This window comes from Rattus norvegicus, chromosome 8, assembly GCF_036323735.1.
Source record: "Rattus norvegicus strain BN/NHsdMcwi chromosome 8, GRCr8, whole genome shotgun sequence".
Classification (NCBI taxonomy): domain Eukaryota; kingdom Metazoa; phylum Chordata; class Mammalia; order Rodentia; family Muridae; genus Rattus; species Rattus norvegicus.
Window position 1 is genome coordinate 20110711 of NC_086026.1, and position 60948 is coordinate 20171658.

At 49.1% G+C, this 60948-nt stretch overlaps 1 protein-coding gene across 4 annotated transcripts; it reads right to left on the reverse strand.

Moving 5' to 3' along the window:
- Positions 1-18072: 18072 nt before the first annotated feature.
- On the reverse strand, positions 18073-60490 carry Panx1 (Pannexin 1). 4 transcript variants are annotated; one of them, NM_001270549.1, is made up of 5 exons: positions 59876-60490; positions 39322-39461; positions 26680-26900; positions 24127-24502; positions 21901-22721 (listed from the first exon to the last, which is right to left on the reverse strand). In NM_001270549.1, exons 1-5 carry the CDS (start codon positions 60054-60056, stop codon positions 22710-22712), a joined length of 930 nt encoding a protein of 309 aa, NP_001257478.1. In that variant the 5' UTR covers positions 60057-60490; the 3' UTR covers positions 21901-22709. The 4 variants fall into 4 exon arrangements, with proteins under 4 accessions (XP_038937279.1, NP_001257478.1, NP_955429.1 ...); NM_199397.2 differs by having other exon boundaries at positions 23844-24502; NM_001270548.1 differs by lacking the exon at positions 26680-26900 and having other exon boundaries at positions 23844-24502; positions 39311-39461.
- Between the last annotated feature and the right edge of the window lie 458 nt (positions 60491-60948).

Genomic DNA, 60948 nt, shown 5'->3' on the forward strand with positions numbered 1-60948 from the left:
ATGGAGGCGTGGGAATGGGAGAAGGTCACAGCAGCCTGTAGTCAATTCATAGCCTCTGCCATTCATAGACTCAGGAATGATTGAATGAGACCAAGCCATTTAGCAGGTCATCAACACACTCGACAGGGTCAGGGTGTGCCAGGGCTTTCAGATGAGACCTGAAGGCTTGACAGAAAAACTGAGCTCAGAAATAAGGTCTCATCCACAATGAAGGAGTGGGGACCAGGGTCCATAGAATCAGAAAAGCCATAAGGGCACAGAAAAAGCTGTGTGTAGCACAAGCATCAAAAGGGAAGGGGAAAGAAAGGGTCATGATAGCCCGGTTAGACTAAAGGAAACTGCAGGATTTTGGCTCCTAGAGTGGGGAGAAAGGGGTGGGGTTTTTTTGTTTTTTTTTTGTTGTTGTTGTTGTTGTTTTGGTTTGGTTTGTTTTTTTTGTTTTTTTGTTTTTTTTTTTGATGCTTGCATACCTTTATTCTTTTTTTTTCTTTATTAACTTGAGTATTTCTTATTTACATTTTGATTGTTATTCCCTTTCCCAGTTTGTGGACCAACATCCCCCTAACCCCTCCCCCTCCACTTTTATATAGGTGTTCCCCTCCCCATCTTCCCCCATTACCATCCTCCCTCCAAGAATCTCGTTCACTGGGGGTCCAGCCTTGGCAGGACCAAAGGCTTCCCCTTCCACTGGTGCCCTTACTAGGATATTCATTGCTACCTATGAGGTAGGAGCCCAGGGTCAGTCCATGTATAGTCTTTGGGTAGTGGCTTAGTCCCTGGAAGCTCTGGTTGCTTGGCATTGTTGTTCATAAGCGGTCTCAAGCCCCTTCAGCTCTTTCAGTCCTTTCTCTGATTCCTTCAACGGGGGTCCCATTCTCAGTTCAGTGGTTTAATGATGGCATTCGCCTCTGTATTTGCTGTATTCTGACTGTGTCTCTCAGGAGAGATCTACATCCAGTTCCTGTCAGCCTGCACTTCTTTGCTTCATCCATCTTATCTAATTGGGTGGCTGTATATGTATGGGCCACATGTGGGGCAGGCTCTGAATGGGTGTTCCTTCTGCCTCTGTTTTAAACTTTGCCTTCCTATTCCCTGCCAAGGGTATTCTTGTTCCCCTTTTAAAGAAGGAGTGAAGCATTCACATTTTGATCATCCGTCTTGAGTTTCATGTGTTCTGTGCATCTAGGGCAATTCAAGCATTTGGGCTATTATCCACTTATCAATGAGTGCATACCATGAGTGTTTTTCTGTGATTGGGTTACCTCACTCAGGATGATATTTTCCAGTTCCATCCATTTGCCTATGAATTTCATAAAGTCATTGTTTTTGATAGCTGAGTAATATTCCATTGTGTAGATGTACCACATTTTCTGTATCCATTCCTCTGTTGAAAGGCATCTGGGTTCTTTCCAGCTTCTGGCTATTATAAATAAGGCTGCTATGAACATAGTGGAGCATGTGTCTTTGTTATATGTTGGGGCATCTTTTGGGTATATGCCCAAGAGAGGTATAGCTGGGTCCTCAGGTAGTTCAATGTCCAATTTTCTGAGGAACCTCCAGACTGATTTCCAGAATGGTTGTACCAGTCTGCAATCCCACCAACAATGGAGGAGTGGAGAAAGGGGTGTTAAAGAAGGTCAGCCGTAGCCTTAATGACTAATGTGTGGGGATACCGTCATCTCCAAGAATACCAGAGGGGGTCTGTACATTCAATGGCCACTTTCTCAGATATAGAGAAGTCTGACTAAAAGAGGGACTTATCAAATTACTGCTGAACAGACGTGGCGATAAAAGAAAGTGAACCTCATTGGCTGTCAACCCAAGAGTTGACCCTTTCTGTCACTCATAGTCTAAATCATTATTTAGAATGTATTTACCTTAAAGTCATCTATCATTTAGAGTTATTGTCCTTGGATAGAAGTGGGGTTGTGAGTGGAGAAAGTTTAGAAAGTTCCAGGTACTATTAAAAAATGGAGTTCAGAGCTAAACAAAGAATTCACAGCTGAGGAATGCCGAATGGCTGAGAAGCACCTAAAGAAATGTTCAACATCTTTAGTCATAAGCGAAATGCAGATCAAAACAACCCTGAGATTCCACCTCACACCAGTCAGAATGGCTAAGATCAAAAACTCTGGTGACAGCAGATGCTGGTGAGGATGTGGAGAAAGAGGAACACTCCTCCATTGTTGGTGGGGTTGCAGACTGGTACAACCTTTCTGGAAATCAGTCTGGAGATTCCTCAGAAAATTGGACATTGAACTACCTGAGGACCCAGCTATACCTCTCTTGGGCATATACCCAAAAGATGCCCCAACATATAACAAAGACACATGCTCCACTATGTTCATAGCAGCCTTATTTATAATAGCCAGAAGCTGGAAAGAACCCAGATGCCTTTCAACAGAGGAATGGATACAGAAAATGTGGTACATCTACACAATGGAATATTACTCAGCTATCAAAAACAATGACTTTATGAAATTCATAGGCAAATGGATGGAACTGGAAAATATCATCCTGAGTGAGGTAACCCAATCACAGAAAAACACTCATGGTATGCACTCATTGATAAGTGGATAATAGCCCAAATGCTTGAATTGCCCTAAATGCACAGAACACATGAAACTCAAGACGGATGATCAAAATGTGAATGCTTCACTCCTTCTTTAAAAGGGGGAACAAGAATACCCTTGGGAGGGAATAGGGAGGCAAAGTTTAGAACAGAGGCAGAAGGAACACCCATTCAGAGCCTGCCCCACATGTGGCCCATACATATACAGTCATCCAATTAGATAAGATGGATGAAGCAAAGAAGTGCAGGCCGACAGGAACCGGATGTAGATCTCTCCTGAGAGACACAGTCAGAATACAGCAAATACAGAGGCGAATGCCAGCAGCAAACCACTGAACTGAGAATGGGACCCCCGTTGAAGGAATCAGAGAAAGGACTGAAAGAGCTGAAGGGGCTCGAGACCCCATATGTACAACAATGTCAAGCAACCAGAGATTCCAGGGACTAAGCCACTACCTAAAGACAATACATGGACTGACCCTGGACTCTGACCTCATAGGTAGCAATGAATATCCTAGTAAGAGCACCAGTGGAAGGGGAAGCCCTGGGTCCTGCCAAGACTGAACCCCCAGTGAACGTGATTGTTGGGGGGAGGGTGGTAATGGGGGGAGGAAGGATGGGGAGGGGAACACCCATAGAGAAGGGGAGGGAGAGGGCTTAGGGGGATGTTGGCCTGGAAACCGGGAAAGGGAATAACATTTGAAATGTAAATAAGAAATACCCAAGTTAATAAAGATGGAAGGAAAAAAAGAAAGCTCCAGGTAAGGTCAAACTGTGGCACGTCTGTAATATTCTGGCTGACTGTAGCTGACCGCCACTGCTAAGTTCTTGACCAAGTGAGGCTAACTGGACAGGACTATGACTGGGGTCTCAGCACCACAGGCTCTACACTCCTTCATAATAGAAGGTGCTTCTGAGTATTAGGAGCTGTTACTGAGAGAGGAAGAGCTGGTGAACAGACCAAAAATGCAATGCTTTGACCTTAAAGTCCCTGTCATCCTTTGTGCTCTTATCTGATTGGCCACAGCGAATCACAAAGGAGCAGAGGGCACGCTACATGGAAATAGAGGGTGAAGAGACGCTGCTGTGTGTGTGCTGTGTACACAGGGCCTGGTCTGGAGTTGTGCTAGGAGACATTCTGGCCATGTGCACCCGGCTCACCTCTGCCTTTCACAGAGATGTCACTCAATCTTCCAGGTCACTTCTATCTGGAGGATGAGTGGACGGATGCTCACTCTTATCGATGATGAGACTCAAATAAGCTAAAGGTCCTTGCGATGTGCTGAGAACTCTAAGCATCAGCTGTTAATTGTCAGAAGTATTAGATGCCCTTTGCAATTGGAAAGTCAAGGACTCTTGGGTTTCTAAACAGGGAAACAGCAAAGCACAGAACACCGTCAGGAAATAGTCCTGGCAGTAAAGATTAGAGCGGGTCCATTTTCCACTTGGTACTCATTCTAACACAGCGCCACATTATTTTATCTGTCTGTCTGTCTTTCTGTCCATCCATCTGTCTATCTATCTATCTATCTATCTATCTATCTATCTATATATCTATCTATCTATCTATCTATCCATCCATCCATCCTTCTATCTATCTATCTATCTATCTATCTATCTATCTATCTATCTATCTATCTATCTATCTATCTATCCATCCATCCTTCTATCTATCTATCTATCTATCTATCTATCTATCTATCTATCTATCTATCTATGTGTGATATTGAGGACTAACCTCAGGGTCTTCTTCATGTAAGTAAATACTCCACCACTGAGTTATATCATCTGGCCATATTAACCTTTTTTTTTTTATTTGAGGGAGAGTCTCAGTAAGTTACTGAACTTATAATCCTCCTACCTCAGCCTTCTGAGTAGCTAGTAGGGCAGACTGTACCTCCAAGCCTTGGCTTGTTCTATTGTTCTCGAATTGCTGATTTATTGAGCTTATGCTGAAGGTTCAGGGACAGCCTACAGAAGCGAATTATGCAAGGGTTATGAAATAGCTTTCTGTTAGCAGTAAGCTAGTATTGGAAAACACAGCATTGGGGCGAACAATAGTGGATTTCTCAATTTATTCTCAATAAATCTAGAATTGGATGAAATGCTTCTCATATCATTTTAGTCTGTGAGATGAGAGAAATGGATGCAGAGCAGAGAAATGGGAAATCACTTCTCAGCTACGTGCAATGTATGGAAAAAAAAAGATGAAGGCCTGCACTTATGGGCGTGTATAATCTCAACTCAAGAGAACCTTACAGTCTGTGTGTTATCCTGTTGCTACCTACGCATCCCAAACCTGTCAAGTCCAGTGAGACACGATTAACTGACAACACTCATCTTGAACAGAAGTGTGGATAACCCCTTTGGAATGTAAAGTGCGTTAAAATGCTAACGTAAGGCAGGGCAATCATTAGCTCTGTAGAAATGTGCACACTCATAGCAGAGTTATACAAACAATTCCAGGGGTGACGTAAAGAGCCAGCCTGGAGCCTGTCTCTGCAGAGCTGTAAGAATTCCCTCAGAAGATGGGACGCTGACTTTCTATAAACCTCAGACAATGTTCTGGTAGCATTGCAGGAGTTTCTCGAAGCATCCTAGGGACAGCATTTGCACAATAAAGTTAAAATAAAGGAACCTTCAGAACAAAGAGCCAAGGGGCCAGGTCTGAAAGCTCAGTCGAAAAGTTACAGTGGTCATGAGGTCATGTTTGGAATGATGCTTCTCTCTGTGTTCCTCTCTTTGACATTTAAAAATTGCTGGGCTATTTTTATATTCAAAGGGAAAGAAAAGAGAGGTAAATGTAAATACCTTGTGTGACTTCTGAGCTGTTACCGTTTCTGGGCTGGCATTGTCTATATGGAGAGGTGACATCTGCCTCCTTCCTGGCTTACCATTTGAAAAGGCTGCCTCTCCAGGTAACTGTCCAGTGCATACTGGGGCTGGATACTTGGTTTTGACCACATAGATGATCGGGGTGCTCTGGATGCCCCCCTACATCCCTCGTGTGAGCCTCAGCTTGCTCTTAGACTTACTTGGACTGGCTACTGGTTTCATCACTGTGACCACGTTCCTGACAAGAAACAACTTAAAGGAGAAATGACTTAGTTACAGATTTACAGCATCTAAGCCACTGTGGTGGGGAAGGCCTATGGCAGGTGGCACAAGGCTGCTCGTGGCACAGATCAGGAGGCAGAGAGGGGACCAGAGCTAGAGCCAGCATTACAACATCAGGGCTGATCCCCCAAGTTCGATGCCCTTAAACAACTCCGAATACAACTCTCCCAAGCTGTGAACTCCACTAGCAGTCTTCCTGAAGCCACACAGTGTGCCCAAACGAGACAAGCTGGGATTTGCAACGGGCTTTGACTCCAACCTTTTGTTTGTCTGCAGAAGTTTTTAGCTCTTTTGTTTTGGAAAGATCCAGTAGGGGGTTCTCAGTCTGGCCAGCATTGTCAGTCTGAGTTTTGATTCCTTCAGCCCCCTGACTATGTCACTGACCCTCCCTCACCTGACTTGTGAGGTGTCAGCTGACTAGCTGGTCCATAGACTGATGAGGAGTCCTTTCCTCTTACTGCTGTTAACATTCTCCCCGTATAAAAATGCATGAGTCATCATGTCTGCAGTATCTTCTCTGCCTGAAGCCCATTTGGGTCTTCTTCGTTTTCAGTACTTTTCGCTCACAGTTCTCCCTACCCGGCCATTATTTCTCTAAGTAAATTCTCTGCACCTGCTTCCTCTCTGCTCCCTCGGAGACCTCCACAGCGGATCACAGTGTGATCACAGACCATCCTTCCTTCTTGAAGGCTTCTTGCAACTGTGTTCAGTCTTTTTCCTTTTTCTTTTTTCTCTTCTGACTGGATACTTTCACATGACCCATCTTCGCTTTCTCTCTTCTGCCTCACCAAGTGCCTTATTGAAATTAAATACTGCACCTTTCCATTTTATGACTGCCCTGGCTAGTTTTATGTTGACTTGACACAAGCTAGAGTCACTGAAAGGAGGGAATGCCCTTTGAGAAAATGCTTCCATAAGATCAGGCTGTAGGCAACCCTTTAAGGCATTTTCTTAATTAGAGATTGATGGGGGTAGGCTCAGCCCACTGTGGGTGGTTCTATCCTTAGGCTCATGGTCCTGGGTTCTGTAAGAATGCTGGCTGAGCAAGCCGGTAAGCAGCACTGGCATACAGGAAGCCAGGAGGCCTGGGCATCAATTGCTGTCTCCAGATTCCTGCCCTGCTGGAATCTGAGTTCCTGTTCTGACTTCCTTCAGTGATGAACAGTGATTTGGAAACCTAAATCAAACCCTTTTCTCCTCAATTTGCCTTTGGTCATGGTGTTTTATCACAGCAATAGAAACCCTAGCTAAGATAATGCCTTATATTCATTGGCTCTGGAATTCGTTTAACCCTTTGTTGGACCTTTATTTTGCTCAAACGTCGTTCACCTGCTGGTGTTGCGCCACCTGCCTGTGCACCTGTCAGTACTTCTGTGACCGTCCATGTGAAGGACAGGGTTTAGGAGAGTTGCCAAAGTACATTGTACTGTGGGGATCAGCCCTGGGGTCGCACAGCCTGGCCCTGCCCCCTGGCTACTTCTACTTCCCGATCTGGGACGTGAGCATGCACATCTACCCGTGTTTTCTCAAAGCTTGCCCAGATGCCTGAGAGCATTTGTTCTGCATTTGTTGTCCATTCCTACTAGCTCTCCATCCTTATCCTTAGTGTTATTGGTCATGGTATTGTGTTGCTCTGGTAGAGTTACTTCTGTTAATGGTTCCTTGTGCTCTTAGGAAGTTGTGTGAACGTCTACACAGTTAAAAAGATACTTTCCTCCTTTTCAAAGATTTGTTTACTTGTTTAATATATGTGAGTACACTGTCGCTCTCTTAAGACACACCAGAGGAGGTCATTGGATTCCAATACAGACAGTTGTGAGCCACCACATGGTTGGGAATTGAACTCAGGACCTCTGGAAGGGCAGTCTGTGCTCTTAACCACACAGCCATCTTCCCAGCCCCTCTTTTTACTCTTTACTGACTATCTTCAATAGCGGAACACATCAGTCATCCCAGCTAAGTAACCATTCTGAGACTCTCTCCAACCTTTTTAATGGATGCACCCAGTCCACACTGCATGTTTTTTCTTGGAAGGAAATTATGTTTGTGTGTCCCTTGATCCCACAAAGCCAAGCAAAGTACAGAAAGCCTCTCATTTGGTTCTCTCTGGCTGATGGCTCTGAAATGCTCAATTTTGTGACCATTTCCCTGACTTCGGCCACTCTACGATGCACTCAGCACAACAGGGTACATTTGAGGAGGTGGCCTAGGAATGCCGCCTCCAGCAGAATGACCGTCTATTATCAGATGGAATTTACTAGAATGTCTTACAACTGACAGGGCTGGGTAGTTCAACAACAACTGTCTTAACACTGGAGAGACTGGTGGTAACCCAGTGGCTGCTCAGTTCACAAAGCTGAATGCCTTCCTAGTCCCAGCCTGGTGCTGAGGGCCTGGAGGAGCCCTAGAGAGCAGCCGTCCTTCAGTCTGCACTGGAGGGATGAGGAAGCTGCAGTCTAATATCACCTCAGGGCAAGACGCACTCACCGATAAGAAGCAAGGGCAAGACGCACAGATTATCTTTGTTTATAGGCCACTCCCCACCAGAGTTGCAGCCCAGTCTGGGGGTGGGTCTTCTCCCCACAGTGGCTCCTTCCTGAAAATGTCGGCACAGAGCCACCCAGAAGCATCTCTCTTGGTTGATTCTATACTCCCTCCAGTTGACCATCAGGATTAACCATCACTGAAGGGAAGGTGAAGTATGCTGGGACATTTTCGAGTGGGAAAACACAGGTGATATGTCCCACCTACCATATCAGGCTTTTTCTGGTGGATTCTGGGAAGTAATCTAGATCTGTTTCCTTGCTTCTAGCCTCTCAGTTCTGAGTAATCGGGGTGAGGCAAGAGGGAGCAGAGGGAGCAAGTCTGTTGGGCAGCATGACGCATGGCTGAGGAAGCTGGACACTTCTTCACTGTAGAAGACACTTCAGAGTGTCCCTGCTGATACAAAACTATACCACCTTAGAGACAACGTGACTCCAGTGAAAAGGTCCCTCTGGCTTGCTGCTATAGATTTGGTGTCAAATTTTGTTGTTGCCACAGTGTACCAGAGCATCTCCATTGGTCTCCCAGATTCTGCAGAGCTATTAATGGTCATGGGTAGTTGTAAGCTGGCCTTTTAAGTCTTTCTCTGTATATAACACTTATAATGAAAACACTCACAGGAGATTCGTGTTGAGCACCTGTGACCGGAGTGTCTTTTATCACTACGGGGAGCAACATGAACTACAACACGAGTGGGTTTCATGCCCTAGCCTCTCTGCTGTATGTGGGCTAGTCAGTGGATCATCTCAGTGTACCTGGACCAGACCCCATTCTACTGACTGACTTTAGCTCACTCAGAAGATAGCAGAAGATCAGAGAATGCAAGGTAATCTAGTACTCACCCATCCAACACACGGACATACGGCGGGCTCAGCTTTCTATACTGATGTATTCTGGGCCTATGACAGACAGACAGCCATCAGCTGAGCCCATTCCTCCTCCACCCCTATGGTCAGTTCCAGTTATCTGTCTCACACAAGTAAAAATGTCGGACCCCAGGAGTGTTTCTTTAAAGATGGGATCCTGGGCTAATTAAACTATCAATCTGGCCCTTGCCTTTTAATTTCTCCAGAAACACACTATTCAGTCTTGAAGACAGAGGACCTTGGAGAACCACAATGATGTGCACAGGCTGGAATGTGGCTCCAACCACTGGTCTTTTGCGGCCAGGCCATATCCTCACATACATAGGCCACCAAGCAAGGTGCTAGAAAAAGGCTAGTTCTTTGCCCAACAGCTTCTTGCTTTTTTGTTTAAATAAAAGGATCAGATTAGAATTGTATGCTTTAGAACTTTTTATTGATTCCCTGTGAGTTTCACATCATGTACCCCAGTCCCACTCATCTCCCCATCCCCTCATATCCACTCTTATCCTTTGCAACCCTCCCCCAAAATAACATACACACACACACACACACACACACACACACACACACACACACACACACACAGAGAGAGAGAGAGAGAGAGAGAGAGAGAGAGAGAGAGAGAGAGAACATCTAATTGTAGAAGCTGTCGTATCTCACAGTGTGCCCCACAGTACACCCCTCTGTCCACAAATCTTCACTTATAAATGTTCATTGCAATGAATCTTTGGTCTGGTTCAAGAACTCTGGCTTCTATGATACCATCAATATGAGACCCTGATTTGGACTCCTCCCAGTTATCCTTTGTAGCCCTGGGTCATGGAGGTCCTGCAGCTTTGGAACAATAGGACTGGCGCTCTCACGCCTAGATGGTGTAGATGTTGGGGTGGGCCGTCTCAGAGCCCGGGATCTGGGCCTGGGTGGTGGCAGAGCTGGTCGGTCTCCCAACTCCTTCATATGTCAGTACTAAGGTGAGGTCTCTAGCACGGCTCCAGCCAGGCCGCCCAATGCCTCCACTGGAGAATATAGGGTCAACCCTCCCGCTCTCAAGACTTCTTGACTGGTTCACTCACACCCATGCCTCCAGAGCCAGCTCCACTGTGCTGCCCAATCAAGGAACTGGTACCCACGGTCCCAAGTGATGCAGCCAGCAAGGGGCTGGGCCAGCTTTCCCTCTGTCACACCTCTGGGGCTGGCTCACCCATGCCTTTGGCCTCAGTGCATCTCCACTGTGCTGTCCAGGCAAGGTTCAAGGCCTGCTCTCCTAAGTTCTACAGCCAGTGAGGGGCAGGGCTAGCTCTCCTGCCTCATGGCCTTGGGGCCAGCTCTCCCAACTAGCATAGGTGGCAAGGGTTGAGTAGGGGTAGGGCATCACTTTTCCACCCAGGCCACCTCGTGGCAGAGGAGTAGAAGGGCTAGAATTGTTTTTTGTTTGTTTGTTTGTTGAAGCTTGAAGGTATTTGGAACCTCCTACCATTGGCACACACATATTTTGTTGCTATGTCTTTCTTTCTTTCTTTCTTTCTTTCTTTCTTTCTTTCTCTCTCTCTCTCTCTCTCTCTCTCTCTCTCTCTCTTTCTTTCCTTCGTTGCATCTGTTTGCTTACCTATTTTGTTCAGATTGCTAACCAGAAAACATTTATTTTTCACAGCTCAGGTGCTGGAAATTCCAAAGCCAAAGCAGCAGGAGACAGTGTGTGGTGCCTGCTGAGGACCTGATTTATGACTTGTGGACGGCATTGGGACATTGTAACGTTTAGACACTGTTTAATGAAGAAATGATTATGTGCATAAGTGTGGGAGTAAACAGGTGAATAGATGACTGAGTCAGAAATGTTGCTGAAGATGTAGTGATGATCTGTGATGAATGTGGATGACATCTTGGTCCAAAGGACTGAAAAAAGAGGGAAAGAAATGAACTATAAAGATCTCATCCCAATAAACAAAGAGATATATCGGTGTCTCTAAGCTACCAGTGAACGAAGCAGTGCCCTGGATTATTCTGAGGGCTTAGTCATTTAGTCAATATGGGTCTGTTGCGGTGGCTCACCAAGACGTGAACCCATGTCTGATGGCTTCCATAGTAACAGAATCAATCTGTAAATCAACAAGGAGTTACTGAGCATCATTTGGGAGCTCGGTGTATCATTGCAGCTGAGCTCACCAGAGAAACAGAGCAGTAGGCAGAGGGTGCTGTCATTCAAAGATGAAGGCGACCCAGGGTGCATCACTGATGTGGTATAGATGTGGCTACTTCCCCATGACAAATTTAACTCTGTAAGAGGCTAAAGTTGAGTGTGATTCAGATAGGCAGGCAGCATTCTCAGCTGCCACCCACTTCTCAGTACAGCAATTGCTGGCTGGCCTATTGTGTCTATCTTAACAGAACTCTGTGAGCTTCTGAATATTGTTGGGCAAGTCTGGACCATCTGTAGTCAAGTAAGAAGGTATAGAAGGTTTGTTATAAGACTGAATTTATATAGAAAACATACTTTTACTCAAATCATGGTGTTAAGTATGAGTCTGCCGAGAGTGGGGAATCTGAGGAAGCTTATGTGAGATGAAGCCTCGTTTCCCTCTGCTCTTGACCAGACAAGATGTTTTAATCACATGGCACTGTTATTTTCCAGTCTTTGTCATCAGCTCTTACAGAGACTGGACAGAACTGAGTGTTCTGCAGCAAATGGTGAATAGTCATAGCTGAAGCATCAAGATTAAGCTGTAGGATTAGCATCTGGCAGCTCTGTCACTGCTGCTGGCCACAGGGCTGTTCGGCCACTTCCCGTGGATACCAGCCAAAGAGGCAGCTCTTTTAAGGCACATGGCCTTTGCTAATAGTACTATAAAGGCCCAGCACATGCTGAGGATTAAATATACCCCGAGGCAGATGAGAATGGTTCCTCCAGTCTCCTCACCCATCAGATGCACATGCAGAGTGGTGAAACATGATATTTTTCCAGGGCTCACTACAGAGGCTTCCTTCAGGAGGCAGAGGATGAGCCTCAGAGCTTTCCTCTCCAACACTCTGGGCAACCCAGCATGGACTCTTAGGCAGACCAGCGAGCCTTTGAATCGTTTGCACTTTGCTTCTATTCTCTTGAGGGAAGTGGGGACAAGACACCTTCATGGGCAGGTGGTGGCCACCCAAGGCCTGCGACTCACACTTGACCCTCAGGGCTTCTTCCAAATCTGCCCTGGAGCCTTTGGTGTGACCCCTTTTTAGGTCTCCAGCGGCCACAGGCCATGTTGGGTGCCATAGGCATCTGGCCTTCACAGGATTGGAAAGGTGTCCATGGAGAGATGAGCAGACAGTGGCTCAGTGGCAACATTTGTGGGGCCTCTTCCCTGCTCTGGGCTGGCCTTCTAGGTGGGTCTGGTGGGGACCCTTAGGTCACTCAGGTGCTGCCCTCTAGAGGAACCAGCTAGACTTGTGGGGTCTCCGTGTCAGAAAAGCTCAGCCTGACCCCTGAATTGCAATCTGCCTTCCTGACTGATCACGTGATCGTTCCCCTTTCCTCCCTTCCTCTCTTCCTTCTTCCTTTCATTTCCTTCTTTCTCACCTCTCTCCTTTCTTCTCCAATCTTTGCCTTCCTCTTTCCTCCTCCCTCCTTCTCATCCTCCTCTACCTCCTCTCATGTCCCCTCAGCCCAGGGCCACTGTATCCTGGTAGAAAATGTCCTTTAATGTGTGCACAGAGAATTCTGACAATCTCTCCCTTTCTACGCAGTTCAGACTGAAGTCATTCAGGGCCAAGCAAGGCAAGCGTCTGGGGTGCCCACTTAGACTGAAGTACAGACGGCCATGTGACCAGGAGCAGGACACCATCTCTGTGCTTGAGCAGAGCAGAAGCGGCGAGGAACAGAGAGGGCTTCAGAGCTCCCTGTGGGAGTCGCGGGATTTCTTTTCACCTTTTTAAAAAAGAAAAATTATTATTTTTGCAGTGACTATGTCATCTTTTGCCTCATCCTTCTAAATTAAAAATAAAGAAAGATTGTCTGGGCGGCTGCCACCGGGCCAAGTCACCCAGCAGGGAAGGCTGCCAGGGGCCCTGGGCCTGGATCCTGCCTGGTAAAGGCCAGCAGTGGGCTCTCAGCATCATTCAGGCAGCTCTGCACGTCCCAGAGGGTGGCCTCTCCCATCCCCCAACCCTGTCACCCTTCCATCACAGGCTGGGAGAGGTTCCTCCCCATCTGATTTATTCTCTGGGGTTCTCTGAGTCAAGAATATTCCTGGGTCGCTTTGACAATACCCACACCACCCTCACCCATCTGCCCAATCTTTGCTTCTCTCTGTGCAGGACTGGGAGCCAGAGCCCTGAGCACAGCACTGCTGTGGGCTTCTGAGGAGGAAAGGTCTCTCCTAGCAACGGCCCCTTCTAGGGTTCTTCCTGAAGACAGACTTCCCCATCCTTCAAATGCCTTCCTTTGCATTTACAGTTATTTCTGAGGCCAACAGGAAGCTGCTTTCTGGGGATGCAGCTCAGTATAGTGCTCGCCTAGTGCGCACAGTGCCCTAAATCTCTGCGTAGCATTACATAAACCCAGAATGGTGCTCCAGGCCAGCAACCCCAGTGCAGTTCAAGGCCATCTTTAGCTGCACAGTTTAAGACCAGTCTGAACTACATCTGACGCCCTTTCTCTAAACAAACAAAACCAAACTAACCACCAAACTTTACAGCTCCTATCTGCTGATCTCCCACTGAGGGTCAGAGGCAGCCAGCCGCAGCATCGCAAGACTCTGAAAAACAGGCAGGGCGATTTCCAAGCCCAACTCAGGTGTTAGAAGATTCCAAACCAGATTTTCTAGTGTCCAAACCCAAACTGGGCCCTTTTCTTCCAGATAAGAGAAATTTTCCACTGTGCTCCCATAACTTGAGATCTTCTAGTTGTCAAACACTTTCTACAGCAGCTTCTGAGTGAGTGCTGGCTTTGGGTCTAATGTCTCTATTTAATCTACTTCAATTCCCTTGATTCTTGTGAGACCCAAGAAGAAACTGGAGCCTACAAGAGTCAGGAGCTAAGGTCACCCAGCAGTCACAGGCAGCCTATCATGAGGACACATTCCTAGGGTGCTTCACCCCAAAACGAGGGGAACATGCTTGCTGGATAGGGAGACTGGGAGACCTGGCATGTGTGTTTAAACGCCTGGCACAGCAGCACTCGGGAAATGTTGGTCCCCTTTCTTCCCTCTCTCCAAGGAGAAAAAGGAGATCTACAAGCACAGACTTCTGTACTACAGAGATTTTGGTCAAGCTGCTCACTGGGTAAAACTCGGTGTAATTATAGATGAAAACCAGGCATTTGCCTTCCTTGGCCTTCTTCTTAGAAAAAGCGGTATATGTGTGCATGTGTGCACACCACAGTACTCAGATGTTTTGGAAGTCATTTCTTGCCTTCGTATCTTGATGTGTGGTCTCTCTTGTTCTGTGTCCGTGTTACATGCTCCCAGCTGATTGGCTGGTTCTCGTCTCTCATCTTGTCCTAGCAGTGTTGGGATCACATCCATGCCACCAGATCTAGCTTTTCACGTGGATTCCAGGGAATGGACTCAGGTTTCTGAGGCTAAGCCATCTCTTCCTCTTCCTTCCCCTGCCATTGTTCCTAAGAAGCACTGTAAGCCAGAGGCTTGGTACAGGACGGGTTTGAAAAATCTGTACAGTGAATGTTAACCCCATCTTTGGATAGAGTTTAAGGCACTGAAGGCTTTTGTCCTTATGGGCTCTTGGTGTCTAGGAGAAAGCACACATCCTGCCTCTCCACACCAATTCAGTCACTACCCCTGGGTAACTCACTAATGGGTCAGGAGCTCAGCGGAGTGCTCTGCAGATGAGCTAGGTAGCAGATTCACCCAGCATCAACTAAGGCCCAGAAGCAGGCCCAGTGTACTACAAAGATCTGAGAGGGCAGCATGTATGGCAGTTCAAAAAAATTTAATATGAAAGATGTAAAACAACTCGGTGTTTTATACCGAAATGTCATGCTGAGCTCATCTGGGTTATTGAGCTGGTTAAGATGATGGCTGACATTCATTTCATCCATTTCGAGTCTGGATAAACAATTTTGAAAATCACACACACACCTTCCACTGTATCCCACTGGACACGTTGTCCAAACCTGAGTTTTGCTGTGGCTTACTTTTTCTTTCTCTCTCTCTCTTTTTCCCCCCTGCTTCCTCTTGCAGCAGCCGGAGTTTTGAGCAATTTCTTTTCTCTAAAATGAAACGTCTCCTCTCAAGGGGTGGCGGTATTATAAAGGGCTTAGCCGACGGTGAGGAGCCTCGAGGGCCTCTAAGTAGCGATGTCTCCTTTGTAACAGGCACTTCTCATATTCGGAAAGAACAAATGTGAGATGAATGCTAAAACCCGAGGTTTCTTACCTCTGAAATTATCATCAGAATTTCCTTTTATGCTGCTGAAGTTTCCATGGGAGCTTGGGTTCTATAAGGCCATCTTCACTTCGAGGTGACGCAGATTTCATTTCTGGGGTTTGGGAGTGATTTTTGACAGCACTTTAGTTCCCCTTGTTTCTCATTTTGTGTGTGTGTGTGTGTGTGTGTGTGTGTGTGTGTGTGTGTGTGTGTGTGTGTCTGAGAAAAGACACACGGAAACTTTAGAAATTGGCTCTTGAAAGGGATGCTCTGTTTGTCTTTCACTGACAGGCCAGCCTCCTCATTTCCCTGAGGGGCCTGTCTGCCCCATCTCTGCAATGACACAAAGGAAACTGCATACCCTTCCTCAGCTCTGCTTTCAGCAGAGCCTGCCGGAACACAGGTGCTATCGGGACGCGCATGAAACAGAAGGTGAACAACTTCTCATCCCGCAGTGTAGCTGCTGTAACCCAGTTCCAGCTGGAAAACCCCAGAGCTGTGGGCCCAGGTCAGCCAACCAGTATCTCCTTCTTTCCCTGCTAGACCCCTGGGTGACCAGGGTGTGTCATGGAATAAACCTCTTTCTCGGATGGATACATACTGAGAACTCATGTAGTCCCTTACTGTAAGAGTCAGCTCTCTGCTGTGGTTTGAAGAAAGCTGTCCCCATAGGCTCTCCTTGCTCCCCAGCTAGTGGCAGTGTTTGGGTGAGGAACTTTACCTGAGAAGTACATCGCGAGGGTTGCTTTGAGGCTGAATAACCTCTCCCCATTTCCAGTTCTGTTCCCCGCCCCTCATTTGGGTCCCTTCTCCTGCCTAGGCACCTTCCCTGCCTGTTGCCAGGACTTTACAATGGACTCCCTCCTCTGGAACTGTAAGCCCAAGCAAACCCTTTCTTCCCCATGTTGTTTTCTTGTCAGGGTGTTTTTATCACCGAAACAGAAGACTCGAGCACTCGGCTGCATGTAACAATGTGGAGTAATAAAACCTCAGAGGAGAACACGGGTCGGGCAAGCTCAAGTGTGAGCCACTACTGGCCAGGAGAGGTACTGCGCAGAGCTTCACAAAGGCTCCGGGTTAGGGTTGCAATCCCTCAAGCAGGGGGACGAGGGAGGGGTGAGGGGTGTGTACTTGGCCGTCTTAAATTGGTCAGGATGCAGAGAAGAGTGATCGGCCCAGGAACGTCCAGGTCTGATCCGTGCTCCCCGTCTGGTCCGTGCTCCCCGTCTGATCCGTCCTCCCCATCTGGTCCGTGGTCCCCGTCTGATACGTCCTCCCCATCTGGTCCGTGCTCCCCGTCTGGTCCGTGCTCCCCGTCTGGTCCGTGCTCCCCATCTGGTCCGTACTCCCCGACTAACCCGTCCTCCCCATCTGGTTCGTGCTCCCCGTCTGATCCGTCCTCCCCATCTGGTCCGTGCTCCCCGTCTGGTCCGTGCTCCCCATCTGGTTCGTGCTCCCTGTCTGGTCCGTGCTCCCCATCTGGTCCGTGCTCCCCGTCTGGTCCGTGCTCCCCATCTGGTCCGTACTCCCCGACTAACCCGTCCTCCCCATCTGGTTCGTGCTCCCCGTCTGATCCGTCCTCCCCATCTGGTCCGTGCTCCCCGTCTGATCCGTCCTCCCCATCTGGTCCGTGCTCCCCGTCTGATCCGTGCTCCCCTCGGCACCTAGCAATCTCAGGGCTCACAGTAAGCTGTCAGGCAAACAACCCTTGCATTGGACCAGATAATGGAGTACAGGGACAAGGAACCAACCTGCTTCCTGCGTTTATCTGGATGGTGAGAGGGACAGGCGTCAGCAGAGGTTACTGAGAAAGTGGGAGGATATCCTGCAGGAGGTATTAGTTAGAGCTGATTGTTGATTAGGAAGGAGAAGACAGGACAGTATCCATGACTGAAAGGCCATTACAGAATAGAGCATGTGGCTACTTCAGAGAGGGGGAGGGACCTGGGCCACAAGCCTGAAGATGAGCAGCAGGTGGCAGCTGGCTAGAGACTAGTCAGCAGTTTCTCTAGCTCAGCCTCTTCCAGGTGACGCGACCTGTCACCCTCCCAGACTGCACACTGAGACCCTGAGCTGAGAGCCTGGCTAAGCTCTGTCCAAACTCCTGACTCTGGAAACTTGAAGATCAGCAGTGGATGCTTTGAGCTTTCATGCAGTTACTTGTGGCGGAGCAATAGAAACATCCTGATCCCTGGGGAACAGCTGGGGACCCGGAAGCATTCAGAGGGCTTAGCACCTGCTAGGAACTCTGTTAAGTTCTAACGAGGTGTGCCTGTGGATGACTAAACCCATGAGATGTATTAATTTCTATAGCAGAAGTGTTCTCTCCTTCAGCAGAGGTAAGCAGGTCCAATCCTGTCCATGAGCACATGGTCCAAACAGCTCCCTACCAGACAGTACACTTTACAAACACCGACCTGTAGGCCTCTCATCAAGGACCTCCCTCATTTACTGCCGGCTGGACAGTCATTAGCAAACATCATGGAAGCTCCTGAAAGTCACCCATTTCCAGGCAGGGATGAGCCCTGTGCATTTCAAACCTCATCCTCTGGCTCCATCTTCAGTGAAGCGACTCCTGAAGATGGCGAGAAAGATGATGACTCGACTCTGTTACTTAGAAAGTTTTATTTAGAGAAACATAGCACAGTACTGAAGCACCATTTGCTGTTGTCTGCAGACACAACAGCCTCTTTAGAGAAATGTCTGTGTGTGTGGTCAAGCACCTCCCATGGAAGCACTGAGTTCCAAGCACCTTCCATGAAGCACCAAGCTCCAAGCACCTCCCATGGAAGCACTGAGTTCCAAGCACCTCCTGTGGAAGCACTGAGTTCCAAGCACCTCCCGTGGAAGCACCAAGTTCAGCAGTGTGATAAGCTTTCAGACATGTTCTTTACAAGGTTATTTTGACACCATCATTTGGTCTCTGGACTTTGTGGAACGAAACTGAAGATGAACTTAAGTGTTTAAAGCTGTTCTTCATCAGCTCGGATTTTTTCACCAAATGACACAGCAAAAAAAAAAAAAAAAAAAAAAAAAGAATCATTAGTAATCATTAGAAATTTAACTTAGCCAGGCACATGCCTTTAGTCCCAGCACCTAAGGATGCAGAGCCAAGTGGATCTCTGAGTTTGAGGCCAGTCCAGTCTATGTGGAGAGTTCCAGAATAGCCAGGGCTACACAGAGAAACCTTGTCTCGAAACAATAACAACGAAAACAACAGAAGAATTCTGTAACCAGAGCTACACAGAGAAACCCTGTGTCAAACACACACATACACACCACCATCACACCACCAGAGGAGGGAGGGAAGGAGGGAGAGGGGATTTAACTTACACACAGAGCATCACTATACTGAATGCCTGCACACTGTAACCATGATGTTTTTAAAAGGCCAACTTGTGAAAAAGTGGAACTGATTGTGTCCGTTTTCCTAGGGAGCACTTATCACACTGCAGAATCCCACTGTTTTCTCCCGTGGTTGGGCAAGGAAGAAAGTGCCTCAAGACACACGAAACTTTGTGGTTTCGGGAACCTAAGAACAATGACTGATTAAAATCTACATGCTTCAGTGACAACTAATTTCACAGCTAAAAAGGGACCCAGAAACACAATACATCTAATTTAATGCAGGCAGGAAAACCAACTACGAATTAGCACTTATTATATTCCACATTTGACACAATAGCATCCCTGTCAATCTTCTAAGAGGCTTTCACTGTTCTTACGAGAAATAAGGCTAAAATGCCAGTGATTGCCCCAAAGGAGCCGTTCATCTCCAGTGCCTGCAGACAAAACATTAATTGGTAATTGCACGTTCTAGCCACAGCTCCTTTAAGAGGTTTATTCTGCACTGCTGAGACCAGGGCCTTAAGACACCCACTTCCCTCGTCACCGTCACCGCAAGAGAGCCTTGAACTCATGCTGAACTTGGAAAGTGGTTGTGACTCATCCCACATCAAAAGCTGAGACTCAGCCACTGCTCACAGGAAAGGCTATGAGCTCCCTTCTGAGCCTTCCCACCATCCTCCTCCTGCAGCAGACCAGTGCCTTTTAAATCAGATCCTAAATGCCAAGGAGCAGGCCTCCCTGCTGTTTCCCCTGCTTGCTCACTCTGCCTGCGTTTACAGAGGGCATGGGGTGTCTCAGCTGACTTAAGAGTTGGTGACACAGCAGCAAATCAGAGCTCCTGACCTTTGTAGATCTATTTGCGCTGCTCTGACACATACAGATTAAACCAGGCAGGATGCGGATCAGGAGAGGTGTAGACACCCGTCTTTCACAGGAACAAAGTCACAGGGTCTGGGTTTTGGGTATGTCATATGTGAAAACATACATGCAAAAAACACATGGGAGTGTGGAGCCCCTAACACGGCCACCGGGAAGCAGGATGATGCCCTGTAAGTGGTATGTTGTCCCCTTCCTCCTGACACGCCGGAGAGGGAGAGCAGGGACCAGACAGGAAAGGGTTAGCCTCATGGCTCCAGAGAAAACAGAACCAATGCTGGCTGCCTAGTCGCACAGGCTGCCGGCCTCCCTGACTGACTGCTGAGTCTGACTCCAGAGAAGGTGACTAACAAGAAGGCAGCATTCTCTCAGGAAGTGTGTAAACATGACCCAATTACGCCAAGTCTCAAGCAGAGGGCAAGAGCCTTCTCGAGGGCAAGGTACACCCCACTCAGTGTGGGGCTCACACTTCGGCAAGCACGAGCTGCAACAAAATACGTGTTGGTAGCTTTAAAAGTAGCCCCCGCCCAGAGCTGGAGGGCCTCTACTATGTGTCCCTTGGTAGGCTGCAAATGTGCCAGAACCCTGCTTCCAGAATGATCTGTACTATTCACTGCCACGCCGCTGTGTGGCTCCGGTTTGCAGGCCTCAGGAGTCCACTAAGGAAAGAAGTACTTCCCTAAGACTGGAAACAAGGTTAGTGGCCCCAGGGTGGTCATTTAGGGTCTGTGTATGTCCGTAAGAAAAGGAAGAGTGCTTACAAAGTAATTCCTACCATCATCACTAGAGAAGTGCTCTCAGCTTTCGGGTCACCAGACAGAAGGGTACTGCTGGGCATCCCAATACGGCCCCTTGGAGCTATAAACTCGACTACAGCACCGTGGGCCGCACCCCACAGGCTTCTCCTTATGTCCTGGAAAGGAGAGAAGCCGACTAAGCCAACTGCTCAAAACCACTGATATAGCTTTATCTAAACTTCGACTCAGAGAGCCTTTACGGCTGAAATAGTCATTGGCCTCTATGAAAATACCAGACCCCATAAATCACCATCTGTGGGACTCCGGACAGGGGGACCAGACATCGTGGCTCCTCCCAACACTACAGAGGGATTTTTGGAAGGATCTTTCCTGTGGCTATCTATGGTTTTTTAGTGATCATCTAGGTCTTTACTACCTGTTGCTACGCTCTGGTGCCCTCAAAAGAGGACCTGCCTGTTCATTTGTCACAGCTAGTACCAGGTGTGATGCCCGGGATGCTGTGGGTCCTCTCGGAGCTCTGGGTGAGAATAGGAGGGCCAAATGAAACAGAGGTTGAGGTCCCCAAGCACATTCCGACCAAAGGTTGCGCAGGATTAGCTCAGACCATTCCTGGTCTTCTAAAATAAAACATCGTTTTTTACTGCCTTCAAGTACACGTTATAGGTATATGCTACAAAAAGACGGAGCTTTTTGAAAAGAAAAATCTATATGCTAAAAAAATATTTTAAAGGTCATTTCGAAGTTAAAAAAAAGATAAACCACACACACACACACACACACACACACACACACACACACACACACACACACAGAGAGAACTGTAATGGAATGTCTCAGACATGGCAATGTAAAAATATACAAAACCAGTTTCTTAGTTACCACTTCTCCGTCATACCATAACGCAACAGGGAGAAATATCGTGGGACAGTGCCAATCAAAGCACCCAGCGCACTCCTGATATTCACTTCCCAACGTAGAAAGTATAAGCAAAGCCTGCTTTTCTGTACACCCCCAAAGGCAGACAACCACTTAACGTAACTTCCGATTTCACCAAAAGCCATTAGATTAGGTAAACAATTGTTCCTATGATTGACCCAAAGTAAACTGGGAGGTTCCTGAGGACTTCCCTTTAAACCTGGTAAAACTGGGAAGGTGTGAAGACTAAAGATTTCTATATAAACTGCGAACATGTAACACACTCATGTGGTCAGAATGTAATCAGGTTTTAACGAATTCTGGGTCAGCTTGGAAGAGTGAGGGAAGGAAGACCCTGAGGGCAGTCTGAGTCTGAGTGAGGCAGGGGACCGTGTCACAAAACAAAACAAAGCAATGCAAACAAAACAAAGCAATGCCAGAGTCTGTTCTAACCTCCTACTGTACGACTTACTCCAAAACCCTTATCAGTGCTGGAATGCTCTTCTCAAATGACTTCGATTATATAAATCAATGTGCAATTTTAAAAGTTGGGCTTAAATTTAATCAATCTGATCTAAACAAATGGCCAAGGCCACTGCTAGGTCAGTTCCGTGTTCTGCCCTCATTGGACAAAGTGTGCCTCACATGGGCGTCAGTAAAATCCCGTTCTCCTGCCTCAGGTATCTAAACTCAGGTTTCCCACTGGGAAGGTTTCTCAAGCCTTCCTTCTGAGAGTCACCATGGCATGACTCTGGCTCCATAGCTGGGGTTTAGTCAGCACTGCCTCAGGCTGCTGTCCGTGCTGAGGTCAAACGGCAGGTCACACCCAATTTAGGGCACAGCTGCACTCGAACAGGTCGATTTCCCTGGTAGGCCAGTGAATGCTCTTCTTGTCCAACAGTCAGAAAGGGCACACAGAAGGGGTTATTAAATTACATCCTGACAGGTTTATTATTATCTCACAAAACAAAGTGCTTGTTCTCTAGAAGCTCCAGGTCTCCCAGCACTGCCAGTCCAGAACGGTGCTTCTCTGGGGCTCTAGAAGGCTCTGTGCTCTCTCTTAATAGCCCTCCGACGAGGGCTTTAGACAAAGCACTTACTCGTTTCCATATTTAGTCTTGAAGGACGTTCCTAGCTATTCTTCCATAACGCTGTGGGCCATTATGTCTTAGGACACACACCACATCGATACCAAAAACATATACTGCAAACTAGCTACGGTTCCAACAGGGGTGGGTCAGCCACAGGAGTCACAGGCTTGAAATTCAAGAATGAAACCATTAGCAGGATGAATTCAGAAGTCGCTGGCGAGAGTTCTTCTCCCCATTGTTCGCTGCCGTCTCGCTGCTCAGGTCCAAATCTGTCAAAATTAAAACCATTATTTATAAGGGAGGAATAGCAGGAAGCACTGGTATCAACCCACTGTGAGGGAGGGGACTTCTCAGACACATCCTTTACCATGGCTGCGTCTGAGTCTGAAGTCCCAAAGTTAGGTCAAGAAGTCAGTAACCCCCTCTTCTAAGTAAGAGAGTCAGAGAGTGACTTTGGGAGCCATTCTTTGGCTATATGTGGCTTCTGTGGCCTGCTCCACAGAAGAAAAGTCCCACCTGTACAGTAAACATGGCCCAAAGCCCACAGGTCAAGAGGTCCTAGGTTCTAGAGGAGAACCTGCTCCTGTTGCTTTGCTAAGTGGACATGTGGTTGAATTCCCTTCTAAATGTGTTTGTCCTCAGAGATCCGTCCTGCCCTCAGTCAGAGAACCCCCTTCTGCAGTGGGTGGCGGTTAACACAGAGACTCAGGACTGGTTCAAGTGCCGAGAGCAAGTGAAGTAGCTGCCTTAAATGGGACCTCTATTCCAACCCCCATCCTCTAAGTCAAGGCTCAGGGAACGTCCATGAAGAGGAAATGATGTCAGAGCAACGGGGAGGGGAGAAGGCTGGCTTCTGAACACAGCATGGCCTGATGCTCATGGACTCACAAGACAGAGCCAACACGGTCAGCCAGCATCCCCACAGGTGGCACTAGCAGAACCCCGTGGGTTACAGAGCATACAGGCTGTATGAAGGTGGGCATGGGAAATATGGGGGTACAGAGAGGTGGAGTGCACACACGGGGGAAGCTGGATATGATCAGGATACACTGTAAACACATATGGAAATGTCAAAGGAAAAATAACAGAGAAGGACAAAGAGACGAGACATACAGACAGGAGGACAAGACAAAGACCGGGGGTGCTAGAAACAAGCAGAGTGTAAGACCGTACACAAACATAGACAGAGCAACTAGAACAGGCTGAGAGGAAGACCGGGAGAGGAGGACAGAGTCATCCTCCTTTAGAAACGGCTAACACCAATTTGTTCCTGTATCCTTGCAGTCTTGAGCTCCCCCAGGACAACCCTGGGGCAAGGGTTCAAGAGCCAGGCAGGGCAAAGACCACCCAGACTCCTGAACAGGTCTGCCTGCCCAGAGAGCCAAGCCTACCTTTGAAGTCCATTCTCTGGCTGCCCTGGTCCTCTCCCTTGGTCTGTAGGGACATGGGGACTTTTCCATCAATGACGTCCATCTTAATCATGCCTAGGTTTGTCAGAAGTAACATGGGGTCGATGCCCTGCCCATTGCTCTTAATGTTCTCCAGCACCTTAAGACACTTGTACGATTTGAGCTCACTTATGTTCTCTTCCAGAAAAAGGTTGTAGAGGCTCAAGTCGTTGTAGCCTTCAGACTTGAAATGTAGAACATCGAAGGTGGGCAGGATCTCGTATACCTTGAGGACGTCCGTCTTCTGCCGGAACGGGACGAAGAGCGTGTAGATGACCACGGGGACCAGCAGGGCGTACACTAGGAGGTTAATGAGGCTGAGCAGCTGGAAGATGCCGACCGCGATGAGCTTGCACTGGAAGCTATCGGGGATGGTGCTGTCGTTCCTCAGGACGCCCGACTTGATGCTACACAGAAACTCGTCGGAGAGCGAGGAGAGGCTGAAGTAGTAGCTCAAGTAGATGCAAGCCAGCAGTACCACCGCAAAGGTCACCAGCCGGCAGCTAATGTATTTCATGATTAGGTGACTGGAGTTCTTCTTCGTCTTCAAGTACTGCTCCACGATCGGGTACTTGAAGTGGCTTTCGGATATCTCCCACAGACTAGAAAACAAAGCAAATAAAGATCACTCAGACCCTCGCCAGTCTCACCAAATTCGAGAAGCACGGACACACTCAGCACTGTCACAATGAAAACTTCAAACATTGACTACAACTTCATCCGCGTGCTAGGGAAGGGAGCCAGGCGTAAAGCCTCTTCTCACTGATGCTCGCCCTGAATCCCAGCACGGGGGAGGTGGAGGCAGGAGGATCTCTCCGTCTGAGGCCAGCCTGGTCTACAGAGGACAGCCAGAGCTACGCAGAGAAACCCTGCCTCAAAAAACCAAGGCAAACAAACAAACGAAACCTTTTTTTCCTTAAATATTTTAAACATTTAACGTTTTATACCAGCGCTTTGCCTGCCAAGTGTGCAGTGCCCTCCGGGGACGGAAGAGGATGCCAGATGCCCTGAAACCAACACTCCGGCCTCCGCACGAGTGGCAAGGCCCTTATCTGCTAAGCCATCTCTCCAGGTCCCCTTTTAAGATTTTAAACGGTCTGCTCGATTAAATGTGAGTTTAATACTTAATAATCTTTAGGGCAATGCCTGGTATCCACTGATCAATGTTTGCTAAGTAAATTTATCAGATCCCAAAGAGCAGCTAGTGGTCTATTATTGTTTTTAAATGGCAATCTCCCACTAAGTGTGGAGAACAGTAAAGAAATCTCTAACCCATGTGGAACACACGCTTCTCCCAGGGAGGGTGGAGGACACTCAGTCGACCCAAATGGCATAGTTCCGGTCCCTGGCTCTCTCACAAGAGACTACAGAACAGCGTTTATCTATTGCCTACAAATAAGAGGGTGAAAAAGAGGCAAATAGATGCATTTACTTAATAATCTTGCACTCAGGGCTGGCGAGATGGCTCAGGGGTTAAGAGCACTGACTGCTCTTCCAGAGGTCCTGAGTTCAAATCCAAGCAACCACATGGTGGCTCACAACTATCCGTATGGGATCTGATGCCCTCTTCTGGTGTGTCTGAAGACAGCTACAGTGTACTTATATATAATAAATAAATGAATCTTAAAAAAAATAATAATTTTGCACTCAAACCCAGTGTCTGGAATTGTGACAGCTAGTTTTAGGTCACCCTGACCCACACTAGAGTCGTTTTACAAGCGGGGACCTCCATGGAGAGAAGGTTCCCACCAGGCTGGCCTATTGACAGATCTGTGTTGTGTTTTTCTGGACTGATGATTGATGTGGGAGGCCCAGGTCACTGTGGGCAGGGTCATCCCTGGACTGGCGATCCTAGGTGCTGTAAGGAAGCATGCTAAACCAAGAGCAAGCCAGTAAGTGGCACTTCCCCAGGGCCTGGGCATCAGATCCTGCCTCCGGAGTCCCGCCCTACTTGTCCTGCTCCTGCTGCAAAAGCAGCTCGAAGGGGAAAGATTTATTTTAGCTAACTAAAAAGAGAACTGCTTTTCAAGATTACAGTCCATTATCGAAAGAAAATGGGGCAAACAGATGCTGGCTTATCATTGTTTTTAAACCACAATCTCCCACTAACGTGAAAAATAAAGTAAAAAAAAATCTTCAGCCCAAACAAGGCACATTTGATTCTAACAGGGAAGGTAGGACATTGAGAGTACCCATAATGCCATAATTAGTGTCTCCGGCTCTCACAGTTCTTCCCCTGATTTCTTTCAATAATGGATTGTAATGTTGGACAGTTAGCTAAAATAGAGCTTTCCCCTTCGAGATGCTTTTGGTCATGGAGTTTTATCACAGCAACAGAAATTCTAAGGCAAGAATACAGCAGGTAATTTTAGAAATAAGACAGCTGTTGCTACTGTTGTTACTACTAGCAATGACGGAACCTGAGGAAGAATATGAGAAAGCAGGGCCTCCACCCATTGGATCCACCTCTCATCCTTTCTACCTGCTTAGCTGCCTCAGAATCCTCTGTGCTTTCCCATTATAGGAGATCAAAGCAAGCAAGCTATAGGTGAGACTTCCACCTGTCACCTCTGTGAGAACCACTTTTCAAAGGATGAGACAGGACAGGGAAATGACCTGAGGTCAGTGAGGTCTGAGGAGAGCAGGGTCTGGTCAGTTGATGGTTGACACCCTACCTACCCTTCTCTACCCCACCATAAGCACCCTGGGCCAGCACAGCAGGAAAAGGGGCAGGGGACTGATCCTGGGGTGGCCACGGGCGGCCCTCTGGAGCCGTTACCTCTGCCCCACATTCTCAGTCACTCCTGGAGGTCCAGGTCCATCTCTCAGGTCCAAATCACGAGCACTCTTGGCAGCCTTGATGGCGCGGTTATAGACTTTGTCAAGCTCCTCCATGATAAACTTCAGGTCGGAGCAGAGGTGTGGAGCCGCCGCAAAGCGCCAGAACAGAGCGGGCAGGTACAGGAGTATGGCAAACAGTAGCAGGATGTAGGGGAAGAACTGAAAAGCAAGGGTCAGTCACGTGAGCACCTCCTCTCAGAGCAGCAGGAACAGCCACCATCAGCTTCCCTGGAGGCTTCCTGCCTCTGCAGGAGCCGCACTTGCCCTCATTTCGGGGACAAATGAGCCTTCCCACGTCACTCATGGGCACTAGCTTGCTGGCTGCAGATATCTGACCCAGAGTTGACCCTTTCCCATTCAGTAGACATTAACTGGAAGGAAGTGGTGACTACATGGAGACAAATAGTATTTCCTTCTAATCACAGAAGAAGAAAAATAATACACTCTCCTGTCCTGCAGAATGGCTCCTCATCACAGCTCCAATTAAGGAACAGGTAGATGTCACAGTGGCCTTCGCTGGCTTCTTCCTTTCATTTGTTCTGGTTTAAAGCCCTAGTTTTTTGTTTTGCTTTATTCTTCTTGGAAACTGGGAAAATGCCAAAGAAACATTATGACAAACTCTGGCTTCGGTGGTCTAGTAATTAGCCTGTAAAGCAGTTGGAATAAGGACCTACAGGATGTGGAGGGAGGGAGGGATGGAGGGAGGAACCCTCCCCGCTGACCGTCACTCACGGTTGGACAGTGTCCCGTGCAGAGACGCGTCAGCACAGTAACAGAATCACAGGGAGGCACCGGGATTGGTGGACATACAGAGCAGGCCAGAGGGGACTCGGATGTCAGACAGTGAAGGGTGATCTGGAACTAGTCCAACTAGAAGCTCGGGAAGATCGCAGCACTGAGTTCCACTAGAGCTCCACCTGGCGGCTTGGGCAGTGAGGTTTTGGTGCCTCTGACCCTCAGTTTCCCTCATGAAGTGGTCATGTGATACAGGCATCCTAAAGATGAAACTGGGTTGCTCAGGAAAAGAAGCTAAACATGGCCACTGCCTGGCCTGTCAAAAACACTGGAGATCACCAGGAAATCCCAACAACAGGGCCTCCTTTTAGTCCATCCATCTACCCATGAGCCTGTGAGGATCATTCTTGTCTGAAGGGGGAGGGGATGCTGGAAGTGGTTTCCTCCTCCAAATCCCAAAGCTGTGAAGTGACCCAGTTAGACTATCACACACACACACACACACACACACCACACACACACACATACCACACACACACACACACACATACACATACCACACACACACACACACACACACACACACACACACACACAGACACACAGCTACAACTCCTCTACATGCCCTACACAGCATTTCGTGACATTGTTCTAGTTTTACAGTTCACTGTAGTGACACCAGGCAGGGTCATTCTGACTGGACACGATATCCCGTCCTTGAACACACGTAGGAGTAGGCAGGACCTGTGCAGCCCTGAACTGTACCTTTGGTAGGAAACTGAGGCTGCAAAGGCCCTGTGGACATTCCTAGGAACCCTGCCTGCTTTCCACTGGGGACAGCTTACACTTCCACAGCATACAAGCAACTGACACATTGCCGTGAAGTATAAAAGCTTAGGCTCTGGTTTCGATCTCACTAGTTTTTCCACACCCACTCTCCTTCCTGCTCGAAGACCCCGCCCCAGTGCCCATGACCCCTGCAGACACTGTGGCTTCATGGTTCCCTTGGCTTTGTCAGAACTCCTTGGGCTGTGCTTCGTTTTCACGGATATAATGTTTCCCTTGTTTTTGTCTTTAAATGCACGAAGCAAGACGTACAGGCTTACAAAGGAAATGGGTTGTGCTGACAGAGTTATCAAAATCTGGAAAAGCCAACTTGTATGTGCTTTTGTTATTAACCCTGAAACCAGGTCCAGTGGATGTTTTGACAGCTGCTACAGTTCTAAGGCAGAGATGAGGGAACCACACCCCATTCAGATAGAATGGGACTTCTGTGGGTAACGAAGCCTTGCCCAATGTCAAACTCTAGCGGAAATTAACAGGAAATAGGAAATCATCTGTTCAGACATCCTGCAGCTCCCATGAGCTGTCCTGAGAATCCCTGATGCAGAAGAAACAGAGAAGGAAACCCAGTGGCCCCAAATCCTGTAGCACCCTCCACTTGGCTGTACTTAGGGGTTTGCACAAGACAGGGTCTCTCAAAGATAGCCTGATTTGCAAAGAGCTGGCATGCAATGGGGCACACCGCAGGCTGGACATTGCTGGACTACACTAGGGTGGGTTAGTTTACAGCCGGCTCTATCCAACCCATCCTGGTCTGGTCTGGTCTGGTCTGGTCTGGTTACTGATTGTCTTTATAAAAGTGAACTGAAGCCCATGTGACTTCCAACCCTGAGACAGCCAAACACTTTTCTTTGGAGACCACTGGTGGCAGAAATCAATCAATCAATCAATGATCTCTTTCTCTCTCTCTCTCTCTCTCTCTCTCTCTCTCTCTCAAAAGATTTGTTTATTATGTATACAGCATTCTGCCTGTGTGTATGCATGCAGGCCAGAATAGGGCACCAGATCTCAGGATAGATGGTTGTGAGCCACCATGTGGCTGCTGGGAATTGAACTCAGGAACCTCTGGAAGAGCAGCCAGTGCTCTTAACCTCTAAGCCATCTCTCTGGCCCCATGGCAGAAATATTTCTAACTTAGGCTTCTGAAATATTTTTATGGGTCATAGTTGTTTTGAGGTTACTTGAATAACAGTGCTTACCTCGAATTTTCCCCCTAAAGTAACAAATGCACAATCTGTCTAACACAACCATGGAGTGTGGCAGCTGGCCCAGTGGGCAGCAGAGCACAGTTCATTGTAATTAGAAAATGAGTGTTTAAAGGTGTTACATGGAAAGTGTTCACAGTTTTCCTAAGTGTCCTTGTACTCGTTACCTCTGCAGGAATGTATAGCAAGGCCTTGTGTTTGCTGGTTTCCCCCAGACTTAAATTCTCCGACCCCCATCAAAAATACAGAAACCATTCTGCACGCTTCAACAAGGCAGTCAACTCAAATCAACTGAAATACAAATCCAAAAAGCATCAAATTATAGCCTTCACAATCCTTTTGCCAAATTAAGTTCACACTTCTTCTTTTTTTTTTTTTTGTTCTTTTTTTTTTTCTTTTTTTCGGAGCTGGGGACCGAACCCAGGGCCTAGCGCTTCCTAGGCAAGCGCTCTAGCACTGAGCTAAATCCCCAACCCTGCCAAATTAAGAATAACCAAGGTGTCTGCATGAGAAGAGAGCTTTGCCCGTGCTGCCTGCTCTGCTAGGTCTTGGGTGCGCATCACTCAAGGTTCTGACTGCACCCCTTGGTGCAATGTCCCAGTTGGCCAGCAATGTGCTCTTCCCAAGACAGTGAGACCCTTCAAGGAAAGACAAGCAGCTGTTCTGTCTGCAACTTGTAGCCTTCTTACTTTTTTTTTTTTTTTAAAGATTTATTTATTTATTTTGTATATGAACACACTGTAGCTGTCTTCAGACACACCAGAAGAGGGCATCAGATCCCATTACAGATGGTTGTGAGCCACCATGTGGTTGCTGGGAATTGAACTCAGGACCTCTGGAAGAGCAGTCGGCGCTCTTAACCACTGAGCCATCTCTCCAGCCCCCAGCCTTCTTACTTTTAAGGTTGTAGTTACATGACCTGTGTATGAAAGGAGAGTGGGGTGACCTTGAGGTGACCTTGAACAACCTCCCTCTATGATGCAACTCTTTCCTCATTTAAGACAAAGATCCAGGCAAGCAGCTAAACAACACTGTCCAAGACACGGGGATGTGGACTCAAACATGTTCCTGGGCATCTGCTCTGTGCCGGTCATGCACAGGATTACACACACAGACACACACACACATACAGACACACAGACACACACACACACACAGAGATAGACAGACACACACACACAGACACACACAGAGACACACAGACACACACATACAGAGACAGACAAACACATAGATACACACACATACATAGACACACACAGAGACACACACACAGACACACACACAGAGACACACACACAGAGATACACAAAGACACATAGACACATACACACACAGACACACACACACATAGACACACACACATACATACAGACATACACGCACACAGATACACACACACACACACACACACACACACACACACATACACAGGTTCCAGTACAGCACATTCCCAAAGACTACACAGCCTAACAATTAGAAACCAGAGCACATGGTGAACAGACATACACAAAGACAAAACACACATACAGTAAATAAAGAGAGAAGCTTGAGTGTGAGATTGCTTGAAATATGGTCTCAGCAAATATAGTTAGCTCTCATAAGGTCATATAAAGTGGAAATGGCCCGAAGACTGGTGGCAGCAAAGACCGACCGCAGGAGGGAGTCTGGTGAGATGAGGGCAGAGATTGGACACCTCCGTCTGCCGTCCCCTCTCATCTGCCAGCGCTTCCCCTTAGAGTCAGTCTGTGGAACAAGGAAAGAATGAATCCACGCTGTGCAGTTCGCTCTGATGTGTGAGAGCTTTCATCAGCGGCCCTGGGGAACACCAAATGTGAACCCGCAACAGAACCATAAAGACCCCAACTCTTTCACACAGCAGGAAGCCACTGGTGGAGAACACTGTCGGAAACACCTTGACAAGGCAACAAAGCCATACAGAGGACACAGAGGCGGGTCTCAGGTGAGAGGCTGGCGTGAGGTGTCTCCAGGCAAGGAGACCCTGGTGGAGATATGCGGTAACCGGTGAGAGGAAAGGCAGGGTCTGCCTGTGGTTCAGGTCCTAAAAGCACACAGACGGCTGCAGCCCAGAGAACTACAGCAGGGATCACCCCCCAGGAGAATGGGACATGTCGGGGTCAGGCGAGAGTGAATACCGGAATGGACAGGAAGGCCAGAAGGTAGGAAGTGGGCAAAACAAAACCATCTTGTATTGGAAGACGAAGGGACGAGGGATGTCAGTTCTGCTGTGGGGGGGGTCAGGTAAAAACCCACTTAGAGTCATTTTCCAAATATGGGGAAAGAATGGTGGTAATGACCCCAGAGTAGCAGACAGGAAAGATGACAAGGACAAGACAATCAGGCGGGCTTTGTGCCTGCTGGCATCTGACAGAAGGGTAGCAGAGTCCTGGAGAAGACAGAGGCAGATGTCTGCACAGAAGGAGAGGAGGAGGGAGCCAGAAGATTCAGAGCATCATGCCAGAGGCAAAGCGCTGGCTGGTCTAAGTGTTCCCCATGGTACTCTGAGAGCGCTTCAGGACTGTACACCAGACAGCCTTCCTGTGACGCGCCCAGGCACTGGAAGCCACATTGTTACCACTGCAGCCACTCCCTTTGGCCACTGGACTGTGAGAACAGTGTGTAGATTAATGGGTCAACAGTTACTGGTGTAGATCTATATTTGAAGAGAGGCTGGCTTTGGCTTGACAGTACGTGGCTTCACAGTTAGCCAACCTGATCTAGCTTTTCCCTTTTTGAGGAGTGGTGTGGCCCTCAGACCATTGACTTCTCCATTATGCCCAAAGCTGCTAGGAGGCCCTGTGATGGCTTTGTCAACTTGACACAACCTACACTCTTCTAGGAAGAGTCTCAAAGAGGACCATGAACATTGATTCCACCTGAGGGCGTGGTTGTGGGAAGCCTAGCTCGCTGTGAGAAGCGACATTCCCTATGTGGGGTTGGGGTGTGGTCCTAAACTGCAGGAGAGCAGAGAAATCAAGCTGGGCACAGGCAAGCAACGACCTCGTGTGTATTCACCTCTCTGCCCTGGTCTGTGGATGTGATGTGGCCGGCTGCTTCCAGTTCTGCTGCCTTGACTTCCCCACAGTGACGGATTTACCTAGAGCTACAACCTGAAGCTGACACAAGCCACTTCTCCTGAAAGCTGACTTTGTCAAGGAATTTTATCACAGCAACAGAAATGAAACTAAAGCGGACACAGCATTGTAGGTCCGAGTAGACGTCTCTACAGTGGCACACTGATGTGTAGGCACACACTATCTGAGGAACAAGCCTAATCTGGTGGTGTCCACTCAGGGCTCCCAGTCAGGCAGCAGCAGCTTGCAGGATCCTGAGAAAACCACATTCTGGCAATAACCCCAGGGTTAAAACTTCCACCCCAGCAAGTGTGGATGTGGTTCAGATCTGTGTTTGTACACATTCCAGGTAATGCCAGAGGCTTCTGGTAAATCCTCCAGCCAAGTCTCTACGACTTTGCCCATGTTGTTAAATATTTTCTATTCTTTCCTTTTTTCTTTAAAGTACTCAGTTTCAGAGAAACCTGACTAATCTTTGCTGACATGCTGAATGAGACTAGAGTTCAAGCAGTCTTAGAGCGCCCCCTGCTGGTCTGCTGGATGTACTCTCATGTCCAGCAAAAAAGACCTGCTCTTGGTGCCATGGGGGTGGGGGTTGGGGAGGTGGGGTGTGTGTGTGGGGTGGGGTGGGCATCATGGGTGAGAGAAGGTAAGCAAGCCTAATCAAATGAGAGAATTAATTAACCACTGACAGGCGGGGTCCACAGTATCAGTCATTTAAACATCACTCTGAAGGATGTCTCTGGGAGGATTTGAGTCTCCCAGTTTTAATTGGCATTGAATTAAGACATATTTATATAAAATGCTATACCCCTACCCCGTCCCTTGAGAACCAAGTGTGGTGGACACACAAGCTGGGGGATGGGAGTTTAGTGGGCATGGAGCTCTGTTTGGGAGGTCAGAGCTCAGTGGGTGGATATGCAGAGACTGTAGGCTGAACAATTAGGGATTAAGTATGATCGATCGGTCACTGGATAGACTGGCCACAGTGACCCACTTAGAAAAAGTGACTTGGAAAGACTGTTCTGGGGAAAGGGGTTTTGCAATCTGCAAACTCTCCCATTTCTTCTATTTAAAGCTATACAAGACCATCTTACTGCACTGCTGTTTAACATGTAAATTTTACCACTATAAAGAGCCTTTACTTTTTTAAGTTTTAGATTAAATATGTTTCTACCATTTATTTTTAAAAGGTGAAAAACCGGAAAGCATTCAGTGTGGGAATACAGCAGCTATGATTATTGATCTGTGGCCAACTCAAAAGCCACTGCTTAATCCCCATTCAGCATGGGCTACTTCCCTAGTTAGGAATATGTGTGTGTGTGTGTGTGTGTGTGTGTGTGTGTGTGTGTGTGTGTGTGTGTGTATGAATGACTTGCTTTATTTAATTATGTCTATGTGTGTGAGAATGTGTGTACCGGGTATGTGTGGATGGTATAAAGGTCAAAAGATGGAGTCAGGTGGCCTAGGAGAGGAAGCACGGGCAGTTCCGGGCTGCCTGATGTGGGTGCTTCAACTAAGAGCCTCAGAGACTAAGGTCCTCTGGAGAACAGAACATGCTCTTAAACAGTGAGCCATCTTGATTCTAAGCCCCACTCATTTCCGGGACTGTCACGATCACTGAAAGGCCTCGGACAATTAGTGTCTTTTCTCTGACTGTTCTGTAGGCCAAGATGCTCCTCCCTCCTCTCACAGGCTGCCTTCCCCACAAGTGTTTCCAAACTGTCTCCCCTCGATGTGTGTCTATGTCCAATTCTTCTCCTCGTAAGAGGACACCAACCAACTCCAGGATTGGTCCTCATAACTCACTGGCTGCATCTCTAACAGATCTGTTCAAATGAAGTCATCCTCTAAGGTACGCAGGGTTAAGATGACAACAAGATCTTGGGTGACAAAATTCAATCCATGACACCACACCCATGTCCCTGGTCTTGGTCTGTGCCCTCAGCGTAACCCTGGAAGCATGTGGCTCATGCTACGGTACTGAGAAGCCTTATGTATAGGACAACCTGTTCTTTATTCCTACAAGACAGTGTTCTGTTTGCCTCTCCACCCCAGCCCTGCCTTCTGTGGGTCTCTTGTCCCACCAACTCTCCATCCAGTGCCCCTTAGATTCTGTCCTAATTAGCTTTGATCATCAGCTTGATACAGCCTAGTCACCTGACTGGGGGAACCTGGGCTGGGGTGTGTTTGTGAGGGGCGTTACTCATATAAGAGAGACCAGCCTATTTCAGGCAATGCCATTCCCTGGGCAACTGGTGCCAGGTTGTGTAAGAAAGCCAGTTAGGTATGGCCTGAGTGTAAGCCAGAGAGCAAGACAGCAAGCAGTGGCCTTCATGGTTCCCGCCCTAAGTCCCTGCCCTCGCTGCTCTCATTGGTGGATAATGACCTGGACATGAACAAAATAAATCCTATCCTCCCCATGTTGTCCTCCCTCAGTATTTTATCACAGGGACAGAAAGGAACTAAACAGACCCCACCCCTTCTACAACCTCAGTCTCACAGCTCCACACACACCCTGACAGGTGCTGAGGCACTGTGAACACCACTGTATCCTCTGTCTACTCCCTGCACCCTAGGAGCCCAGGAACAGCTCTGGCTAAGAGCTGAGCAGAGCCATCCACTTCTCCTCAGACTTCCTGTAGCCAGTGACAATCCTGGGTCACATGCTAGCCCTGATTCTCTCCTCAGCCCCCCATGTCCAATTAGCACAGGGGTCTGAGCTCCACCCACACTTGTGGGCTCATGCCAGGAACGTGGTTTTTCTCAGGATCCTGCAAGACTCTGTCTGGCCTGGAGCCCTGAGTGGGCACCACCACATTAGCCTGTTGCTCCTCAGATAGTGTGAGCCTACATGTCGGTGCGCCATTGGCGACAGCTACTCAGACCTGCAATTCTGTCTGTCTTAGTTTCGTTTCTGTTGCTGTGATAGAATACTCTGACAAAAAAGCAACTACAGGAGAAGTGGTTTATGTCAACGCCACAGACACCTGCAATGGGCCAGGTATCACCAGCCATGCTACCCCAGGGGTTGGTCAGCTGCCACCACAACACAGCTAAGCATGAACACAGTGCCTGTCTCCCTAGGGGAGCTTCAACAGTGACTGTGACTTTACTGACTGGCTGTCCACACAAGTTTGCTGACCCCTGGCATGGGCTCTCAATGTCCCCTTTCAAGATCGTACAGTGCCACCTTGTAATGCTGTGTGACACCAAGTCCGGCTTGCTGTTTGCACGTTCCCTTCTCAGAAGCACCTGCTTCCTTTCTTCTTCTTCTTCTTCTTCTTCTTCTTCTTCTTCTTCTTCTTCTTCTTCTTCTTCTTCTTCTTCTTCTTCTTCTTCTTCTTCTTCTTCTTCTTCTTCTTCTCCTTCTCCTTCTCCTTCTCCTTCTCCTTCTCCTTCTCCTTCTCCTTCTCCTTCTCCTTCTTCTTCTTCTTCTTCTTCTTCCTCTTCCTCTTCCTCCTCCTCCTCTTCCTCCTCCTCCTCTTCTTCTTCCTCTTCTTCTTTCTTCTGTCCTGATCAGAGCCTTCCCTGAGCCCGACTAGTGGTCTCCATCCCTCTTCTCTCCAACTCACTAGGCTCCCCCCACATCCCCTCTTCCTTCCCAACCTAGGCTCTCCTTTTGTGCCTGGCTAAGGCTCTCCCTGCTCCCCTCCTGCGGACCAGAACCCACCTCTGTAACTGGCTAGGCTTCCCCTGCCTCTCTTCCCACCACTAACCAACCAACAGGAGTTTGTTCTAAGGACCAACTCCTAGAACCAAGCACACTCTGCTCAGGACCATGCAGTGGCTCCCACTGGTCCAACATTTTGCCATATGTCTGTTTGGCGGTCACAGATCCTACTCTCCATAACCTTGTCTCCATTCCTGTCTGCCATGGCCACCCAAAACAGGACAGGCATCTCCAGGGGCGTGCCTCACCCCACACTCCCTAGGCCAGTGTTCTCAATCTCCCTAACCCTGTGACCCTTTAATACAGTTCCTCATGCTGTTGCGACCCCCAACAATAAAATTATTTTGCTGCTACTTCAGAACTGGCTCCTGTTATGAATCATAATGTAAATATCTGACATGCAGGATATCTGATATTCGACACCCACAGGTTGAGAAGCGTTGCCCTAGGCAGTCCGGCTGTGCTTGGTTCAGCATCTGTCTGTCTTCTCCAGCCTTTCATCCACCTCATTGTCCTGGACATGGCTGTCCCTCCTGTGCCCACCCAGCTGTGTACAGGGAAGGCACATTTTCTGAGAAGAAGCGAGCAGGGTTTTTATTTTGTTCTACATTATCATTTCTTTTACACACTCACCCTTCACCTACAGCCACCTGGCTCTCCCCTTCTTCTCCACTGAAGCCCTGCAGCAGGAGCACCACGGAATAGCAGATCCAGTAAGCTCTGCTCCACCCGGAGAATAGCAGAGGGATGTGAGAGCTCACGGCTGTCCTTGGGTTTCTGAGAAAACCACACTTAATCTTTTTGGTCTCACTTTCTAATTATTGTCTCGCATGTTCATTTAACCACCAGGGATACTGGGAATCCAAGATGCCCACTGTGGCCCACTGCTGCCAAGCACACGAGGGCCCTCGATCCACATCAGCTAAAAGGAACTCCGTGCCACTGTCTGCAGCTCAAAGCCTCCTTTTGATTCCTCCGCCTCCCTGAGACCTCCTCCATATATCTCCATTCCCATAGTCCCTCGGGTCCATGGCTATTAGCTGATGGTCTAATGAAGACCTCCTGTGCCTCTTTCTGTTGGTGAGCTTTCTCTGGGTCTTCCTGCATTTGTGGTACACCCTACACAAAGAGACAGAACACACTGTGGATGGCTCTGGATGGTGTTCCCTTCCTCTCGGGAGGACCCAGCTTCAGTTCTGGCTGGCACATAACTTAGGGACATCATCAGTGTCCAAGTGGTCTCATTCCACAGGTCTGAAATGACTCCAACCCCTGGGAGGGAGCCCCTTAATCCCAGCCAAGCCTGAGTGTTGACCAGGCAGGTTTCTTCACTTTCTGTCCCCAGTCCTATGAGCCCGGGAAGAGATGGGACACTCAGAACCACCATAGCAAATGAGCTGAGCACCAGAAAGAGCCCCAGCCTCTCCTCACAGCAGGCCGCCTACAATGGCCACCCACATCACTCCCTTGACTTGCAACCGGGGAGTGCAGACCCGCCTTCTTATGTACAGCCTCAGACTACTCTACCACCCTGTCTCTCAAGGTTCCCAGAGTGTTTCCTGTGAAAAACCCCTAGAAAAACATCTCCAGGGCTTTTCTGCTAAGTAGTCTCATGGCAGCTCTCGTCCCAGCCAATCCTTACCTTAGGCAATCCCTGCTACAATCCGAGGCTCAACCAATGCCAACCGAGACTGGCTACAACTCGCCATCTCCACAGTGACATTTTAACATGGACTTAAACTAGAGCAGCCGGGACCCAGATTTACAAAGCTTCTTATCTTCTGCACGTGCGCTGAAGGTACACAAGGCGGACAAGGACCCACCCGCACTCAGGCTGCAAACCAAAGGGAAAAGGCCCACCCAGGCATCATGTGGAGCCTCCATGCCAACTGTGCAGTGTGGGGGAGGGAAGGCAGGGTCCGAGCCAGCATGAGTCAGAGCGTGAAGAAAGGGGTCTTGTAAGAGAAGAATGCCGACTGGCTGTCCAGACGCAGTCACAATACTAGAGGCACTGCAGAAGATACATGTCTGTGTTTTCTTTAGTCGACGAGAGCATCAGAAGATACACATGACCTACTTGGTATTTTTTATGAAGGGCAAAAGAACCAGTGGGTGATGGACAGGCTAAAGCACAGTCCTGCCTTTGTATGTGCAGGGAAGACCCAAGGTGTCATCACTCACAGGGAAGACCCAGACTGTGACATCATGGCTCACAGGACACCCAGAGTGTGACGTCATGCTCACGGGAGACTCAGAGTGTGACATCATGGCTCACAGGACACCCAGAGTGTGACGTCATGCTCACAGGAGATCCAGAGTGGCATCGTCACTCATAGAGGAGACCTGAGATGTCACAGATGTCACATCGCCACTCCCAACAAGACTGAAGGTGTCCAGTGATCGCTTAAGAGCGCTCCTCTGAGGATGCTTGCTAGCTCCGGCTGCAGTTTCTTCCTCTCCAGTGTCTGTGTCTCCCACCCCCACCTGCACCTCTCCAACCTGCACAGCCTGGCTGCTAATGCCTCTCTGTCCGTTCAGTCCATCCACCTACCAGAAACCCATCCAAGAGCCCTGTGACCAGGACTCATAGCCGGGCTTCTTCAATGGCCAAAAGCAACCCAACTATGCTAGTCTTTCCTTGTTCTAAGTGACCCCGTGTGTCACGACAGGCTCTAGCCAACATTCCACAGGGGAATTAAGGACACGGGGTAACAAAGATGTACAAGGTGCCTCCCACTGAAGAGCGAAATCTCAAGAGAGTTCTTATCAGCTCCTCACAGAGTCGAAGCAATCAGTGCTGAGGCCCCGCCTTCCCAGGCCTCCACCTCTCCCTCCCTCCCTCTCCCTCTCTCTATCTCTCCCTCCCTCCCTCCCTCCTCCTTCTTTTCCCTCCCTCCCCCTCCCTCTCTCCCTCTCTCCTCTCTCCTCTCTTTCTCTCTCCTCTCTCTCTCTTTTTCTCTCTCCTCTCTCTCTCTTTCTCTCTCTCTCCATCACCACGGCAGGCAGACATGACAGTACCTCATTATTACCTTGTGCAGCCACAGCGGGAGGTTTCCAGACTCACTCTGCAGGGAGTTTTTCTGCTGTACAGCGGCCCAGCAGTAAGAGTCCACGAAGGCGGCCTGGCGCCAGGAGAAGGAACTTGGGGAGAAGCAGCTTATCTGGGTACCTGGGAGGTGAAGCAGATAGTTCCAAATGAAGGAAGCGCAGGCCTGCCTCCCTCCCCCAACATATCCCCACCGACCCTGACACTTCAGTCCTGCCTGTGGTCACTCCCGGCACTGAGCTGTGACATCACATACCAGCTGAATACAGACATTAAAATTTTTCTGACCAAATTCCATTGTTCTGGGTATATTTTGTCAACTTGACCCAGGCTGGAGTCAGGCAGGATGAGAGGTGAGTGGAGGAATTAATCCCATCTAACCTGTGAGCACGACTGTGGGACGTGTCCCTTAATAACACAGGAGGGCCCAGCCCGCTGTGGGAAGCGGCCCCCAGGCAGGTGTGCTTGGCTTCTGTGTAAAGCTAACTGAGCAGGCCGGGAGGAGCAAGCCAGGAGGAGCATTCCTCCATGGCCTCTGCTCCAGTTCTTGCTCCGGGGTTCCTGCCTGGCTTCCTTCACTGATGGACCATGAAGTGGAGGTGTTAATCAACCGAACCCTTCCCTTCAAGTTGCTTATGGTTGCAGTGTTTATCACAGTCATACGACGCAAACCGGGAGCGTTATGGACTGCAGTGCATATGAAGTTTTCTACTCTCACGGAAGCATAATGGCTAAATTTCGGAAAACAAAGGCTAAATATTGTCCCGATATCATTATTACATAATGGTCAAATCAGTAAATCTTCCGGATGCATTAAGGCAGCAAGCATACCCATCCCATTAGTATGCAATTTGTAGCCATCTTTAATAAGTGGTAAAATTATATATCAAATAAATATGATTTATGAGTAAATACTTGGCTTATACGCTTATTTCATATACCTACACCCATGAGTTCTCATAATGGCCACAAGTGGATAAAGTTTAAGAAGCTTGATCTAGGGGGGCTGGAGAGATGGCTCAGCGGTTAAGAGCACTGACTGCTCTTCCAGAGGTCATGAGTTCAATTCCCAGCAACCACATGGTGGCTCACAACCATCTGTAATGAGATCTGGTGCCCTCTTCTGGCCTGCAGTCACATATGCAGGCAGAATGCTGTACATAAAGAAGCTTGATCTAGGTCGTGGAGCACCAGGGCTGAGGAGGGGATGACGGTGAGGAAGGCACTGTGGAGGTAGGACACACCCCAGCACACACTGGAACTGCACTGTGGCACACTGGCTGACACTAGCTCTGATAGCAGCTTGGGTGCTGTTGGGAGAATATTCAAGAAGTGAACTACCATAAAAAAAAACAACGAGGAACAGGAAATGGATGGACAGAAATGCTGTTTCGGAGGTCAATAAAGGAGGATCCCATGGGTGGGCTACAAGGACAACTCAATGTAGGTACACGCAGGTGCAGAGTGCAGAAGTCAACCTTGACTACTCCTCCTCACCTTTATTCATCCTCCACCTTCTTTCTTTTTTAAAAATTTTTATTTATTTTAATTTTATATGCATTGGTGTTTCCTGTGTGAGGGTGTTAGATCCCCTGGAACTAAGGTACTGACAGATGTTAACTACCATGTGGATGCTGGAAAATGAACCTGGGCTCGGGGAGGTGGGACACTGGAAGTTGACCGTGACACCGAAGGTGGGTGTCAGGCCATAGGGCAGCCTCAGGACACCACTCCAGGGGTGGGGAAGTGCAGTCTGAGCACAGGACAGTCAGACCTGGCTCGGAGGTCTCCCGGCTTGCAATGAAGCCCAGGGACTTTAGGTTCTCAGGCTCTTGGGCATCCAGGAGTCACTGGAAGTCACAGAATTACTGAGAATGGAGTACAGCCCACAGGACTGGATCTAGCACAGGGCTGAGGGGGAAAGAGTGGGAGCCCCAGTTGGTCCCGCTGTGGTAGTCCTTGGCTTGATGGTGGCAGGCTGCAGGCTTGGTGGTGGCCGCCACTGGGAACACAGGGAGGCCTTTGGGTGATTAGACAGCAGCTCTGTAGGCAAAGGCCTGTGGCTCCCCACGGCGGCGGAGCCTGATGAAAAGAGATAGTCGCGTGGTTTCAAGGCATTTATCGTCATGGCAGAGGGCAGATGAGTACAACTGTACTCTCCTCAGAGTGGGCCTGAGATAAATACCTTTTGCAGGGATGAGTGTCTGGGAAGGGAAATTCATTGGCTGAGCCTCCAGGTCTTTGGGTAGGTACCTCATTATAATGGAGATTTCTCTTGAGCCTACCTGACCTGTGGTCACATCCTCTACCAGTGGAGGGGCTGTGGGGCGTTGCCCTTAAGTGACTGATGGCTACAAGTCTATCGAGGGCTGTGGGCTACTGACCAGTCTGGTTTTCTGGGAGTCAGGTGAAACGCCTACTGTCCCTTTCAGAGTCACTGGGGTTTCAAGCCTCTGCTCAACAGGGAACCAGGGTGCCTTTCACTGTCACACGCTCTGGAAGAACAGTCTGTGCTCTTAACCCTGAGCCATCTCTCCAGCTCCCTCTCCACCTCATTTCTTGATGGAAAGTCCTTCATTAGAACCCGGCATGCAGAGATCCTGGGCTGGGTTAGCTGGCAGTGAGCCCCAGGGTTCTCTGACCATCCCAGACCAGCAAATACCACACCCCACCTTGTACACGGAATCTGGAGATCAAAGTCAGACTCTCATTCTTGTGCAGCAGTTTACCTCCCCCCCCCGGGGGGGGGCTTTCTCCCCAGCCCTAAGGGAAAAGGACTTGTTTTTTGTCTTGAGAATGAAAGGTCTGAAGGGACACTGACCACAGATGACTGCTGGGCAAAGCAGTAACTTTCTGTTTCCTCTAAAGGACAAAAAGGCATAAACCAAGTTATTTCCTAAATGGTTTGGATCTAGAAGGCAAATGCCCAAGACTAGGAGCCTCCCGAAAGGAGATGGGGCTGTGTTGAGATGAGGACAGAAGACCCGGGTGGCACTCAGGGGTCTTCCTCTCTGTGCACCCACGTGCTGTGAGTGGGGGGCTCTGAGCGGTAGTCACTCAAGCCGTGTGGCCTTGGGGTCCAGCAGAGCTGTGCCCCTTGTCCTCAGCAAGTGTTTACTGGGGAGGGGGCGTGTCACAGGCACAGGAACCAGCTGCTGTTCAGTCCCCTTGCCTTGCCCTGGTCCCTCCAGTACCCCTGCAGATGAGGCACTCTCTCTTCCACATCCCACGCAGGGTGAGGGGGCGTTGAGTGCCTGGGCTCTGCTGCTGTATTTAAACCTCACTCTGCCACTCAGTTGGGTGACTCATTGCTGGTAAATCACTTAACCTTCCAAAGCCTGGGTCTCCAATGGGGATGACATTAATATCAACACTGCTGTTGTAAGGATGGGGAGGGAGGGAGGGAGGCAGCAAGTGGTTACTATAGTGCCCAGTTCTCACTGGTGGCTCTGTGAGTGCCTGGAAACCATGGGCTGACTTTTCCTGCATTGCTTTAAACGAAAGTGCACCACCATTGTCTCTTCTACTCTATGGAGAGGGGGCAGAGACAGTGAGATGGATCTCCCTAAGCCCGAGAAGGATTAGGCCTCCAAGGGTCACTTTCCCCTGGGGAACAGATGATCCGCACACTCCTACAGAGAACAGGAAGTGGTCTGTGGTGTCAGGAAGGCAGACTTTGGAGGAGGTGATGGGGTGCATGCATGGTAAAGGCCCTGGGTACCCCTTCTTCAGCAGGAGGCTTGATATCCAGACATCAGGAAAGAACACAGCAAGGCTTGGAGAGACCATCCTGACGTCACCAGCCCCTGCAACGTATCTTAGGTTAGGGATGGTTCTTGCCATTAAGTGAGGGTGTTAAGCATGAGTTGGAATGTGTAAGACATTTCTAGGTGCCCCAGGCTCCTTCAACCCATTAAATTCGAGATCTTGCATTTTATAAAAACAGGGTGCATGGGTCTCCTTGCACTCTTCCTGCTGGCACCACCTGCCATTACCGACGTGGGATGAGTAGTCTTCAGGTAACTTGCTGATAAGCTATGTGCTTGGGCACATCTGGCCAAACACTCCTGCAAAGGGACAGTTCTGTCAGTAGACCACGGAAGCCTGCCTGGCTCAGAACACTCCTGGACGCCACCCTCAGAGCACTCATCTGCGTTATTTATGCGCATTCAAGCTCTCTTTCAGGGTTTGGGGACCTTCCTTCTACAGCTATAGGAACTCTTGACAAAGGAAAACATCTCGACATTCTATAGCAAACATTCTTCAAAGGAGGATAGAGAAAAGAGAGAGCTGGAGATTGAGGACATGCCGAGGTCCTGTGGAAGCATCCTCAGGCTAGAGTGGAGACACAGCAGGCGACCGGCGCGAGCTGGACACCACCGGTTCCTTCCATTGCCACCTACCAAGACTCTGTCATATGGGGGAGAAACTGTCTGTCTCCTTTACCCTAGAGGGAATTAAAGCTCAAAGTGGTCCAGCCATCCTCCACCCCTCTCCACACATGCTCTGGACTCACCACAAGCAAGCCACCTCTAGAGGAGCCCCCACTCCTGCTAGGGTCTGTTAGAACAGGATGGCCTCAGCGGTGGCTCCCCAAGCGGCCAGAAGCGGAGAAGCTGGAGTGGAGAACACTCCAGCAAATGAAACGGAGCAACACCCCTCACCCGCCGGACATAGTGTCTTCTGCCTAGGAATGGGAAACTTAACTCACAGAAGCCAAAAGCCATGCTAGGGCAGACACAGGACTAAGAGGAAAAAAAGCCAGAATAAAGCTGTCAGACTGCTCAGCCGCAGCTGTGGGCTGAGGTGCCTGGGACCTCCATACTCGACAAAAGGACCCCACAAGACCCTCAGCTGAAGGAGGGCACTGGAGTCTCCAGTGTTCTGTCCACCACTATACACGATGTGCACGTCACCATCTGACTTTCAAATTTTTCTTATATGTTTGGTTGTGAGCCTGGCCTTTAACGGCTGAGCCATCTCTCCGGCCCTTCAAAATGTTCCTACAGGCTCGTGTATCGAACACATAGTCTCCAGCTGGTGGTACCATTTTGGGAAGTTCTGGAAACTTGGGTGTGCGGGGTCTTGTGAAAAAGTAGGTCACTGGGTTACGCCTTTGTAGGACGGAACCAGTTCCCTGTCCTCTCCAGTCTCATTCTGCTTCCTCCCCCCATGCTCCCACAGCCTGAGGCCCTAGACGAGCAGCTGTGGACTGCACTTATGCTGCTATGAGCCCAACTACACCATTCTCCTTCAATTGTCCTGAGGAATTTGGGTCACTAATTCTTTTGTTTGACTAATAATCACTACAGCACACACAAGTTCAGGTTTATGCCAAGAAGAACAAAAAACACTCTTTCCGGTTGGCTAAAATGTAGAGACAGCTGTGGGCTCCACACTGATGTAGCTGGCAAAATATGGGAAGACCTTGAAGAGAAAACACGTGCGAGTTCAGAGTGTGATCATCCTACTTGAGGAACAGCCCAATGGCCACTCCCACTGCCTAGATCCACGCCAGCTGCAGCAGAAAACAGAGCAATGTGGCCCAAGACACAGGCCCAGGGCAGGGGGACAACAGGGAGCCACGCATGGTTTTATGTCAGTTGGGGTTTAATGCCAGTTGGGGTTGTCTCAACCCTCCAGCTGAAGGAGAGGTTCTGGCTACTTCTGCTACTGTCCCCTCTTTCTTTAGCTCACACACAATACTGACACAGAACATGGCAGGAGAGCAAGGGCAAGAAGAGGAGGGAGGCTGGAGTGCGTCCATGCCTTCTGACTGACTCCCGCATCTCCTCCTGGCTCCCTGAGGGAGATACGTTTGCTATGCTGCTGTGGGGAGGTGGGGGAAGCAGGCATCCTGAGGAACTAATGAAAAGCCTCAAAACTGTGAATTTAAGAAAATAAAACCATCAACAGAGAAATCTAGTCAGCTAACAAGAACCTCAGAGAGCTTCGAAACATGCGTGGGATTCCAGGAAGTGTCGCACTGCAGACAATAGGGGGCAGCAGAGGGCCAGGGACAGACATGGTCCTTGCAGTTAGCTTTTGCTCCCATTCGCCAGCGAGCAAAGAGAGACACTTTTGACAAGAGGCAGGAACTCAGACTTCACAGTTTTACCAAAGAAAGAGAAAAGAGAAGGGGCAGTAACTGGATAAAACTGATTCTGAGATTGAAGATTTGTTTGTTGAGGGGAAAGACATGCTGGGGCTACTGTTCCCAAGAGGTGCAAAGGGAAACAATGTAACCAATTATAATGCTGATTGCTACTTTCTGCAGTTTTAAAGTCAACAAGTGTTTTCATTTCACAAAACAAAATAATTATAATTCACCTACTGTAAATCAATCTCTCTCTCTCTCTCTCTCTCTCTCTCTCTCTCTCTCTCTCTCTCTCACACACACACACACACACACACACACCCCTATATAAGGGCCCAAGCCAACCATAAAACAACCTTCAAAGCACTACACTTGAAAGCGCCAGTTAACCTTTTAAGGATGCTGGGGAAAAACTGAAAACCATTCTTGTAAACTCCCAAGTTCAATGAGAACCGTCACAAAGAGAACCATGAAGACAATACAGAAAGGAGATGGGTGACCAGCTCCTGTACCACCGAGTCTCAGGAGACAGGGCAGGCCAGAACATGCTGCAAGCGACTTAGCCTGTGTGCACAATGGGACTCCCGGCCACCAGATAGCTCCAAGAACCCCACAGTAACTTTCCCTTCCAACTGCTACCCAAATCCAATTCAGCTTCAAACACAAGACATTCTGGAGTTAAATTCTGGAAGACCCAATTTGCCCAAAACTGCCTTCCCTTTCTCTGTAGGAATACTTCAAAGTGTGCACATACTTCATACTGGTGAGAAAAGATAAGCACTTTCTGCAGCCCAGACTTGGATGGAACTGAAGTGATTTTCGTAGCAGTTAGGCCAGGCTAACTCACAAGGATGCCTCTGCACCAGCCCGGGCTGTAAGCACGCACCTCTGTGACCTGCTCTTTGCTAAGACAGGCACAGGAGCCTCTAAGACACCCCAGATACTTCGCCACCGACTGAGCAAAGAGTTAAATAAATGCTCGGCAGATCTGGAGATGCTTCGCTCCTTTCGATCCCCACGAACTGGACAAGGCTCAACCCGGACAGCTCTGTCTCTACAAGGAGAAAAGCAATATCCTGTCCATTCCAGAGGGAGGAACTCGGATGTGCGACCGGCAGCCAAGAAACAAAACAGTTGGGCAGTGTGGTGAGGGAAGGAGGTGTGACAACACACGCTGACACTGACAGGAGGCCAGGAGTACATCTGGGAAGTGACAGTGAGGAACTGGGTGGTGTGTGAGGTTCCATTCCTGTGCCAGAAGTCACTTCCAAAGAGAACTTGTACAAACCTACGGAAGCCTGACAGCCGACCCAGGAATGGGACCCCAGTAAAAGAATGACACAACAGCCCTCAGCGGTGCCTCAAAGATTAGAGAAAGGACTGAGTTATTTAAATACTGCTGTCACCTAAGACAAACTACCTCAGACACACAGAAAATTAGTTACAAATTTGTACCTCAGGCACGCGGGACTTTACAGTGAACAGGGTATGTTGTGGAAATTACCTCATCCTTTTTCAACTCAACCCTTCATTTTGAATTCTTTTTCAGACTTACAGAAAAGTTACAAGACCATGACAATGACCCCGACTCTGTACTCAGATTAAACTCTGCAGACTTCAGATCACGCATCCTCAATCTGCATCTGTGAGACGCATCTGTGGCTGAGCCATTTGATAGCCACAGATCTCCACCCCTTCCTAGAGTGCTGTGTTTCTTCTAAGAACGGGGCCTTTTCTTAACCCAATGTAGTCACTAAGTTAAAGAATCGTAACAAGAACTTGATAAAAGATGCTATCTGGGGGTTGGGGATTTAGCTCAGTGGTAGAGTGCTTGCCTAGGAAGCGCAAGGCCCTGGGTTCGGTCCCCAGCTCCGAAAAAAGAACCAAAAAAAAAAAAAAAAAAAAAAAGATGCTATCTGTACAAACTGAGTTTCCCTTACCAAAACAGACAAAACCACATCCCCATCTGTGTTATCTTTACTACCAACTGGCACAGTCTAGCTTACCTAAGTCTCCACTGAGACTGCCCGGGTCAGCTGAACCTGCAGACACGTCTGGGAGCCAGGTTGTCTCATTCAATGATGGATGAGGGCCCCGGTCACTGTGGGCAGTTCCATTTCCGGCATGTGGTCCTGGGCCATGTAAGGAAGCTAGCTAGCTATGTGCGGTCTGCAAGCAAATGGTGAGTACTGTTCCTCCTAGGTCCCCCTTCAAGGTGTACTGAGTGCCTGTCCTGACTTCCCTCAGTGACAAGCATGCCTGTCATCATACCCCCAACACATGCTAATGGGCTTCCATCCAAAGCAAGGAGCACCTTGATTTGTGCTTGCCTGGTTTCTCCATGTTTAGTACTTCTGCATCTTGGGTAGAACACAGGGAAGGCCTTAGGGTGTCAGGCTGAGAAGCCGAAGATGACAGCTTCCTGTTAACTGGTGATGTCAGTCACCCGTGTTATCCTACAGGGTGCTCTCAAGCTCTCACGACTGCAGAGTGGCTCTCGAGAGTGACTCCTCCCCTGTGAAACGTCGAGGGATCTGGGGAAACCCACGGAGACTGTAAACACTGCTTCGTGTACACACCATAGTCCTCTCCAGCTTGCTTCATTCATAACTATGATCTGTCATCCGCACTGAGAGGTGGTCAAATACTAACCAGTGCGACTCCATAGCACACTGGTACCCCACCCCTCCCCCAGGGCAGCCGTGGTGGCCTGGGCCTAAAATGTTCCCACAGGCTCATTTTGAGTGCTTACTCCCCGACTGCTGATGCTACTGAGGTGGTAACATCTTTGGGGGTGGGCAACTAGTAGAAACCAGTCATGAGGGTCGGGCTTCTGGAGGTCACAGCCAAGGCCTCTATTATAGGCCAGAACACCCTCTGTTTCCTTGTCTGTCATGGTGTAAGCAGCCATAGACACAGGCCCCCACCACCATAGGCTCTGACACCAGCAGCCAAAACAAATCTTTCACCCTTCCAGTCATTTCTCTCAGGGAGTTCGGTCACAACAGTGGAAAGTAAGTTAACCACACTGCATTCAACCAAAGGAAGCTGTGAATTACTGCCGTCATTTTTGTCTTACAAATGAGACTCAAAGCATTTAAATATTAATCTAATCAGTACTTGGCTAGGTTATGATTCAAGACCAGATTTAAATACACACACGCACACACGCATGCACACATGCATGCGTACACACGTGCATACACGCACACACACATGCGCGCACACACACACACACGCGCACACATACATATATGTATCCCAGATACCACAGCATCCTAAAGCTAAGTAGCCAGTGACTGGAGAGGAGAAAAAAGCCAGACAGAGCTGGGGCTGGACCCTGTCTGTATAATCAGACTCCATGGAAGAATACAAAGTTGGCCAATATACAAAGACCACACCAGACGGCCAGAATCAACCCCCGAGAACGCCAAAGCTGAGCTGAGATGCCAGCTCACAAAAAGGTGTCATTTACCACACAGCTCGGCTGGGCAGATGGCTCAGTGGTTAAGGGTGCTTGATGAGCAAACACGAGAGCTGTGTTCACATTTCCAATACCCACATAAAAGGCTGGGCATGGTCACGTGGGCCTGTAACCCCAGTGCTGTGGGGGGCAGGAGGAGGAGCATGGGAGCTCCAGGGGATAAGGAAGAGAGTGATAGAGCTTGTCCCATCCCAAGGAGACAGGAAGTGACAGAGCCAAATACTGCACACCCTTTGTGTGTACTCAGATGTGTGCATAGACAGACAGACAGACAGACAAACACACACACACCCTACACAGACAGCAAGATTTGTGGCTGACAGTTGGCACACACAGACCTTACCCGAGCACCTAGGCCTCTCTGTATAGTGTCAGAAAGGTGCTGAGGACTCTGCATGAAGCCTGCCTAGCAGAAAGACCGGCCCGACTGTTACAACTGAAACATAACATAGGAGGGTCAGGGAGTAAGTCCTTGAAGCAATGCAGCCTGGCCAAGCTTCCAGTAGGGGAGTTGATGGCCCTGGGTTTTGCATTTTTAGAGGGTAGCAGGAGAAGCTGGTGCAGACCCATAGTAGACACGAGACACGGACACTATAAAAGGAGATGGGGAAGTTAGCTCAAGACTAATGTTAAAGAAAGAGATTATGTAAAGACCAGGGACAACTTCGAAACATGCCTTTAGAACAGGTTGTTGGAAGCATTGTGGAAGTCCACTAAGTGTGGCCAAGGGTAAGTTAGCATACAGGGGGAAATCAGGTTAGGCCTTCCCTGAGGAGAGCTTCTAGACCTCTTTTCTTTGCTGTTGTTTTCTAAGAACAAAACAAAACAAACGAACAAGAACAATTATCAACAATAGGTACTTGGTTCTCTTTTACTTCCTATCAGGTCAGAATAACTAACTTTTTTCCATTTTTAAAGTTACATAGATTTTCAAGAGCCATGAACCAAGTTTCCCATCATCTGGTTAGTCATACATGGAGCTCGATCAGTAAAGGGCTTACCTTACAGGCTCAAGGACCTCAGTTTGGACCCCAAGAGCACATAGGAAAAAATCCCAGAGTCTGTGCTCATAGCAGCCCCAATGCAAGGGAGGCAGGGACAGCGGAATCCTTGGGAGATCCCAAGCCAGCCAGCTTAGCCTACTCACCAAGTTCTAAACCAGTGACAGACCCTCCCCTGCAACCTCCACCATCACACACACACACACACACACACACACACACACACACACACCCCACACAGACACATATACACCACACACACACCCTACACAGATACACACACACACACCACACACACACACACCCCACACAGACACATATACACCACACACACACCCTACACAGATACACACACACACACCACACACACACATACACACACATACACACACACACCACACACACACCACACACATACACACACATACACACACGTACACACACACACCACACACACACCACACACACACACACAGACACACACACCACACACCCCACACAGACACACACACACACAGACACACACACCACACCCCACACAGACACACACACACACACACACACACACACACATGAAAAGTCAACTAGGGTCACTACTCCCAGCCAGCATGGACAGGATGTTGGGTTCTTGAGTCTCATGCTGTATTTTTTTTTAGTGTACACATGATTAGTAATTCCTCACCTACTTACTAGTTTTATCTTCTAAAATTCTTCAACAAATCCACTGCCATAAAGGCAGTTCTTGAGAAATATATGGACTTTATACTTAAAAATGCCCCCAAGAGTCAGCTTAGCTAACGCCATCATTTCTCAAAGATACCATTGAGGAAAAATCAAACAAACAAGAAAACTGGCTTTCATAATTCCCGATACAAAGGAAGCCTCTGTGGATAAGCCTTGAGCATCTCCACTCTGTAGTGAAATAAAGGTTATGACAATGATAAGTGAAAGGAACCTACGGTGACTGTCACCATCATAAGGACAGTGTCATGAGACGTCTGCAAAGCCAAGGCCATTCTGCAGAGATCACGGGGGTTTCACAGGACAGATTCAGACACTCAAGTGGCATGCGCTGTTCTCAAGGAGCACCAGTATAGAAAGGGGACTCGCAAGCTTTTCGTCCAAACGAGGTATGAGCCATCCCAAGATCTTATGACAACACCACACAAGCCAGAGCCTGGGGTTCATGCCTTTTGAGGGCTGCATTCTTCTGTGTCTTCCTGAGACATTCGTGCAGCCCAGGTGATACATGTCCAAAAACGAGAACAGGGAAGGAAGGAAGAAAGGAAGGAAGGAAGGAAGGAAGGAAGGAAGGAAGGAAGGAAGGAAGGAAGGAAGGAAGAAAGGAAGGAAGAAAGGAAGGAAGAAAGGAAGGAAGGAAGAAGAAAGAAACAAAGAAACAAACAAAGAAACAAAGAAACAAACAAAGAATGAAGGAATATCTAGGCACCCCAGAGCCTAGACCAACCACAGCTCTCCCTTTAAGAGGAACCAGGGAGTGCCTCTCCTGACTTACTTCACTGTCCTCACAGAGTGAAACTGATCTTAGGAGAGGTGCTTTCTGGTCAAATGTGACCTACCCAACTGTTTCCTGCTGTGGGGAATAAATACCTTAACTGTGGTCCTTGGTTCTTAAAAAGGAATTGGTTCTCTGCTCCCTCAGGCACTCCCCTGTGCTCAGGGAGCAAATGGAGTGTTCAGGAGAGGAATGAAGTCCTAGGAGGGGGTAAAAGCTGGGGCAATGGTCCTTGAGCTCTCTTCCCTCCAAGGACAGTGGAGGGAGGAACAGGCTACCCAGGCTCATCTCAGCAGTCAGGGATCCCACTCATGGCCTGAGTCTGAGTGGAGACTTGAGAGGTGGGAGCTTACGGCACTCGACGTTCTTCAACCCTGCGCACTTCACCTCACTCCCTTTGTAGTGGGCAGCTCCACCCACTGCCAAGGCAGAGCCAGGCTTGGCCCTTGCTTCTCGGTTCAAATGGTTTGCACACGACTGCCTGGTGCAGACAGAGGGGCTGTGGCCTCCCAGACAGAGCACAGTTGAGGGCATGGAGGTGTTGCCAGCCCTGTGAGCTCTCAGGAATCCCAGGTTAGACCAATATGAAGTAGATGTTAACACTTAAAGGAAAACTTTCAAAGCCACTCTAAAGTGAGAGTCAGTCTCAGCCCCCCCCCCAAGACTTTTAGTTAAAATTAAAAGTTTGACGGGCAGCGGTGATGCATGCCTTTAATCCTAGCACTCAGGACGCAGAAGCAGGTAGATCTGTGTGACTTTGAGGGTAGCCTGATCCACAGAGCATGTTTCAAGATAGTCAGGGCTCCACAGAGAAACCCTGCTTCAAAAAAAAGCCAAAACCAAACAAAAGCTGAGGTGGCTCTCGTGTCCCGCACTTGTAAGCTCAGCACCAGAGCGACAGAACCAAGAGCCTACATGAGGCTGTGTCTCAAAAGAGCCAGAAAGGAGGTGGGGAGGGGGGTGGGGGAGACAGACAGGCAGAGGTGGGGCTCACTGGTTTCCAAAGATGGGAAAGAATTTCGCAAGGCAAGGATAACAGGCAGAAGGTCTTCTGTCTCTACAGGCTGAAAAGTACCTAACGCTGTCGGCCAGAAGGGAAGGAAGGGGTAGTCCCCAGGCATTGCCAAGTGTGACAGCTGAGCCCAGAATGTCTCCGTGTGCTAATGTAAACGGGAACTACAAACCTGGAAACGCACTTCTATTTACAAACAACAAACTAAGAATGGGCAGCATTGGGCCAGCGAGAAGGCTCAGAGGGCAAAAGCATTTGCTACGCACACCAAATGACCAAGACTGGATCCCCAGATCCCAGATCTCGTGGCAGAAGGAGAACTGACTCCCTGGAGTGTCCACCAGTGTGAATGGGAGACGGGTGTGTCTAGACGCATGCATGCATGATGCACACGAACACACACACACACACACACACACACACACACACACACACACACTTTTTTGATGTAAAGTTTTAAATCTGAGATAAAAAGGCACAGAACCAAAGAGCCAGCTGACAGGGAGTATGGGTTCTGGAGGGTCCCGGAGTGACTGTTCTCAGAGAGCGGCCTTTCCAGGAGAGGGAGGCCAAGGTGTCTCGTAACACCACAGGGCTACATGGCTTTCCACTCTACTTTCTTGGGATTTATACAAACGAAAGACAATGCCATTCAAGCTTTCGAGGTTACTTTTTTTTAAAAAAAGTATTAAATATCATATATAATGTGGGGCAAATGTGTTACTATTAATTAAGATAAATACTTTTTAAATTCCCAAGCTTTAGTTTCTTTTTAAATGACAACAGAAATGCATCATAAACAAAAGCTGTTTTGGAAGTGTGCGTGAGAACGGAGGCTCTGAGAGCCACTGCTCCCGAGGACACAGGGCAGGCGCGAGGGGCTGGGCTGGTGCATCAGGACACAGCAGCCCACGAGGAGCAGCCACCCCAGAGTGACAGAATGAGGGCCAGGAGAGGCTCAGTGGTAAAGGCAGCTGAAGCCCAGGCCTCAGGACATGAGTCACACAGAAGGGGAGATGGAGACCAGAGAACTGCCTGGCTCCCAGGTCCAGGGAGAGCCTAGAGTAGGAGAAGCCTGTCTGAACAAAGTGAATGAGGGATGCACAGGCCTGCACACACATGTACACACACACACACACACACACACACACACACACACACACACACACAACACGAGATCGAGGAAGGTTTAGTTTTCCCCTTTATGGCTGGGTCATTAACAAACACACCCCAATGCATACAGACACACAGCCTTTGGCAAACTACATTTAACCTTAATGTTGTGTAGCTCTGGACTGAGCCCTTTCCTACTAGAGGGAAATAGGGAGGCCAGGGAGACTGGCAAAAGAAGTTACAGGGACCGCCTGCCCTGAGAGTCCTGAGCAGTGAACATCACAGGGGAAACTCTTCTCAGAACTCCTACAAGCTGAGCTGGTGTCTCGGTTGCTACAGCTGTGAAGAGACACCATGACCAAAGCAACTTTCATAAAAGAAACCATGAATGGGGAGCTTGCTGGTAGTTTCCTGGGTTAGTCCATGGTCATCACGCAGGAAGCAGATGGGCTGTGGGCTTGGTGCTGAAGCAGTAGCTGGGAGCTTTACTTCCTTATTCAGAGGCAGCAGCAGGCAGAGGAATGACTGAGTCTGAGGCAGGGGTGGGGGGGTGTGAAACCTCAAAGACTCCCCCTCTGTGACACACCTCCTACTCCATCTCTAACAGCTCCATCAACTGGGGACCTGGGAGCCCTTGTCACTCACACGGCCACTACAGTTCAGGAAGGAAGATTCTGTCCCCTGGGCAGGGTTCAGCCCTGTTTCTGGAGGAAACAATCTGTTACATTTCCCTAAGACAAGTTGGAAAACCCATCTAGAACTGACAGCACAGCAATAGGCTTGCCTGCTGGGACTGACACCAAGGACACAGTGGGGCAGTCACACTGCACTGGTGCCGTGCCTGCGTTGCCATCTGCAGCCCCAGGCCACGAACCAACAACACAAGCAGAATCTGCACCATTTGCCAAGATGGACCCTAGGACACACACCCAAGTGAAGCCCCATCCACAAGGTGCTGGACCCTCCGGCATCAATCACTAAGAACATGTCCTACAGCCTGGCCCACAGCCTGATTTTATGGAGGCATCTTCTCAAGTGAGGCCCCCTCCTCTCCAATGACTGGAGCCTGTGTCCAGTTGATATAAAACTATCCAGGACATCTAGGCTTCCTAGAACGTGAAATTAATCTGTAACAGTCTTGATATCTTATTGAAAGAACAGAACACACCAAGTGGTAAACATGAAATAAAAGTCACTGAAGATGGTTAGGAGAAAATAAATGGTCACCTGCTACACGGGTGAGGTGGCGTTCTAGTAATGATGGAGCTGGAAAAAAACAAAATTGGTTTCTGGTTGGTTGGTTGATTTTGAGATGGGGTTTCTCTGTGTAGCCTTGGCTGTTCTGAAACCAGGCTCTACTGAGCAGGCTGGCCTCGAACTCATAGAGATAGGATTAAAGGCATGCCACTGGCTTCTTTCTTAAAAGATTTATCTAAGAGTGTGTGAGGGGCGCTTGTTCTCCCATACTCATATGAAGGTCATAGTACAAACACAGAAAAATGCACCAACACGCTAAACCTTCCAAACTCGAGAGTCGAATCTGCAGGAGTCAAGCCTAGGCAGGCCCGGAGGCATGCGTCCTTATACTTGGCTGACACACAAACTTAGGAGTGCAAAGTCATTCTGGGAAATGAGTTCATCTTTCTGGAAACTGATACCGTTCTCATCTTCCCCTCTCCACCCTACCCTCCAGTGCAGGGAGAAAGGCAGCATCTGCAGAGATTATTATAAGCAAAATGTCCGTGTCAGAGCTGAAGTGTGAACAGAATCTTAGTGTCTGTCATGAGGGACTGCTCAACTGACTTAGGCTACACTCCGCTCTAGGTGTCGGTTACTGCCATCACGAAGCCAATTGAAATGGTTCAGAAGTAAAGACACTGGCTCCCCAAGCCTAATGACTCAAGTTTGAGACCCAGGACCCAGACCCACATGAAGGAAGGAGAGAGCCCCCTTTTACATGTCTTTTACATATCAACACACATGCATGGGTGACACACATGCAACCACACACACCGATACACCGACACGGGAAATAAACGGCAACAGAACAACAAAAATTGTAAAAGTGGAGGGAGGGGACACTTGTGCCATGAAAAGTTCCGAGGTGTTCCAAGTAGAGAGACTAGATTACCATGCCACGAATGGGCCTCTTTAAGATGGTGTACACGTGTGGATGCAGAGGGAGAAGAGGGTAGGCTGTGCAAGTACCCACTACGGTCAGCTACGCACACAGTCACAGAGGCCTGGGTTTACTGTTTACTTTAAGAACACCGACCAGGTCAAACACCTGAGCAAGAGGGCCTCTCTGGACCTCCACACCTGGCCCCTTGATTCTCGGTATGACCTGAAGGTGTGCTGTTATGGAGAAGCCAAGCATTAGTCCACGCTTATAACACAGTACCAGTTATTTGTAGCAACCGAATGAAGAGTTTCTTTTGGCTCAGTTAGATTCCTCCCGGTAGGCATGGCAACAGGCATCTCCACCAGAGTGGCAGCTACTGGCTACATCCTTGAAAATCAGAGCCGAAAGGAGAGAGGGCAGAGCAAAAACCCCCAAGGCCTTCACTAAGACACGCCCAGCACACACTGCCCAGAGGCCTGGATGCCGATGAAGAAGGGCAAAGTGAGGGCTGGTGGAGCGGCTGGCACAAACTCTCTCTTCTCCACCCCAGTTCACCTGTCTTCTGCACAGCAGAAAAGAAGTCTCAGAACTAACCAACCACAGCAGTTGCCCAGCTGAGTTCTGAGTTCCTACCCAGCAAACTCTAGTTCGCTGACTAAAATCTTCAAGATGTGGGCAAGGACTCGGAATTTAAGAGCAGCTCCTCCCAGAGGGTTTGAGTCCGTACTGGTGGCCGTTGCAGGGTCACTGGGGCTGACCAGCGAGGAGACCCAGACGCAGGTGTCTGCAAAGGCTACCAAAGCCACCTTGACTGCAGCAAGAACTCTCAGCTTCTCTAGCCTACATCACTCCTGAGAGGACCTACAAGTCACAGGTAGAGCGAAACCAAATGAGTGGACAGTGCTGTTTCCACTGGGGACTTCGGCAGCCAAGAGAGCAGCACCATCCTATGCCCATGTGAGCTGCTTCGGGGGGGACAGGGGTTAGGGACAACACAGAGTGATGATTTTAATCAAGGCCTTCACAGACGCTCTTATCAGTAAAGGTGACACAAGCATCGATGAACAAGTTCTAATTTTAATTAAAAGTTCTAATTTTATATCCATCCCTGTCCCTCCATGCAGACTATAGAGCACAGAGTGGTCCAGCCCACCTCCACACGGATGGCCACTCTCACTCTGGAGGGAATGGTGCTGCTGGAGCTCTGGCAGCCACGGAAGTCTCTTACCTGTCAACTTCAACTCCCCCTGCCTCATACACTGGGAATCTTTTTTCAAAGCTCAATCCCAACACCTGAGCCCCGAACCCCTCACTGCTCCTACGAGTGGTGGAAGCCCTCCTTCTGCCTCGCCCAGCAGCAGGCTTTGAAGCACAGCCGGGCACCCCATAGAGTCCATCTAATAAATTACTGTTTTAAGGGTGTTCCACAGAGTCCATCTAATAAATTACTGTTTTAAGGGTGTTCCACGTCCAACTGTTCTGCCGGGCCAACCCTGAAAGGAGGACTCTAAATCCAGCTTTTCTACACTCCACTGCCAAGCACCGGCAGGCTGCACGACTGGCTCAGGAAACACCTGAGCGGACCCAAGTGGTTCACCTTTCATTCTCATTCTCATTCTCTCTCTCTCTCTCTCTCTCTCTCTCTCTCTCTCTCTCTCTCTCCCTCCCTCCCTCTCTCTCTCTCTCTAGAAAAAAAAAGTTCATAAAGTAGCTTTGACATACTGTGTAACAGGGATGGATCAACAAGAGGTTAAGCACCCAGTAGGCAAGACAGCCACATGGACAGGCTATGTGACAAGAGTATCCCAAACAGCAGAGAGGGAAGGGTCACAGGCCATGCTTGAAGGCTGTCCTCCCTGGCAGTGTGGTGGCCAAACTGCTTGCTTCATCTAAATGGCTCTACTACCTCTGGTTGTCTTACTTAAGGTTTCTATTGCTTTGATAAACACCATAACCAAAAGCAAGCTAGGGAAGAAAGTTATTTCAGCCTATAGCTCTCACACCACACTGAGGGAAGTCAAGGCAGAAAATCAGGGCAGGAACCTGGAGGCAGGAACTGAAGCAGAGGCCATGGAGGGGTGCTGCTTACTGGCTTGCTGCTCATGGCTTTCTCCGTCTGCCTTCTTAACACCCCAGGACCACCAGCCAGAGGTGGCACTGTCCAGTGACCTGGGCCCTCCCACACCAATTATCAATGTGGTCGGGGTACTTTGTCGTTTGAGGTTACCTCTTCCTAATGATAGTGTCAAGTTTTCATAAAGCTGACCAGCACTCTGGGGCTATTACAACCCCCCCTTGTTTTATTTTACCCTCAATGTCACACAATTAAACTTCACAAGATCAACTATTGACCATGAACACTGACCTGACCTCCTAGGACTTCTGCTGCCTTCATCCACACACCTATCTTCCCCTTGAAACTCTGGAGCCCTTCAGAAGACAAGGGCATCTGCCTAAGAGTTTACTTAAGAGACAGCCAGGCCGGTGCCCAGAGTTCCCGCAGCTGCCTTATCCTGGAATCACAGAGGCAGCAGGGTGTCACCAGGTAGCAGACAGTACCTATCTGGATGGTAAAGTCTCACAGGTAGAGAGGACCATGCCTCAGAATCCTTCCTATCCCCCCACAGTGCACAGCAAGGCTCGCACACAGCAGAAGCAGAGCCTTGCCGGCTAAACCCACTTTCCATGCCTCCCTGCAAGATGCCTCTCACACAGCACATCCATCTGGACCTGCCCATCAGGTGCCTCAGAGCCCATCTAGTTGGGGACTTTACAGACAGTGATCAGCTGCTCCTTGCTGGCCCTCTGCCCGCCCAAGTGCCCACAGCTTGCTTCTCCAGCACAGGGACATTTATTCCTGGTTCAGCCCACAGAGAGAAGGCAGAAACTATCATCAGGATCCAAACGACTTTGCGGTTTTCCTTTCAGTAGGACGATCCCTGCCCAAGAACCAGGAAAACAGAGAACTCACTTTGCACCATTACTTCAGCAACTTCCACCTCACTGACCAACTCGGCCATACACGGCGCAGACTGTGCACGCCATGCCCTTTTCTAACCAAGTTTACCTCAATGCCCACCAGCCTGCTCATGTGGGAGTACTCTCTTCCCTCCACAGCCTGTTAACATCTCAGCGCCTGTTGCCCCTCATCTCTCAGAAGGATCCGTCATCTTCCTCCCTCTGCTCATCCCTCATGCATGTACAAGATCTGTCAAATGAATGCCCCAGTAGAGGCCCACCTCTCCCCTCCTACATCCAGAAGCTATGCATCCTCACCATTACTCATTGAATACTGTTGTCAGCCTGTCTGTCAGTCAATAACCTCCCAATCTCAGGCGAGTGTGCATGTGCCTTTCTCTGGTAATCTGACCCAGGCGCATACACCCTCAGCTTTCCAGAGAAAGCCCTCTACTTCTGGCCGACACAGTGCTTTGGGCCTCCTTTCCAGGAACATGTGTCATCTCAAGGTCTTGGAGACAGTCTCACCTGCGGTCACCCACACCTGACACAGGTGTTCTGCCCCAGCTGCAAATGCCGTTGACCCTCCTATACTACTTAGCTGCAATTCACACTCTCACTCAGGTTATGAAAGTTAGGATAAATAAGACCACTCACTCTGCCTAATGATCTTGACCAATGGAACTGCACATAACTATTAGGACGAAATGAGAGCTTATAGGAAGGGGACTGGGTCATTTCTTCATCTTTCATTCATTGTTGGGGACCACTCCTGCCTCCAGGGGCAGTTAGTCTCCAGCACACATAACCCTAAGACAGAACTCAAGTATCATTTAAAGGCAAGACAGTGAAACAGCACAGGTACGAGGAACGCTTGTCTTTACATTCTCCCTGGAACCACTCAGGAAATTACAGGTGACTGTACAATCACTGGAGAGAGGAGTAGGAAGAGCCGTTTCTTGACACATCTCGCGGCAACAGGCTGAACATAAACTCCAAGCCGCAATAATGGAGACAAAGGGACTGGAAGGGGATGCTAGGAGAGTCAACAGAGGTACCCAGGTTGCACATGGGCAAAAAAGGCTTCAGACTCAAATTCCGGTACGACCAGGGTGGCTACATTAGAAGGGTCATGTGGAAATGCCAGCTGTGTGCGATGAGATCTCTCAGCACCCCTCGTCAACCTCAGACAATGCCAGCCTAGCCTAGACTGCCCCTGCGCCCCCGGCCTCACCGATGGAGATCTCCTGAGCGAAGGCCAGCGAGATGAGCAGCAGAGGCAGACCCACGGCAATGCACGTGACCATCTTGTCCACTGCCAGCTCCAGTCGCAGCCCCTTGAACTTGGGCTCGGTGGGCTCCTTCAGCAAGAAGTCCGAGAACACGTACTCCGTGGCCAGGTGGGCGATGGCCATGGTCACGGCGCGCCGGGTGCCGCGGGACGGGCAGTCGAAGGCAGGCGCGGGTGCTGCGGGAAGCCGGGGAGAGGCGCCGAGTCCGCGCCGTCAACGACCCGGAGCGCGGCTTCCGGGCCGGCCCAGCATTGCACCGCCTTGGCAGTCGCTGCGCCTACCTCGCAGGGACCGCACGAGAGCTGCAGCCGCCTGGGATCGCTCCAAGCAACACAGGGCGCACGAGCCCCGAAGTCTTGGCGGCAGCGATCACACCCCGTGCTCAGCTCCCGCGGGTCCCCAGCGCGCGCGACACCAGGACTCCGGCCGCCTTGAGCGCGCAGGGACAACAACGTGCCGGGAACAAAGCTAGCTCTCCGCTACAGCTGCTCGCGCCTGCACTGCGCGCTCGGCTACGGGAACCGAGCTCTTCCGGAACCTACGCGGGGGAAACCGGGTTCCCAGGGGCGAGCAGTTTCCGGAAGCGCGCTGACGCCGGCGGAGTGGGCGCGGCCGCACCGCGACCCTAGAACCCGAACTAGCTAAGGATAGCCCCACCCTGTCTCCTGCGGACCGCCCCTCCCTGTGCTCTTCGCTCAAAGGATTTCAAAAAAAAAAAAAAAAAAAAAAAAAGACTTCAAGAAACAGCAGATGCCAGATAAAGATCGAGATAATCTTGCGGCGATGACCTAATGTTGTAGAGGGGGGCTGCACCTTTCCAGAGTTCCGTAAGGCAGACTCATGCCCTGCCCTTTACATTTTCCTCCACCTTCCCGCCCCAAGCAGTAGTCAGGGGGTCCTTGAGGCATACCAACTGGTGTGTTTAATGTGTTGAACTACAGTGAGCTCCTTCTGAATACCTCACTTACAGCAGACAATGAGGCATTCAAGAAATGTCCCAGCCATTTGCTGCAAA

Bases quoted from the DNA above. Each gene is read 5' to 3' on its own strand.
- Panx1 (NM_199397.2), bottom strand. From the start codon at position 60,056: ATGGCCATCGCCCACCTGGCCACGGAGTACGTGTTCTCGGACTTCTTG. The intron at 26,901-39,321 runs GTAATAATGAGG...CTTGCTTTTCAG, and splicing joins TCCCGCTGTGGCTGCACAAG to TTCTTCCCCTACATCCTGCT. The intron at 24,503-26,679 runs GTAACGGCTCCA...TTTGTTTTCTAG, and splicing joins ACTGAGAATGTGGGGCAGAG to TCTGTGGGAGATATCCGAAA.